The sequence below is a fragment of the Falco peregrinus genome, chromosome 12 (genome assembly GCF_023634155.1).
Source record: "Falco peregrinus isolate bFalPer1 chromosome 12, bFalPer1.pri, whole genome shotgun sequence".
Taxonomy (NCBI): Eukaryota; Metazoa; Chordata; class Aves; order Falconiformes; family Falconidae; genus Falco; species Falco peregrinus.
In genome coordinates this window covers 25,189,927-25,262,015 of record NC_073732.1, presented here as the reverse complement: position 1 = coordinate 25,262,015, position 72,089 = coordinate 25,189,927, and the positions used below count along the sequence as shown (strand labels likewise).

General features: G+C 38.6%; 1 protein-coding gene across 5 annotated transcripts; it reads right to left on the bottom strand.

The window, feature by feature from the left end:
• Positions 1-23,683: 23,683 nt before the first annotated feature.
• ZBBX (zinc finger B-box domain containing) lies at positions 23,684-50,345 on the bottom strand. 5 transcript variants are annotated; one of them, XM_055817654.1, is made up of 19 exons: positions 49,554-50,345; positions 47,149-47,218; positions 46,313-46,400; positions 45,593-45,706; positions 44,005-44,098; positions 41,931-41,978; positions 41,631-41,741; positions 34,634-34,793; positions 33,669-33,789; positions 33,022-33,146; positions 32,702-32,805; positions 32,253-32,359; positions 31,271-31,302; positions 29,738-29,982; positions 28,813-28,972; positions 28,170-28,316; positions 27,000-27,236; positions 24,863-24,998; positions 23,684-23,923 (listed from the first exon to the last, which is right to left on the bottom strand). In XM_055817654.1, exons 3-19 carry the CDS (start codon positions 46,378-46,380, stop codon positions 23,848-23,850), a joined length of 2,085 nt encoding a protein of 694 aa, XP_055673629.1. In that variant the 5' UTR covers positions 46,381-46,400; positions 47,149-47,218; positions 49,554-50,345; the 3' UTR covers positions 23,684-23,847. The 5 variants fall into 5 exon arrangements, with proteins under 5 accessions (XP_055673629.1, XP_055673630.1, XP_055673627.1 ...); XM_055817655.1 differs by lacking the exon at positions 49,554-50,345 and having other exon boundaries at positions 41,631-41,734; positions 41,930-41,978; positions 47,149-48,979; XM_055817652.1 differs by lacking the exon at positions 49,554-50,345 and having other exon boundaries at positions 47,149-48,979.
• Between the last annotated feature and the right edge of the window lie 21,744 nt (positions 50,346-72,089).

The window sequence follows — 72,089 nt, the reverse complement described above, 5'->3', positions numbered from 1 at the left end:
GGTAATTTTATTCCAGCTAGTGAAACAGCAGACTGTATTCTTATACTCATGACAAATGAGTTTACCCCACCAGTGATTCAGATGGTCATTGGGACAAACAGAGATGAAGTAGTCTTAGCCAACAATAAACGACTCCGTTGCTTTTGGCTAAGTAGAACAGACTTTTAAAAACATGTTTCCTTCATTATACTAGCTATTATAAAGACCATCACAGATAGTGACGTCTTAACACAAAATAAGCAGCTTAACAATTTCAGTAAACATTAATGCTACTTATAAGTCATTCAAAAACATTCATGACTATCAAACATATATTGTAAAGGTTACACTTTACAGGAAAGCGATCACACAACTCCCAGAAGGAGATGCTGAGCTGAATTACTCAGAAACTTATCTTGGTTCCTTGAAATTATCAGAAGGTGCCTAAAGCTAGTAATTAGTACTTAGATTTCAACATCTTCACTTCTCTCCCACTATGAAGATTATTGTGTCCTGTTCTTTCTGGGGATTTATACTCATTTATATTCTAGGGCTCATCTCTTAAGAGAAACAACCCCAGCATGAAGGAACAATGAGTAGAGGCTACACACTGAGAAGGGTCTTAGAATTTCACTAGTAAACCACAAAGCAACTAAGATCCACAAGTGCCAAAAGGTCAGACAGACAAAAAAACCAAGGAGTAAGTCTTAGACATGTTCCAGAATTGAGGAAAAGATATAATCAATAGAAATGTCAAATCCTGTAAATCGATTTGCTATGACAGTGCTTGAGGCTCGAGGATGGGGCATGGGAAGGAAAGAAGCAGCTGAAGCTCCCAAGAGTGCACACACTGTATATTAGACACATACAAGACAATGGAGTGATAAAATTTGTACAAAGAGAAGAAGTCATCTAACAAAAAACCCACAAGAACATAATGATAGCAAAATGCACATTAAACCAACATCCTATGAGGAGTAGTTTCATTTATTGTCAGGCTACCACAGGTACAGCCCCCACAAAGTACCAGTATCTGGAGCAAGTCACTATGCAAGTCCCCTTAATATAAAAAGTTCAGATTTTATCACAGTATTACTACCTGGAGCAGCTTAAAGTAGTTAAAATGTATGTTGTACTCTCAGCTTACCACACAGGAGCACATAAAACTGCAGAAAAGTTGTCCATAGTTTTATGAGCTTACCTTTATCAGGCTATCTGTGCATCTTAGAAAAATGATTATAAAAGTATTACTCTAATTCCATTTCCATCAATAACAGTAGATCGTTAAAGTTACAGAAAGGCTGGGAGACAGCTCCTCTGAAAGCAGGGACTTATGTTCCCAAGCGTGACTGTCACGTCTTCTGAAAATATTCCATTTCAAACTAACGTAAACCAGCAGACTTTATGCCAATGCATTTAGAAGACTCCATCCTATGCAAATAAAAGCTCCACTTCTATGCCCCGGCTGAGGTAGTAAATCTATTTCTATTAAACAGATTGAATTTCTTTCGATTGTTCACCGAAAAATTGTGGGTTTTTTCTTCTCCATTCACTTCACACTTTTTTTTTTTCCTTCCAGAAGCGGACAAAGACCTTTCCTTAGATTTTCCACAGCATATACAATCCCTGATTCTTAACATTTAATTTCCCAGTTTGCTAATAAGAGCCCAAATGCCTACTTGAGACAATCTCCTACAGTCAGACAATCAGAGCTGTTCTACTTTCTTCTGAGCTTCACACAGCTTCTCTATTTAATTAACTTCAAGTGCTGTATTCTCCAAGGAAGCGGAGGGAGAGTTTATTAGGAGGTGTGGTATAAATTACATAGTAATTTGAACAGAGTGGAAATGCAAGACAGTTTGTGTGCAAGAAATCTTTCTTTAACGTACCTACTCCTTGAGTGGCTAAAGGCCAGAACTGGGTTTCCAGCTCTTGTTTACAGCCACATGGCAGCATGATACCTCAGCAACTCTAGCTATTTGTTCCATTAGGTATGCACACAAAGGCAGGCTCCCAAAGGCTTTGTACAGACTTTTAGAGCTTAAATCAAAACCACCATCCAAAAAACCGCCATTCTCAGTCGTTGCCTAGGTGAGAAACTCACAGAATCTCCCCTTTTGCCTGAAAGCTTGTAAAGTTGCATCTGAAGGATCCAGCCCTTAGGATCCAGATACACAAATCCCAAGCCTCTAATTAAGCAGAGGGCCTCTTAACACCCTTGAGACTCCAATCTATTAAACATGCTCCAAGAACAGCTAATAGACAAGAACAACTGTATTGGCTTTAAACGATTGGCAGAGTATGACTTCTACATTATTAGATAATAGCTTAATAATTAGAACAGCCCTCCAAGGAAGTGAAAAAAGGTCAATACAGTCTTCTTCCAAAAAGGATTCAAGACCACATCATTCACTGCTGATGACAATTGAGCATCCTGTAGAGTAGGCTATTGTCAAAGAATGAAGAGGAAAGCAAATCTTTTTGCAAAATCATACAGAAGTAACGCACCGCAAGGAAAGAGTGTCAAATTCACAATGATGCTGCAAGCTTTGTGATTATGACACCCTGCCAGAAGGTGGAATGGTGACCCTAGGTCTGCTCTCATTACCCGTTTTATACATCTTACGCTACACAAGCATTGGGTTAAGGCAGAAAACTCACACGAATTCTTTTTGAAAGTTACAACTAAAACTACAGCTTCCAACACAGCTACGCCTTTACCGCCGGAGTACCACCAACTCATTCCTTCGGAAATGTGAATTTATACTTAGGCTGAAGTACTTACTGGCTGTAAGAGGCAGGTTCAAGGCACCACCTTCAACCATACTTTAAAATAGTAAATCCTGTTCAACACTTCTTTAAGAAACTACATAAGCACACACAGTCTAAGCAGAGAGAGCAAGTAATACACACAAAGGGGAGCCAAGCAAAGTTTACATCTTGAATAGCTACAAAAAGCAACACCATCAAATCCATATATACTAATAACTTATTGTTCTATCAGCAATCAGTTAAGTAGAAACACAAAAACGTTTGCAAAATAATATGGCTATATTCTGGTGCAAGTGGAAAATCTTCATGAATTCCATTTTATTCACAAGATTAATTTTAACTGTCAGTATTAACATGATGACAAAATGTAAATTATTTGGGAAGCCTTTCTCAATCGCCACATAATTATAATGGGGGATAATTCTCTTGCATCACGTTCATTATTAGAAAGAATAAGTAAATAAATCTATAAAATAATTTATTCTGTTAGTTGCTGGGAAACCTCATTGTTGATATGACAACCATGGCACAGTAAACCAGATTACAGCTTGCTTCTGATCTGTGTATATTCTACATTTTCATTAAGGGAAGTGTTTTCTATCTGCTATGCTATAGTGACACCTACAGAAAAAAAAAATGTTTAAAATGGGAGACCTGGGAAGGAATTGGATAAGAAACAATTTTTAAGTGCTGCATAACCACACTTTTGTATGCATGCAAAATGTATTGTTTAAAATCCAACAAGGAAGTTTTCGAATACTATGTGCCAGTCTCTTAGGACCCAATTTATAAATGTTTTCATAGCAGTCATGTCAGAAAATCATGCTAATAGCAAGTTTCCAAGCAAAGTTGGTTATTATAATTGCTGAATATATGTTGCTAACATTTCTTCAGAGGCATTAATTTTTGCAGTTTTCAAAGGATCAGTACCTTTTTCCCTGTAGTGCTGCTGAATTTACAAAGAGGAGCATCTTCAGAATCTCCTATTGATTTTGTATTGTTGCATTAATGTTGTACAATGTATTTTCTCTTGAAAATGCACTCAAGACTTTGTGTCTGCTTTTGCAGAAGGAAGGAATGTTCCTTTTTTCCAGGTGTCCTTTCCTCTAATAACTCAAAGTCAAATGCTTTAGGAAGTTATGCCACATCTTTTGAGGTTGACATCTTCAACATCAGAAGCCATTTTCAGTACTCAATTTCACTTTAGTATCATATTCTTGAATACTCAAAGCCTGACACTTTAAACACAATTTCCATTTTCAACAAAAATCTGGCAATACAACCTCCTCTTTCTTCTGCTCTCTTCCCAGTGGGCCTTAACACTTTTAGATAGTATAGTTAATGAAGAGTTAAATGGCAGCATGACATCAAAAGCTTCTATGAAGAGGTCTATTTCTTTGAAGGATAGAAAATCTTGAAACAATTTAAATAATACCATCGTTACATTTCCCAATATAAAATTACAAGTAGTCTATTTTAAAATTAGTATAATTTTCCTGGAGAGGAAATTCAGTACCAAGGACAGTACTAAGCTTCTGTGACAGACATGCAATATCCAGAACAGTCCTGTTTTTTTAAGAACTAGAAAACACATGTCCCTAAATAGGTAAGATTATAAGATACAATGTGTTAACAAATACCACTTTGGCATATCCATCAGACAAACAGATTCTGCTAGTCAGAAAGAAAAAGATGTTAGTGATATGCAACCTCAGCATGACAGAAATCTTGCATGGGCTCAGAGATTCACATGACGAGGGATAACAGTGAATAAACCACACTCTAGAGGTACGACAGATCAAGGAATCCATTTCATTGACTTTTCGAGCATTCTCGCTTAATAGAGGCATCCTGGGTGTAAGCATATTTTGCTTTTTAGTTAATAACAGTTCCACAACCAGAAGGGAAAGACTGTGTCAGGTTTTTTCTCCCCCATGTTCAAGGATATAATCAGCCAAGACTTAAACACCTGGACTTGAGCCTAAATATAACACAACAAACAGCTCTTGCAGTTGCCTTTATTCAGTCCTATTCATTTAACCTATTCCTTTAGGATAAAATGGATATTTTTGGAGTTTTCTTAATTAGCTTGACCTCAAGTTGTGCCTGTCCTAGACATATGTAATTGCTAAATTGTACAGATGACATTTATTTGCACAGAGCAGCCACTCTCATTAATCTGAGTAGACCATAAGGATACTAAGCAGTGCTTGATACTAGTCTTAGGGCTGCAATCTTTCCAGGCTGCCAGCAGCAGGTCTCTGCAGAGTTCCCAGTGAGTCTCGAAATAAACATAAATAGCCACAAAAAAAGTTACCATCCATAAAACGTTGCTTTATCACTCCCCACACTTAAATGTTTATTCAAACTCACAGATGGTCTTTTCTAAATCAAATGATAAATGAAAAGAAACAATAAGGAAGAAGGCTACCCCTATAAGAGATAAGGGTTACTTCCTACCTCACTCCCTACCCAAACTGAAATGGAAAAGTTGGAACATATAAGCAAGACGCACAGATGTTTTTGACAGAGACAGACACTGCCTGTGAAGGACAGGCAAGGACTTTTTGCTGTGTATAGCAAGAGTTAAAACCAACTCCATTATCTCCTTCCTTAGAAAGCTCCTCACATTCCACCTACATTAAATTGCTCCCTGACTTAAGTAATCATCTCTTTCAAGCCCTTAAGCAATAATAACTGACTGGAGCTAGGGTGAGTGAAAACCAAATAACATCAGTATCAGTGGAGGTAGCACAGCAGAAGCAGAGGTATTTCTGATATCAGCAAGTGTATAAAACATTTACAGTTTAGAAAGGAAGGAGTCCTTTTACATATTACAGAGACACTGCAGCTAAAATATTAAAAACTTGAGTGTTGCCCTAGGCATCCTAAAGTTTGTTGTACGACATAATTCATTTCAACAATTCTCTCAGACATGGAAAGCAAAATTAAATAAATAAAAAATATCAAGTCAGGCAAACGTGTTCTTGTGGAATCCAAATCCGCAGTTCAACCAAAGTGACAGCTCTCATCTAGACCCCTGTTCTGATTATCTCTGCTTTTCCCATGGTGGCAGCAGCAGCAGCTTTTGGAGCCGGTGTTGTGCCATGGCAAGCTTCTGCCCTAGCACAGGGAATGAAATAGCTCCTCCCTTCTATAGCTATTTGCTGGTGTTGCCCCTTATATCCCCCATATTTGAAAGCCCTATGTCATCTGTCTGGTCATATCTCTTCATGCAGCTGTATCATGGTATTTATAAAGAACTGTATTGCTGTAGTTAATGCAGTCAAATGTCTGAGTGGATGCTTGCATATTTTAAAGCACTGGTGTCGCCAAGTGTCCACCATGCATCAGATAGTATTGTCTCTGTCATTGCATTTTTCATTTACTTCAGTATCTAAAGAGCTGTGACTGCTTTTGGATCAAAAACAAGGGCTGCCTCGAGGCCCCTGCTTTGCAGCTCAACTCTCATAAAAGTATTGCTGCTTTAGTTTCCATTATCCTTTCTGACTGCTTTAATTTTGCATGCATTTTATGCTGCTGAAGTGTCAGTTATTAGGTTTCCTCCTCTCCTAATCCTTTTCTGTAGCCAGGAGAAAAAGTTGGTGTAGTATTTTCAAACAGTATCCTGCAGGAAGGCTAAAATAAAAAGTAGAAAGTCTGTTCCCAGCTGTCTCACCTAGGTCTTTTGTAGCACCTTTTAAATTGATCACATCTGGGTCTGTTTACAGCAGTTTAGCATGTTATGCACCAGGAAATGAGAGCTTACACAGCATCAGTCTCATGCCTCTGCTGTAAAATGAGCTTTTCCCTTATTTTGGTTTGGCTCCTTCTGCTCTTCATTGTGAGGCTTTGGACTGTGGATACCTGGAAAGGGCTGATCACACCTGTGGCAGCCAAAATATTAGCACCTCTAGACAACGGCATCATTTCATCTTTCCTCAAAGCAATTCATCTTGGTGGCTTTGTTCACTAAAAGGGCTTTCAGGTTTCACTTTCTGACTGAGGTGAATTTTTGTGTCAGAGGAGTATTTCAACCAGTTCTGCCTCTTTTTATCATTCAAGATAGGAATAAGCTTGTTTAATTCAGTTCACATTCTTTCTTTTATTTCATTTTCTTTTCACAAATCAGAGTCTCAAGTTCCATCTCAATATTCAAAATACACTATAAAAATATGCAGCACTGATCTAAAGAAAACACACATAAAAATTCCCCCTCTATATTTAAGTGCTCCTAAACAGTAATTCCATTCCAGGAAAGTCCAAGCAGAGCTTTTAACCTCTCCTTTATATGCTGCCTGTACATAAACACAACATCAACCACCTCACAGACAGGACAACAGTGCACAGGATTAAGTGTAGAATTTCAACTTCTGCTATAACACCACCTTCAAAGTTTAATTTTCTCAGTAGTTCTGTTTTCTCAGAGACCTCACTATCACTTCACTACCATATCTGAATACATGGATTGAGACACTTTCAAGAAGTGTTAGACCAAGACAACTACTGAGGGACATCTGTTTCAAAAGCTTCTGAAAATCCCACTCCAAGGGCCCTCTGAAATCCACCATTTATATTACACATGAAAGCAGATGCATAGTAACACAGTGCAAAGAGACTGTGACATGTGATCCCATTAGCCACATAGAACATATTGCACAGAATTCAATATTATATATTGGACATAAACCTTCTCAGCTTTCAGAAGGCAAATGTCACACACCATACGCCTCAACGGGCCAGACTGGAAGCCTTACAAATCATCTACAGACAGATGTGTTTGGTGCTGAAAGGAGTCAAAAACTTACACACAAATGAAGAATATTTTTTGCCACCAGTGCAACAAGTAAGCTCAGTAGAGTTGAGTCCAGGAAGAACCTGATAAAGCAAGCTATTCAAATGAAAATATGCCATCCTACCAAGGGAGGAAGGAGAAATGTCTGTAGTATCTCAGATAACCTCTCTCTACCTACTGCTTTTACACAGTTTCAGTCAACCTTAGCCAAACACTGAGCAAGCAAAAGTAGTTGAATAGTTTGAATCTGATCAAAAAGCAAGAGAGCGCACTGCATCACAGGCATACTGACAGCATTATTACTCCAGGGACTTGGATAGCAACCAAAGAAATCAAAACCAATAGTGTAAATATTTTAGCTGAAGATCAGGACACCTGTACCACATTACAGGTGAGAACCGACCTCACAAAAAATTGGAACCAGTAAAACCAATGTTTAAATTATTAAAACCAGAAAACAATATTAATAACATTAGCAAAAGCTAAGGACTGTTTCATTTTAGTGTCTAAAAGACTAGTCAGTCAGGTTACGTTACTTTTAATTTTGCATGCAATGGGACATAACTCCACCTTCACAGGAGATGAAAGTAGCAAAGACGACAGCGTGAAAGGCAATTTTCCTTCTAAAACAGAGCGCAGCAGTCATTCTACAAGCCTACTGAAAGCCTTATCTAAAAAGAAATCAAGATTCAGTAACTCCAAATGTCTGAATTAAGCACCCAGCTGTTGCAACAGGCCCGAGATCGTGAGCTAGTCCAAGGGAATCATCCTTCACAGACAAATGAGTGCTCTCAAGATTAAAAAATAAAAATAAAAGGTTTGCAGGTGGCCAGCAGTAAACGGGATATAAATCACATGACAGAATTGTCAAATGCAATATTAACTGGTCTTTATCCAATGGTGGAAGATGATTCTCTCCACAGTTATGTTTGCTTAGGAAATTACAGAAATCACATCCCTGAAAAATACAGACATTCTTTATTATCTATTGAATGGTTTTAGATTTGCAACATAATACAGCCTCAGAAAGTAATGTAAACTAAACCACTCCTTTAGCCTAGGCACAGAGTGTTTCCAGTTTCTGAACTACTGGTAAAATGTTATTCATCCTTGCATGAAGTTGAACACTGGATAGTGACAAAATCACTTAGATTCCATTTAGCCACTTAAAGGTCTTTGTCACATGCTAAAGCAGACCATTCTTCTGTAGTTAATTTTCTTAATTTAGGTACATTTTTACTTTAGCACCTGTCTTAAAACCCCAATATTTAAAGCATCTGATTTGAATAAGCATCAAGCTTTATTGGAGGAATAGAACTGAGAAACTATACACCAAGTTTCCCCAGAATTTACCAACTTCTGTTGATGTGAGCTTCATTCTTTCTCAAACTGTGCCATTATATATTCTTATCACTTCCTTGATGCTTTGTAGCATAATTTTCCATAAGCAGCTTTGATCAAAAGCATCCAAAAGTTTTCTTCTAGCTCTGCCAAATGCCAGACTACGCATCTATGTAATAAATTAGGAATTTTATGAGCATTATACAGTCAGTCTTCATGGAAACTCAAACTCATTCGCTTCATCATGTGGATGGCTGCATTAAACCTCTTCTAAACCATATAACTACGTTACTAAGCAGTGTACTAACATACTTCCAATACCAAACATAGCTGTGTTCATGAAAAGGTGAATTAGTCATATGCTACTATGACGACCAAGGGGAATCTCCTGAGAGTCTTATCTTTGATCAGTTTAGCAAAGTACTGTCTTTTGGGTCTTAATTGCTGCCTCTCATTAGATACAATGGATTGAAAGAAAAGCACTAATGGAGAGAAAAGAACCATCTAAACTAAAAATGCTATTTAAAAAATGGACAAATAAATTAAATAAAGTCAAAGTTAACCTGGAAGAGAGGTGAATGTTCCAACCTGACCCTTAGAGCAGTGAGGTTCTGGAAGTAGCTCCCAAACATGGTATCAACAGCAAAAACCAACCAACCAATAAGAAAAAGAGGGGAAAAAAAGTTGTATTTTGCCTGCAAAATAAGAGTTAGACTTGCTGATATGGGACCGCTTCTTCTAGGACCTCTAATGGAGAAATTTTTTCCTGGAGTGAGTAGGAAGGGAATTTGAATCCTCCTTTTAGAATCACATCAACAGTACCACTGCATACTGAATGATGTACCATAACTAGCATCTACATAGAGAATTACATGTGTGGCAGCTTGACCGCCATTCAGCTAACATTTTCAAGGAACTATAGACAATGTTTTTCCCCAACTGGCAAATGTAAAACTCATCCATGACGTTGACTAAAGTTTCTTCCCACCCACAGACAGTAATTTATTTATCAATATTCTATTTCCTCTGTCATACAATCATTTATGCAAGCTTCCACAGTTAGTTTTGATTAGAATATTCTGAGTCACTTTGTATTTACTTCCTTTTCCAGATCATATTTGTTATAGTTCAGGCCTTGCAATTGTCCACCACAAGAAAAAATACAAACCTGTCTTTCAGTTCCCCCCTTTTTTTTTTTAAACAAGTTACAAATGCATAAAAAACCTGCTTTTTAATTAAATGCTTGTTCAATTTCCTAAAAGGTTTCTTATAATTTTTAAGAGGCTTTTTGGAAAAATCTATGCACAACATGTAAATTATGCCACCCACATCAACATACTTGTCAACTTCTCTAAGGAACTATGATCTTCCAGGTACTGTTTATCTTCATAAAAGTTACAGTGATAATTCTCCAACATATGCTTATCCATTCCTCTGACTAGCTTACTTTTTTCTTATGCTGTACTAATAAATCAGACTTATTTGTCTTTGAATTCAGCTACACACTGGAACACTAAAAAGGCTAGTGTAATAGTTACTCCCTGCTATTCCTTCTGCACTGAGGCAGATTTAAGTGGTACACCACAGCAGCAGTCTGGTAATTTCACATTTTAATTCCCTTAGAAGTAGTGGGTGAAGACCATCTGGTCTTCGTGAAGTGTTACTGCTCAATTTATTGATTTGTTTCAAAACCTGAGGATTGCTAAAGAGTTGTGTTGCAAAGGTCAATTCAGCTCAACAAACCCTACAAAAAACTCACATCTTGCAATATCATTTATCTAGAAAAACTCAACTACAGGTGTGGCACATTTTTTTCTGCAAGACATACATCATTTGCTGTCTTTCCAGCTAGGTTAAGTGAGGTAGGTAACATAAGAGAACTTGACTGAAGTCATAATACTAAAGCTGCTATACATTCCACAATCTTTCTACAAATCATTTGCCTTTATTAGGTCATATACACTGCTTCTATACACACACACACTGAAAACATATGAACATAAGGTTAAGCATCTATAAATAATATTGCTGCTCTTGCAATACATAATCTTTCCTTTTTAAATCTGGTTTGCCTATGAAAAAAATGAAACAGTTCCTTAGTTTCACCATCATATACACACACCGTATGCATTCATGCAATTAAACCTTCTTTCTTTCTCTTCCCTTGTCATTCCCTTCCCTAATTCCCTCATCTTCTAATAAATAACCTGGAACTCAAGCTGATTTTAATAAGGCTTTATCTACCAGATGCTACTTTTATAATAACCTTATTTAGGTAAAGCATTCTCATTTCACTGAAAGGTACACATCTTCCAAAGTTAGAATTCATACAGAAGAACTTTGTTGCATGCTTCTTGTGGAAGCTTTTAGTTCTTGACTTTCATACACACAAAAGCATAGCAATTGATTATTTTGGTTTCCTGAGCTGAGATCTATCCAAAGTGTTTAGAAGGCACTCGCAACAGCCCTGCTGAGGGCTGCCTACCGAGGAGGAACACTGATGAACAAAACAAAGGCTGAAGCCAGAGAGCCTGCTGAGGAACAGAGGCCAAGGCACTTCCTAACAGTAGGGAATCAAGAAAAAGATCAGGAGAACCTTCGCTTGACTGCAGCAATGGTTGGAGTGGAGGAAGTAGTCGGGTGGGGGAAGAAGCCTGGATACATCAGTCCTGCAGCCCAGAAATCTCTGTAGCAAGTGCCCAAAACAGAAAACTTACTGTAAAAGACCAACTCCACTGTGCAAATCAGCCACATCTTTTTCTTGTCTCTTCTCTTCTCCCCTCCAGTTTGTTCTTTACCAGCTGCAATTGGAAGGAAAAGATGAGATTAAAGGCAAGAACCAGGGTTTGAGGAACAAGCAGTAGATGCCTCCTATAACTGAAGAAAGGAAAAGGAGAAGGAATTGCAAATGTTTACACAATAAGGGTTTATTTGCTTTACCTTGCAACATATTGCATCTTGATTAAGATCCACTACTGGGACAAAAGGGGGCAAGGGCAGCAGGAGAATATGAACAGAAAGCACAAGAGAATGTGGGAGGAAAGTGGGCTAGCTGTCTAACAGTGTTCAACACCCACAATACTTTGCATAGAAGGTTTTGGAAATAGTTTATTCAGAAACCTGGATAAAACTTCGGCTGTTTACTGTCAAAAAGGATTACTGAAAAAGTCATTTCTAATAAAAAAATAATTTCACTAAACAAAACAAATAAAAGCAGCTACAACATTCCTCAGTTATCTTTTATATAACATGAACCCAAGAATGGAACAGCTGCCACAATTGGCTGACAATTTGGTTGACATTTTGACACATTATTCAAATTCAGAGCATTTTTCTTCTTTCTGAAGCAAATAGATTTTGCTTTAAATAGCCCATTTCATGCAGTGATACTTGCAGGCACAAATCCTTGGTTGTCATTCATGAAAAAAACGTTTAACTGATTTGTAAATTATGAGTGACTTTTAAAAGCCCAGAGAGATTTTCACATTATAAGACAACAGATTTTTAATCAAAAAGAAGAGTCAAATATAGAACAGAGATCACCAAAAGGAGACCTTATGCTCATTTCTTAATTAAGAACAAACAGCAACAGCACACATCAGGATACTTAGCACATTTCAGCACACTTTTCATCAAATGCCTATTGAACTCCTGGACACAGCCGCTGATATGTTACACTCCATGAAGGAAGTGGGCACCAGCCATACGACTTAAGCTGTGCAACATGAGCTACAATTTGTAGAAAGATCCTGTAGAAAACATGAAAACATGAAAGCTCTGTCAGAGAATTCACTCATCTCCAACTTAGCTCACTGTACAGAAAACAAATGCTGCCAGTAATATGCATACTTCTCTGTTATGTTATTCCTCTCAGAAATTTTTCTAAGTGTGTCAGTTTATTCCATTTGGTTTCTTAAGTTTGTGCCTATATCCATGCTTAACCTCTCATTTTGACTCAAAACCTGTTGTGCAATAACATCAAATCTTTCTGTGCTGTTGAAAGTCACTCAAAATTAACAAATCAAATATTTTCACATGAAAAAAAGCCCATGTCTAGCCTCACAAGGCTTAGCTCCCTTTTCTTACATTCACACAGAGACATTTTAAGAGATGCTAAAACATCTTTAAAAGGCATTAACTTAAGGCCTGTTAACCTTTGTGGAAGCTGAGAGACTTTCAGTACAGAGGCACACATCAAACTAGCATGGGCAATGATGATGGTAATAGAACTGGGGGCTCCCAAGACAAAAGCAACAAATGTGCTCATCTCTTCTGGCTTTTCAAAGATGATTAAATACCTCTCTTGGAGGAAGAATGCAAAGGAGTGGCCATTAGGGCTTCAGAGGTTTTCCATTGGAGCTCTGCCTCTTCCCAGTAGATTTTTCCTGGACAGGACACCCGGCCCTAGACATCTTCCCTCACTAGATGAACTGCTATTAAACGTTACTGCACTTACTTTGTTGTTTTCTTGCTTTCCAGAATACACAGCAGAAAGCAGTAACAGAGTTTTAACACCAAGCAGGAAAAATACTGCATTACTCTGACAGTGAATTTCCTATGCCTTGGCAGACTACTTTACACTGTTAATACCTTGGAGTGGCCCATAACTTTTGCTATATGTTTTAAATTGATTAGCTTCCTAGGCTGATTTGGCTTCTGAGACAAGTTTTGACAACATGCTGAGAGTACAGCTGTCTGGGCAAGTTATCTGCAACTAATGAAACTCTACAGTTATTTCTTTTTTCTGATATTTGACTAAATGAAAAAAGGCTTTTGTTAAGTAGTAGGCATTCCATTTTGTTTAAAAAACTGTCAGGAAATAAACCTCATCATTCTTCAGCTGCCTTGTTAAATGTAGATGCCATACAAAGCAGTAATGATAAACACCCTGCAGACAGATCTAAGTTCTGCAAGTGAAAAACAAACCCCACTGCTCTGAAACAGTTTGTGTAGTGTGATTTTTTATTTTTTTTTTTTAAGCATACACAATACTCCCTACATGCTGTGCTATAAACCATGGTCCTAGTATGGCTACACAATCTTCAGTTCTGCAGCTTTACACTGTAGGAACACTGTAAATACAAGAGACAATGTAGAAGTTGAACATCGTAGCTTTTAAAGTTTCAGCATAAATGCTTCAGGGAAGTGGAAGGAAAATGGTTTACTTTAAGATTATTGGGATATTACACACTTAAGTTATATAAGCTAACTCATAATCTTTCCTGGAATTACATTGCCAAATATATTCAGGTAGAAAAATTAACATGTGAAATATTCCCTGGAAAGCTATTTTGACTTTCAGAACAGAGTCATCTCATGCAGCATGAGAAATGTTACTTGGTGATGCTTATCTAAGAAAGTTAAGCAAGTTTTAATTTGTACTGCAGAAATGAACTGCATATAACTATAAAACACTGCCTTTTGAAGTGTTGTAAGTCATAAATGTCTGTTAAATTATGAAAAGATACTTCATGTTCTCAGTGCAATATAGAAAAAAATACAGGGTAATCATCACTTTTCTGTATTGGTTTTTGATTAAGTGAACAGCATTTGAAACTAAACTCTTCAGAACAGTAATCTCCTTGTTCTTTCAAGCAGTCTGTAAAACACCAGGACAATTTCCAGTGCCCTTTAATAAAATTTACATGGTTAATTAATGAAATTTTCCATGAAAAAAGGTTTCTGCCAACAAGGCCTAAAAAAGTTCCTAGTAAAACTAAAGCTAACACAGCACCAATGATTTCATAACTATGAATTTTATTTACCATTATTGCTAGTTACTCTGTCTTAGCTTTGGCCTGGCTAATAACGTCATGGTGACCCAGTTCTTAAACCTTCAGCCTACTCAAAAATTTAATGATCTAACCAGTTCTTCTACAGACAGCAGAAAACGTCTGTAAAAAATGTAAACCAGAAATAATATTCCACACAAAGCAGGTTATTGTCTCTAGTCATACTGCATTTCTTACAAACAGAGCAAATTCTAACCTATTTAATTTAACAATGTTTTTCTGTATTGGCTATGAAGCTTTCCAGCTTGAAAACTGAAAAAATCTCATTAGCTTGCTTAATATCTGCATTGACATTTTAGTTCAGTGCTGTACTACCATCAAAATGGAAGTGGTTTGGGTTTTTTTCCCCCATTCCTATCTCAAACCCATACAAGGCATGCAATTTCAAAGCATTCAACAGCAAGTAGTTTGAAAAGGGAAATAGAGCCACATGAAGGTCACTGAGGATTGTTTATGTCCAGTTTTAGTTTTCCCACTCTTGGCTACATCACAAGGAGGAAAGACTGATTTATAACCGAGCTCTTATTAAATACTATACCTTTCTGTATGGGAAATACTACTTTACCTACAGCCAAGCTAAAGATTTTATTTCCTTCCACATTAATCCTGGAAGCACTGCAAATAAGCACAAGAAATTTAGACAGCAGAATGTGAGAACTTCTTCACTGTTGCTTTTAGCACCTACTGTGACAATACCTACTAGTGATGAAATTTTGCATGTCTGGAGAATTATTTTAGAAGTCATAGAATAGCTTTAAATAAAAAAGATGGACAGAGGTTTATAAAAACTGGGTAACCTAGAAAGATTTTAATGGTTAGAAGTGAAGCCATTCACCTAGTCACACTGGGCACAGAATATGTTCTCTGTACCAGAACATTTTTTTGAAAATTATTTCCTTAGCTCTATATTTCTCAGACAGTTTATTAACCTGAACCCTGTCTCCTACACCTGAGAAAGTTCACAGCAGTTGAAAGCCTTTGGAAATTAGTTCCAGGAGCTCTTCTCTTAAGAAAGAGCACATGGGGGTACAGCTCTTGACACTCCAAGCCCCAATTTCCAGGCAATGCTGTACATGAGGTTGACTGATTAGGGTGAAAGCAGATGAAGTCCAGTATGCAGCAGCTAATGCAGGCAGTAGAGTCCATTACAGTGATGCATAAAGATACCGCATTATGTCGTACGTTTTATACAATGGATTCCAAAGTCATTTAAACAGTGAAAGCAAAAATGTGACTAAGAACATTATGTGCTTTTTCACTGGCAAGACTCCCACAGACTTTATTAAGAACAGATAGGCTGTCCCTAGATGTTCTTAAGATTTCATCATTCAAAATTAAGCCATTTGCATAATCTGTGCTGAAAGGGAAGCCAGAATATTCTCTTCTTTTTACCAATGGTAGTGAAAAGTAATCAGAGTCCTTATCTCTTTTCCTGTTTTGACCTTCTCCAAAAAAGATACACAATAAAACCAACCTGCCATCTTATAAATGCACACAAGCTCTCAAAGTCACCTTTTAAAATGGAAAAATTAGAAAGAAAGAAAAAAATGGGGAGATGAGCGGGAGAGGAGAGGTTCTGTCTATAACTGTAGCTCTTTCTATTTGAAAATCTGTCATCTGTTCTCTCGCTCCTTTCTGGCCTGCTTCTCAGGTCCAACTTTTCTGAAGCACAGGCCATCTCACCTACAAAGAACGCTGCATAGCAGAAAGAGGCTTTCACCTTCGTTAACATGTTTTAGGTCTGCTCTCACAGATATACTAATGAGGCAGGGGGGGAGCAGAAAAACACCCAAGAAACAGTGTAAGAACAGCTTAGCCAAGAAAGAAATAATCTGTGAAAGCTTAATGATTGGAATTAAAGAGGACAGATGATATGGTACCTCTTTGCCTCAGAAGTTTCTGGGATTTTTAAAAAATGTTCTTCGTTCTTTCTGTTGCGTAGCTGGCATTCTAATTGTGATCATAAAAGCTATTTTACAGCACTTTAACAGCTAAATGCAAATAACGCCAAGAACAGTAGCTGTGTTTAAAGCAACATATAATTGCTCTAATTGATAATTTAATAGTAATTCTAATGTAATATAGCAAATAGGAAAATAAAATATAATAGTGGAGAAAGCGTATATGTATTTGGCGAGCTACAGTAGCCAGACAGAAATGATGCAACTTAGCATTATTTTTTCAGGATGTTTCATCGTACGTTAAGAAAAGTGCTCATATTTTTCCAACAGAGACACATCCAATTAACTTTTCATCAGGTTTCCCTGTAAAAATGATTCAACCTTACGATAAAAAAAAGGAAAATGCTTTGTCCAGGGCTCTGGTGCAGAAAAAGCATAGTTTGTGTACACTACATCATGGGCAACTATATTTGTAAAAAGATTAGACACTACCACAGATGAGCTCTCTCAGCCTCAACCGCGAATCTGTACCATCACCAGGTCATAGTGACACAGGCTCAAGGACTGTTTCCTTCCAGGTCCTGTGGTCTTGGCCTCCTTCACTTTATTATTTCCCATTGTTGTGGGAAGTCTGAGCACAGAGCACAGCGAGCACAGGCACAAAGCAAGGAAATACAGTTTCTGCAGAGAAATACATCAGTACACAGAACAGAGGTTTAGATTCAAAGAACCATTTAAGGGCTACAAATACCTCTTCCCCAACAGATACTTGGACTGATTTCATTCAAAAGCTCTAATAAAGGTTGTCCTACACTTTCTCCAATTCCTGTTTCTTATCATGTAGGTTTCCAAATTAGACAGGCACCCTCCTTTAAAACAGGCATTATTAGTCTTCCAGTTAGTTGAGAAACTGAATCTGTCCAAGCAACATAACTAGAGAAATACTTTGCCACCTTTTTTTCTCCCCTCAAAGTAGTCTTCTAGGAAGAAAAACTGCAAAGTTGAAAGCCATACTGGCATGTATTCCATGGTTCAGCAGAAGAATATAGATATTTTTTTATTCCTCTGTCCTACTCATTTCCTTATCACATCAAGTTCATCCTACAGAATGGATTGCCCAATGTACAGCCATTTATGGTTATAAACAGAATCTTAAGTCAGTCTAAGCATAATTCCCAATTCACAAGGATCACCTCTGCATCTTTATGCAACTATTTATTTAAGAGTTCCTGCATCCACTGCCATTATTTTATGGTACAGAAAAACTTACGAGAGCAGAAAACCATGGAAGGTCTCTCTCTCCCAAGGGACTAAGGAGTTCCTGTAGCAAGGAATTTTCAACCTTAGACAGATCTATAGTAAATATAACACATGAAAGACTCACACCAAAGTAAAAGAAATTGATGGGCTTCTATTTTTCCTTGCAAAATAGTTTTTAGAAAGAAACACTGCCAAAACCCCCCCACAAAATCCTAAAAATTATGTTTCTGTTCTTCAATATATTAATACTAGGTAATTTTTATGATATTAGGTTCAAAAAAAATGTTTTATGTACACATCAGACCAAATCCTGAAGGATTTGCCAAGCGGTTTTTGTCAGGGTTTGTTCTTTTTTTTCCCTCCAGACTTTTTAGTTAAGCTAGTATATGGAATCTAATTTTAGCCTACCAAGGTTTCACACTTGCTACTGCAAACTCTGCCTTATTAGCTACCACTCAGAAGAGAACCTGAAATGATCTGTTGATACAGACTCCAAAACCCGAGCCTGTGCAAGCACCATTTTTGACTGAAGTAAAACAAAACCACTGGAAAAGATACTCTGCTGAATATTTATTCCTTAGTATCTCGGTTCTATTTCCTTTGGAAATCAGCATTTGAAATCCTTCTGTTTTACTAAAATCAAAGATAGCTTTCTTGGAGGGTCTTTACAATCCTCAATATATAGAAAATTAGGTTTGGTTTTTTGAAGCTTCCATTTCTTGTGCTTGTTAACTGATCTGTAATATTAACATAAAGTGGATTATCATGTTTTCCTCCCTTACAAAAAGCATAAGCATATTCAACAGCCTAATTAATCCTAATCAAATAGAAAGTCACGGAACACTTCTCTTGACCAGTATAATTCAGAAATGCCCTTGTCTAGATGGCTTGCAATTTGCAGACTTCATTTTTCAAATGAAAAAGACAGATGCATTTTTCTCTGATCTAAAGGGTCTGGGTAAATTAAAACTAATTAGGTTTATGTATTTCTGATAATTGAATGAGATGCACGTAAGCTATATTATGATGGAGAAAAGAACAACTCTTAATTTTTATAAATGAGATGCAGCAAAAGACAGCGTCTTAAAATCTATTAAAGGTTAGAATCAAGCAGCAAAACAGAGCTCTGCTTTATTAGAGGGAGTCTTAAGAGTATGTACCAGAGTCCTTTACGGTACCACCCCAAGCAGAGTCACGAACAGTGTTTTCAATGTAATTCATTCATTGCCAGAACTGATCAAAATGAAACATGAACAGGAAAGTCTCAATTCTCACTTTCAAATCTTAACACAGTCTTGTGTGTACAGCCGACTACATCAGCAGAAGTAGAAAGCACTTCATGGGATAAGTGCCCATCCTATACAGAGAAAAAAAAACTCAAACAACAAAACCCAAACCCAGTTAGACATTATCAGGCAGCCAGCCAAATGGCAGCCAATTAAAATATTTCAAGGACTTCCAGGTAAGTGCTTTAGAAATAAGTATTCAACTGAAGTTAACAGCTGTTAAGTTTGTCTGTATTTTGAGAACAAGGCACACTCATGGCACACTCATTTTACACTGCAAATTTGCTCGTTAGTGGTCATGGAAACACAGCTGTTTCCTGATAAGCAACTACAGAGATGCACATGAGAACCTGGCCTGGCAACACAGCAGCCTGGATGGACAGTGCCAGTCTGATGCTGCTCTGCTACAGCCTCTGTGACCTTCCCTGAAATGCACTAAGATACCTAGAGGAAGATAAGGGGAATAGAAGTCTTGGAATTATAGCACTTGGGAATAACACAAATTTCAACATGATTCCTTTATCATTATGCTGGATCCTTCTCTTATGGCAAGCTGGAAGAAGAACTGATATTTAAAACATCAAGATACAGAAACTGACTTAATATTTGGCAATTTGCTACCAGGTGGATTTACCTGTCAAAGCCATCCACTGGTGCCAGGCAATTTGGTAGGTACACAGAGAAAGGTAATTTCAGGAGAACAGCATGAGCTCCAGTTGCACCATCACTTTGGGTATAAGAAAAAAAGAAATACTGGCGGGTAGGAAAGAATTCTATGATGAACTGGGACTAGGACTAGTGAATCTCAGAATCTCAGTATATGGGTAGTCTCCCTATCAGAGATAGGCAGAAGATCTCTGTGAAGCACAAGGGTTCCTCCAAGCACATAGAAACACCTGATCATTGCCAGATTAACCCTCACTGTTTAGATCAGCAATGCTCTGACATGTAAACTGCACAAGTCTGCTGCTCTGGTACAGGTCATAAAGCTTGACAACGGACAGAAGATTCTTACCAGGTTTTCATCCTTAAATTATTCCACGCTCTTGTACTAAATATGTTTGCAACAATTTTCTGAGCAGAGGAGTGGTGGAGTCAGATTTTTTCCCTGGGTCTCACACCAAGCTCTTAAGAAAAAAAGAAAAAAAAAAATGGGGTGAAAAAAGCTGAGAGCATTGGAATACTAATGTTTAAACATCACACACAAAAATCATGCCTCATGTATTTTCTTTAGCTGAAAGGACAGAAAGGAAACTTTTGTTCCCAAGATAACAAAGAAACCCTCAAAATCTAGCCAGTAATCCAGTCTTTGCCAGGTTCACCCATTCTGGTACTGATAACCACCAAAACCAGTAAGTCCACCTGCCCACCAAACAGCCTTTTACACCAACGTATGTTATACTGACAGTTGTTGGAAAAGAGAAAACGGCCACATTCAAAAAGGCAAAAAAAACAGAGACAGGCCTGTAGAGTCTGCCAGACTACTGAAAAGTAGGCTGTCCACATGAATCCTTGAATACTTTAACATACAATGAAGGTGACATCCTCTTTCAAAATCCAAACTGATTTCCAAGTTAATTCATAGGATTTTTGTTTTATAAAATCACATTACCAAAAAATGTACACAAAAAGATGCATAGACTCACCCTAGAAGGTAAAAATAAAAACAAACCAGTCTTCCACTTTTTCTCTCCTTCTTTTCTCTTTCTCTAAATGGGCAGAAAAGATCATTTTCCTGTGCAAAACCCTTGACACTTGGGTTTAGCTCTAGCCATCCCTAGAACAAGCACAGGAGCAAATTAAAAAAAAAAAAAAAAAAAAAACAAACAACCCAACATAACCATTTGGACACTGTATTTGTATCAAGGCAATAAATGTACAGAAGTACATTAAACCAGATCCATAATCATAAGCAGCAAGCTTTCAACACTAGGTTTGCTCTATTTGCAACAAAAACCAAACAATAAATGTCACAGAACTGCATCAGTTGAGGTGCTTTCTTTGGTCTTCTGGTTAAGATAAGAACTGATATCCTATAGGGGAAAAAAAAATTAAACACAAGACAGACATGTTCAAGTGTGTCAAACCTAGGAATACCAAACCAAAATGCATTTAAATGATCACTGACTAACCAAAAAGATTACTACTACATTGAAGGAAGCTCATTTTCAACCCTAAGTTTGTTATAAGTATTATCAGAAGCATTTTTTTCTTTCAAGAAAAAGAGAAGGCAGGGGAAAGCTGTTAAAAATGAGGTGTTTAAAACAGTCAGTGACTTTCTAGTTACCTCCAACAAGCACAAACACAAAAGATTAACCTGGCTGCTGAGGGCTCTAGGCATACACTACAACAGCACTTGCTTCATCAGTTTTCTAGTTAAAAAGGGCTGGGAACAGCATGGAAGCAGTCAGCCTATCTGCACAAAGGGAAATGAGTGTAATTAAAATATCTGGAAAAATAACTCAGAAAGAAAAGGTTATAATCATAACAGAAAAGCACTGGCCTTAATCTACGAAGGAGAACACCTGCTTTCTGACTTTATTCTTAGAATTTCTGGCAAAGAGCTACTGTAATAAAACATCAATATATGGTAAACTCCATAAAGAAAACTGAAGTGGAAAATATGCCCTCACCTTAAAGACAAGAAATGAGGCAGGAAATCAAATCAATGGCCTGTTCAGCCTGACGGCTCTAGTTTTTTTATGAATTAGGGCTACTGAAGTACTTTTTCCTGTACAAGTGTTGAAAAGATTACTGAGATGTCTAACACGAGCGCATAATTGATGGTGGGGACAGACGACAAATGCGTACTACATTAGAGTCCTACGGCGTGGGGAGAATACAAACAAGTGCATGTTTGTCAGGAGCTAAATAATACATCGGAATGTTTCCACTCATACATTAATAAAGGTCACTCACCACCTCTGAACACAGAGCCACAAGGTTTTCAAGATGAATACTCTAAGAAGTCTTTAAACATTTGAGGCTATAAACAAAAATAATTACTTAAAACTATCTACATTTCCTAATTAACTAATTTAGTGATGGAAATCGTGACCTTTAATAAAAGGCCTCTGACATGAAGTTTCCTAACTTACTGATCACTGTTGCTGTCGTAAAAAACAACCAAAGTAGACACATAAACCTTTCATTAAATATAAAATGGGCAACAACATGGTTAAAAGTATGTACAGTGTTTCTCTCTGAACTTCATCTTCTATAAACTCCTGATTTAAAGCAGTTATGAGAGAACTGTGGAACACAGATGGAAGATGTAAAGCTTCTCTTTCCGTATGAAAGTTTGGTGAACAACAATAAGCATTACAGTCCTGTCAGGTTATTCACCTATAAATGGGTAAGAATAATTGTCAGACAAAAGCTTTTAATTAATTCCACTTTCAAAATTACCCAACACAAGTTTTTGTGACTGCAATCTGATACACTCTTTTTGATTAAAAACGAGGGGCATGTGGAGAGCTTTTAAGTTGCTTTGAAAAGCATCTTAAAAACCACTGTGGAGGAAACTAGTACGAGAAGGAAAAAATCCGTTCATCACATTAAAATAGAATATGATGAAAGAATAAAACATTAAAGAAAGTTGAAGCTTGAGGCTATGTCTGAGAATCCTAAAGATATTACCAAAAGACACTACTTAAATCATTTCCAAACTGTAACTTCCTTCCACCTCCATAGAAAACTATTGAACTACTGGGTACAATTAAGCACCTCCTCAAAAAGAGAGCAGAAGGCCACCAAACCCTCTTTACATTAGAGTACCGTGTCAGCATGTAACAGCCAAGTGACTTTTTACAGAAGTTATATTAATTGCATTTAACCTTACATTAACTGGGAAAGGGAGAAAAGGAGGAAGAAACCTTTTTATAGGCCACAGATGCAGCAAGTTCAGAAGTACAGTTAAGGCCTCACCCTGATCAGAGAAATTAAAATGGTTTGGTGAAATTAAAACCACCCAAGATCATCTTTTAACTGTATTTCCTCTTTGTTCTCTTAATCTTTAAAGGCCCATAAGATAACAACCTACAGTACAGCTGATTGGCGTGCTGAACATAGATCATTCTGAATTGGCATGTTGGAACAGCGGAAGTAGTACAGTGCAGAAAGGACGGACTTCCCATCGATGCTGAGCAGAGGGAGCAAAGTTTACTGCCAGTATATGCTACATCCTTAAATGAAGAAGAAAGGAGTCTAGCAGGAGAAGTAAAATATACTGTATCAAACTGTTAATTTCTATTCTGAAAGGCAAAAGCCCCTTACTGGTAAAATATATAATAAGGAGTAAAGTATACTAGACCTATCATGCTTTCTACCATGCATCTCATCACATAAACTTGGCCATATTGAGATCCCCAATTTAAGAACGCTCCATTAACACCCCTTGCACATTACCTTCCAGCTTGGTAATGTAAAACTGCATTTGGAGACATAAAAATCAATCTTCGGGCAAGGAACCTTATATTAAATAAAATTTAATGAAAAAAAATCCTAAAACATAATAGCACAAGACCAGTTTTCTTTTATTCTGTTGATTCTTCATACTAATAAAAGTCAAAATCAAGAGGGTTTTAAGAATTTTTATTGACAGTTTTACAAAATAATCCTTAATAGATAATATCTTGAGCAGCACTCAAGACACCTCTTCGTCTGCTTCTTGGTTTTGTTCGATATGCAAAGATAAAAATTGCATTAAGTTCTTTGCATGTTCACTGTAATGCAAGAACCTGTTGCTTATCCTCCAGAATTTCTTCCTCATCATCCATTTGGCTTTCATCCCAGCCCCTTGAAAAAAAACATAGCACAGTGATTTTCAGCAGCTCAAATTCCTCAAGCTACTCCGCTTTAAGCCTTAGTGACATATGTTCACATACATAGCACTAAAAGGCATGAAAACAGCTTTTGCCATATATTTTGCAAGTATACATACAGCTACTCTATTCACTTTTCCCCCAGTTTTTGTCACATACATTGTCAACTCTTAAACAAGCAGGAAGTAAACAACATTGTCACTATTGCGACATTAATGGAGAAATCCCTAATCCTAGAACAGGTAAGCTAGGAAAGTAGGTCTCATATGTACTATCTGCACTACTTACAAATATTGTTTAGTTTTCTACTGACCTGCAATTTCAATATTATGAACACTGTAAAAAAAGCCAACCAACCAGAAATCTCTGAATTAGCTATATTCACATAGCACCTAGCTAACCTCACAGTGTCTCACTGATCCTTACTAATTATGAGAACATATTTAGAAACCAAAGGCATACAGAATTTTGTGGAACTTCCTTGATTCCAGTCATCTCCTTAGTCTCCAAGGCAATAGGACAGTTAAACATTGAGTTAAATGTTATCGGCTCACCTGCTCACAACTCCTCTTTTTCAAGGTACCTTACAACCAAAAGAACTTTGATGTTTTAAGAGATGTGCTTTATAGATCTCAGTGACGTATATTAACAAAAGCTAATGCATTAAAAAGAAACATAAGCCCAAAATTTATGGCTTGGAGTCTCAGCAACAAAATATATCACTTAATCTGAGCTGCCTGAGACTACTGGCTTGGAACACCTAGGTACACAGTAAGTCACGCTAACATTTGCAATCAGCATTGTAAAGTGCAGTCACAAAGTCAAGACAGTTTGTATTTCAGTTTTGGCAAGATGTTTGGCACATCAAGCATTTTACAATACCACAAAAACAATCTCAGCACGTTTAATTTACCTAAGAGTATCAAATATGCTGTGGTCTTTTACCTCCAGGTTTTTATGGAAATCTGTAGTATTTCTACATATCTTCTCTGAGTGTCTGTGGAAGGAGGTTACATCTTCAGAAGTTAAGCTGTAATGTTTTTCAGGACCTGAAAAATTTTAGGTCATTTCAGGAACAAATCTAAACAACAAAAAAATAAAGCAGTATCTACAATATCATTTTTAAAGAATTTCACAATATCAACAAAAACTTGCCATGAAAGTCTCAAAACAACTCTAGCTGATGAGGGATGTTATGACAAGCCCTCAGATAAGTTATGACTTTTTATTTCACGGTTCCTGTATCATTATAAGCAATGGAGAGGATTTGCTTTAAGATGTTTATGCCAGTGCAATATGAAACCTTATATATAGGGCCCACTAATACTTCTGCAACCTCAAGATAGAGTAGCAAATGTAGCACTCGGGTAGCTGACTAACGATAGTATGTATTTAAATGAAGTAACAGCATACATCCCACATTCATTAATACAAAAAGATCATACCCTAGGGTCACAGTCTATGCTGCTTAAAGGCACACATGCAAGTATGTTACTGTTTTCCCAGCTAGCCAGAAGTTCACAGCAGAGACATTTAAGTGAAACAAAGCGCAACAAAGCCTGTGAAGGGTCTGGAGAACAAATCTTATGAGAAGTGGCTGTGGGAACTGGGGGCATTTAGCCTGGAGAAAAGGAGGCTCGGGGGGACTTTATTGCTCTCTACAGCTGCCTGGAAGGAGGCTCTAGGCAGGTGGGCGTCGGTGTCTTCTCCTAAATAACTAGCAACAGGACAAGAGAAAACAGGCTCAAGCTACACCAGGGGAGGTTTAGATTGGATATTAGGAAACATTTCTTCACTGAAAGCGTGGTCAAGTATTGGAACAGGCTGCACAGAGAAGTGGTGGAATCATTGTCCCTGGAGGTGTTGATGCGGTGCTTAGGGACATGGTTTAGTGGTGGGCTTGGCAGTGTTGGGTTAGTGGTTGGACTTGATGATCTCAAAGGTCTTTTCCAACTTAAATGATTCTATGAAAAGCATGCCAAGGAAGCGGAATGAAAAAGGGAGAGAAAGAATGGGGCAGCTGAACAATAATCTCTCTCCCTATTCTTCTCTGAGCATATTTATCATGGATTTCATTCCTCAAGCACTGACAAGAGAAACTCTTCCGAAAACACATGGGTTCTGAAGAGTGCGTATATATTAAGAGACAGTTGTCCTGAAATGTGGTATTTGGAAGCCTCAGAAAGGCTGTATAAGAGCTGTTTGAAAAAATACAGCAAAACCTAAAGGTATAAACATTTTAAAAGATAGAATGCTCTAGGATCATAGCCAGGACCTGCCAATACAAAAGCACCATAGCAACTCATAAGGGACGGACCGTGGTACAGCCTAAGGGATGCAGTCTATCAAGGCTGCTTATGGCACAAAGTGTCTTAGGCACTTGACCTGTCTCCTTGTTGAGATGGAACAGAAGCATCCCAATCATTTTTCTTTTCTTGTATTCAAAGAACAAAACCAGAATTCACTCAATTCTGTTCAACCATAACCAACTGACCTTGCCTGCCTGCCACCTCCCCCACGCTCAAAAAACAAGGAGATGGCTTAGAAAGACAGAGGAAAGGAGGCTGAGTCAACCCCAGAATGAGAGGTACTCTGCCTTATTAGTGGCAGTTCTCATCAGGACAGATTTATAAAATTTCCCATCCGTCTTTCCCCCTTCTTGCTACCCTTGCAGCAAATCACATCTAGCTTTTAACAATATCTGGGGTGTTCATTAGTAAATATACAAGGAAAGGATACCTATTTAAAAGAAACACATGATCTGAAATAGTAACCTAGCACATCCTGCAGATTTCTGCAACAAAGTGGAAGAGGTAAAAACAACCTAGAAGTTCCATGAAACAGTTCGCTTCTACTAAATTACAGGTAGGTTAAAGTCCAATTGAATGGAAATAAATCACCGTTCAAACACATAACTCTTGCATTTTCAAGTAGTTTAGTACATTCTTGCACCAAAATCAGTTAGATCTGAGAAGGTAAATGGAATAGCTACTTGTTTTCATTATGCTACTTGCAAACATGAAGCAGGGGGGAAGCAGTACTGCCCCTACCTGTGTAAGTTAGTAATTCTTTTTCCAGAGTAAGTAGAGCTTCTTGGTCAGCAACATATTCCCAAAGACACTCATCTTGTTTAGTCACATCAGCGCACTTTCGTTTTGGCGTCGCAGTATTAAGTGTCAACATATGCGTAGGTGAACTCTTTGGTCTTGGTTGAGTGTTTGTTGTACAATTTCCAGTCAGTTTAGAATGTAGCATATTTGTTGACCAAGGTCTTCTAGAATCATTCCCTGAAGTAACAGAAAAGGTCACAACTTCTAGTAATTCAAGATTTCACACAAAAAAAGAGTATTTGATTTCGGCTCATTGATGACACTAATTAAATTATGAATTGATCTGAACAGATTATTAATTTTGCTTAAGATTTTAGATTATTAAATGTTAATAAAGTAGTTATAATTGTATTTGAAAGTAGCACCTCATACTTCAGGGGCATCTTTCAGAAAAAGAAGATAATTTAAATATTACATGTAATGACAAAGATTTTGGGGGATGAGAGAGACTAAAAATGTGTGCAGAAAGCTTAACACTTTGGTTCTGTCTTTATTTAATTTAAGGTAACAGGAAAAAAATATAGACACTTTCAAATATTTTCTGGGATCCAAAACTGACAGCTTCAATTCCTGCACATAGCATTTTTAAAATTAAAATGCCAAATTGGTTGCTTAAAATGAGAGAAATAATCTAAGCTGCATTACTTGAATGGAGACAGTTGAAACAGAGAAAAGTAACTAAAAAGCACAGATGTAGCTGTGCATTACTTGTTTCCTTCTTTCTTATAGTTCATGTAATAAGACTTATTTCAGAGGCATGAAGAAATCTTTCATTAGATCAAAGCCATACCGTACTGGATGCCGCAAAACACACAGCAATACATAATCTTGTTCTAGACAGTTTACTATCTAAATATTCAAGCTAAGAGGGGAGTAATGGGGTAGAAACTAAGCACAATAAAAAGCATTATTAGTGAACAGCTGGAAGAGATAATTTTCAACTCAAAGGCCATTCTTATGGAAACAACGCCATTATACCCAAAATACCAATACATAGTTGAAGATATAAAAATCACCTAAACTCAAGATAATCATCCCAGACAGCGCCTCTACGTTTTACACAAGAAAAATTAAACTATAGTAGGACCTCAAAGTTGTCACTATCCTTACCTGGGTATGGCCTCCACGGTACCATCAAAGGAGAAATTCTATTTTGAGCCTCCATAGGTTTATTCAACTGACTTTCTAAGACACCTTGAACTATAGTCTCATCAGCATACTCACTTAAGCTCCTTTCAGTAATCCACCTTCCATTTCCTGAAATTTAAAAGTATTAGAGGAAATTATTTGCAGGTTTTGTGTTAATATGCATTTACTGTTACTATAATTTGCTGCATTTAATGTGTGTGATGTAAAGAAGTCTTGCAAAAAGCTTTCTACACAATGAAAAAAAAAATCATATATAACACACTAACAAGCTTAAATTCAAGTTGTATACTTGATTAAATTAATATTCATGTTCACCAATCAGATGTTGTTTCATATACACCATTAAAAGCAATAGGAACCTACTGGAATCACGCTTTCAGGGGCCACAGAGAAGCATATAAATTTATGGCACTATATTTATGTGATTTACTTCACGGTAGCATGTTTATCCTTTCAGAGCACCAGTTGTGTGTGTTGGCATGACTGTTACCCCAAAGTGACTTCTAGAACTAAGCTAGACCAAAGTTACATGAAGAGAAGGATATCTTACAGCAACAGCGATAAATATGTCTATTGATTGAGGAATTTATTTGTACACCATTACCTGAAAATGTTATACGACTGTCCACGGAGCTAGAGTTAGCACACAGTGAAGAACGTGCTTCAGAAATTACTTGTTTAGGGTTTGTACCCACAGCAAAGAAACCTTCAAGTCCTCGATACCGTGTAGAAATGGATTTCTGTCTTTTGGCTACATCCTGTAACTTGAATAAAACACAAAGATATTATAAACAGGAAAAGAAACAGGCAACTTCATAAGTTGCCCTTGCAAGTTATAATTATAAAATGCCCACTTAATAAAATATGGAATGATTCTGATAGCCTGGTGGAATACATATTCATAAGGATGCTGGTATAAACTTCAATTGCTAATGTTGTGGCAGTTTGAGTCTATTCTACTGTGGACATGAAAAGCAGTTTTTCTTTGTTTTCACTTATCTTTGTGTACACCAGCTAAAGTACTGTTTAACAATGCCTCGAAATCAAATGTCCCAACCTCCTCTATGATTTTTTTTGCTTTCAATTTTATCTTCAGCAAAAGAACATTTGAATAATTTAGGTTAGATTGACTGACAATCAGTCAAGAGGTGAAGTGACCTTGATAATAAAGTGGGAAGAGCTGCCTTCTCCCCAACACACCTTTTTTGTGTATCTGAGACTAGTTTGTTCTTTCTTTTGCTTTTTTTGAACATTAGCAGAAGACTGACAATACAAAGTGGAAAGCACAGAGGCCTTCAACCCCTACATATGAAATATGGTAGGCAGTGCTAAATCTCTGATTAAAACTATATTCTTGATTGTTTTGGGGTGCAGTTTCTGGAGGAGAATGGGGAAAAAGGGTGGAGTATTTAATGGTAAACACTATCTCAGCTGATTCAGGAACACTGTATGTTGCCTCATGCTAAACAGGTAAAGTAGATTAAGCAACATAATTTATCTATTTAGCAATCAAAGATATAATATTTTACCGCTGAAGATGACGTAGTTACAGGCAAAACCAAACTCTGACTATTGCAGACACTACCCAGTTCTTGTGAATCTTTATTGGTTTGCTGCAGTTGTGCCTCAGGCAGATATTTATTGCTCATTAGTTCAGCAGGGTTAGAGATCTCAGGTAGTTCACAGGAGCCAAGTGATCTTCTCATAGTCTTTAGTTCAATGCTCTCCTTTTGCAACGTGTTTCTTTCAAGATGACTGCAGGCAACCATTTTTTCTACAAAACAAAATCGTGAAAAGAGGAATTATTTTTTTTAAATGGAAATAAATATGAATTACAACCTGCAAGCCTATTATATTTTCTTCATGAACTTCATATATGAAACCTCCATTTCAGTTACCCTTAAGCCATAAAATTAAAAATTAGAAGAGTTGACTTCCATTAGCTTCCTGTCTGATACCCAGAAATGTCAACATACATAGACTAGACTTACCAGGTAGCAGTACCAGTTTCTTATCTAACACATATCCTGTACATCATTGTCCTATGAAAACATTAAATTTTGATAATAATCTTAACACGTTTCCAACTACTACTTCATGCTAATGTAGGGGTTTTTTACATTTACAATGCTATAATTCAACCAGAGCCAGTGTAAGAACAGTAATACTAGCAATTTCATAAAATTTCCTTAAAAGCAGTATAATGGTTTGAAATATACTATCAGGCTGTGAATGACTCTGCAAGCTGTTTTTCTTTGTTTATACAAGACATAGCCATTTAATTTTTTTATCCTGTGCCCAAAGAAGTACACAAATCACATCATATTAGTCAGTTCTTGTTTGCTTTTTCACATTTGAAGACTTAAATAAGCAGTTTCTTGAAGTAAGCACAATAAGAACAAGTGCTACAGTCTGAAGTGCTGGAGCAATTGTTCAGTACTTGCAAGAAAAAAATTAATTACCCTTATGTTCTAAATATTTCTTAATATTAAAAAGTAACAATATATTCTGCACAGCTTTAGGACGCAGAGTAAGATCTTTAGGACTCCTTAAGCCACAAAATAAAGCTGCTAAACTTTCATGGTGATTTTACTGACATGCAACCAGCACTGGAATACTCATTCAGAAATTATGATCTTTCATGTAGAACAGGTAATCATTTATACAGTTTCTCAACCTATCCACATAAAAGCATTTTTCCACATAAAAAGGACATATGCCGTACATTAAATCTAATATACTACAGAAAAACTGATTGTAAGACCGCTCCATCTGCTTATAACGGGTTTGTGTTCAGTATAAAACTCATTGAGGCAGTCTCTTCCTCAAATTGGACTCACAGCTGTGAGATTACTGTCACAAAGTATGGCTATCATTTCAAAATAGTTTGCACAGTCCATCGAATTGTTGTCAAGAGACCTGCATAGCTCAGGGAATGGTATATAATTTAATGACTTTTCATCATTTTTTTTCAATTATCATAGTTGACCACTCCATCCTGTATGAGAATGATAAAACTGCATACGCTGAAGCATATTGTACAAGTAACTTTCAAAATTTACCTTGAGAAATTTCTTCAGAAGAAACAGGGTTTCTGTCAAGAGGAAAAGGTAAAAACATTGAGCGTCAGTGGAAGTTAAACAACAAGATTACTTTCTCATTACGCCTACAGTTTCTTTTGGCAAAAGTGTTGGTACTGTGTTGTTCTGATCTGCAACTGCTGAACCACTTTGAAAGAGAGGAAGGAGGAAAGACCAGAAGATTACTACATAACAAAACAGATCACATCTAAACATAAATAAATTTTGGGAGATCAGAAGAATTGCACATGTATCATTAATTATTAGGACTCTTAGTTTTGCCTGGTATTACAAGATTAGTCAAGCAAGAGTATCTTAAAAGTACACAACACGGACCAATTACAGACTTGCCTGTATGCTAGTCCCTGCTCCCACTGGGATAAGAACATACAAAAGAGAAATTCTATTTGTAATTCACGACATACATATATAACGAAATGTATCTTACATGGTTCAATATTGGAGCAATCATGCAAACAAAATAAATTTCAAAGTGATGGCTCTCTAGTTACAGGAAATAAATATACCTTGGTGGCTCACTGACAAAGTCAAAGACACAAACTTACTATTCACTAACTTTAAAGTCATGTTGTATGCCTGTTAACTGCCAAACTGTTCTTAGAATGTCTTACAACCTAGTCATCAAATCACTAGGTCATTCAAATTAAAACTTTCAAGGACAAAAAACAGCAAACACAGACAGGATTCTTGGAAGAAATGCAAAGGAAGGGAAAGCAGTTAAAGCAGGGTTGTGATACTGGCACAACCTACGTCTTGCACCACAGACAAGATTTGTATCTTACCATGCCTTAAAGCAATTTACAATTTACAGTCAAGGATTCTCCCCTTTCATATGAAGTCTGACTGTCTGCAAATAAAAGCAACTGTTTCTTAGGAATGTAACTAAATCACAGGATAGGATTATTCCCTTCTCTCTCCCAAGTAATCTCTACTTTTCTGATACCTTCCACACTGCTTGAGTGGTTCAGTTTTTCCTTGCTTATTCATTCCCATAGCCCCAGCTTCCATTACCAAAAAGTCAGATGATTCTTCCAAGTCCTTGCCATAAGACTAATTACAAAAACAAAACAAAAACATATTCAACAATAGATTGAAATTATATTAAAAAAAAACCAACCAACATTGACTCAAGTGATTAAAGACCCATAGATTTCATTTTTGTATAATTTCTGTATAGTAAGGGTCCCTTAACACAACAGGTAAAAATTGCAGGAAACTTTTGGAAAGATAAATTTTCCACATTTGTATGGAAAAGATAGACAATGTGCCAATGCTTTTTTTTTATTAGAAATTATTTAATTGTTGATATGTTAAACATTTGAAGTGGAAACATTTAAACAAATCACTGCAGATCACTTTGAAGATTTATGAAGCCCTTTATTAAATACTTACATCATCAAGGAATTCAATTTTCAAAGAGGACTCTGAACTGTCAGAAATGGCGTTGGGTACTTCCTCTCTAAAAACAGATGTCCAGTATCTCCTGACCTCTTCAGCTATGACATATAATTCATTAGATGCATTTCACTTTTTCCTGTTCAAGATACACTTATAAAAATGCAAACTTTTAATTTATTACAAAGTACCATAAATTTGTTATTTCCTTAAGCAGAAATTGCTGAAGTGTGTAACTGTTCAGTAAACACAGCAAAAAAAATCCCAACAACCCAAGTATTTAATAGTTAGATTCAATAAACAGAAATCTATTACACCTGTTAAGTCATCAACACCATCATCATCTCCTCCTCCTCCTGCAACAGCAGCCTGATGTACACTCAGTGTTTGCACAGGCCTTAAATCTTTAATGCAACTACCAGAAATTCGATCAACAGGAGTTCTAAAAAAGGAGAAGAAATCAATTTTAAATAGTCATCATCTTTTAATATATATCACACCACAGTCATTAAAAAAAAAAAAAAAAAGCCACACTACTTTGTGCAGCAGTATTAACTGCTGCTGAAAAGCAGCAACTCCTTAATTTCACTGAGATGACCTCACACCTCAGGGACTAACAAAACAACTCTGTAGTGTTTATAAAAGTATCCTGAAGATTGTACTTCCTTTTCTCTATAAAAGCCCTGTAGCAAACGCCCCAAAATCAAGCAACTAACTAAATTACCAGTCTTCAAATTCTACAATAAATTAATAGTAAAAGAGAATCCCTCCAAATACTCCCTGTTCAGTTATTTGAAATATTAAGTCATCAAGTCTGGTTATAATGGTTGTTTTATGAAAATAAAGCACCCTGTACACAGTCATCTTAACTTCTGATAACATACCTAATATTTTAAGTTTCAATGGAATTTTTGTTAATGCTATTAAGTATTTCTTTCATTAGTAACAACAACTTCAACAATACCTTCTGTATTTCTTAAGCAAGAGTTTCTCCATGTAGCTCAGGCCATCCTTCTTGAATTCAATTTGAATAGGTTCCTTCATAACAGTAAGATTGGCCTGTACCTCACAAATTCCCACAGATTCTATTGGAATTATTTAAAAAAAATTAAAAAAAAATGTATGCAGCTATTCAGGTTTATAAACTTGCTGTTTAGCATTTTGAATGAACGTCACACTAGTGGTCTATGCCTGGTTAAGTCTTTGCATAATTCCAAATTTACATGGCCAGTGGTATTATATTTACACAACACAGTCAGTAGTGGGGATAGCCACTAAAAACTCACGTATTACAGCCTCCTACATAAAGGAAAATTACCACATCGGAGGCAGGGGGAGCGGGCAGGGGAGAGCAATCCATGACTCCAGAGATAAAAATCCCACCATATCAGAGGAAAGAAGGAAAAAATAATAAAAATTTAAAAGTCAGCATAATATTTTTAATACAAAAATACACAACGACTGAACATCATTCATGGACTAATACTTCAACTGATTGCATCTTTTCACTGGGACAAAGAAGTGAGAGCCTGTGGAAGGCAAGCAGAAAGTGCACTTTGCTACAACATAGGAAATCCTGAGCCATGCACATTCCTTGACTCTGTTGAAAGCTGCAACTTCATGCTTGAGGATTCCAGTTCATATTAAAGTCTCATGTGAGAAACAATGCCATAAAAAGGTACAGGGACACAAGCTAAACAATCTGGGCAATGCCACAGTTCTTCATAAGAATTGGGATAAATACTAATCTGCACATTATTAAAAAAAAACTTCAGAGGTTGTTAATTTATAAAGGAACACAGAGAGAAAACGTACAAAGAAACATTTGCTATTCTAACAGAACATCTACCTTCACAATCAAAAATCTGCTAACTCACCAAAATGTTTTCTAATGTTTTTAAAATGCCATTAAAACAGAACAAGTCGTACCTGATAGGACCTCACTGGCACACAGTTGTTCTCCTTCCCTCCACTGAAGCAAAGCTTCCTGAAAAGACTTTGCAGATTCCTCCTCATTAAACGTTCCATTTAGTAATAATCCTTTGTCCTGAATTTCAAGGTCTGTACAGTTTGATTCTGAGGACAGTTCCTAAACCAGTTCCACAACATAATTAATACAGCACATATGATAATAATCCTCTCCCCAGCTACAGACAACAGCAACAACATTTTCAGTATCAGCTATGGAAATGCAGCTCCCTATTTTCTAGGCTTAGTCTTGCTAGCTACCCTGTTAATTGAGATCACTCAGTTTTTATGTGGTCTTGCTCACTGCTGAATTACAATGCTCTATCAAAAATCAAATAAGGTACACAAAAATGTTTGTATAAGCATACAAAAAAACCCATTTAACTTAAATGCTTGTAGTAGGCAGAAAGCAGTAGCCATGGACAGTCCACATCCTATGTGATCGGATGGCTATTATATCAGACATGAACAGGGGTCAGTGGGCTGTGCAATTCTGATAGCCTGATCCCTTCCTTGGCACACTCAGAAAAACTTAAGGCCACTTTACCTAAGATGTCCTAAACAATAAAAAGAATACTTTTTCCTGCACTGTACAGTACCTCAGCACTACCTACTGACACCAGCAGAGATGAAAGCTTGTCTAATATGACCTGATGCTTTCTATCTATTTTCTTCTGCTCATGATTAATTTTCAATTCATTCAGATTTACTTCCTTGATGAAGTCATCAACAACTTCCAATTTTCCAGCATGTACACTGGCTTCTGTCTGTTATTGAAACATTATGAAACCATTAATTTATTATAAACCTACTCAAACTTTCCATCAAACAGCATATTTAAAGCAGGTAGGTAACCACATATTGAAGAGTAATGGTGACATAAACACATAATCATTTCAATAATCAACAGTGTGCAAATGTGTGAGAAAAAATTCAACAATCTGAATATTCCATTAGGTACCACACAGGACAGCCCAAGTGAGGCATTTCATGCAGCACGTATCATTTAAATTTATGAGCTATGTACTTTATTAATGAAGTTCTGCTTACTGAAGCTCTTCAGTAGACAGAAGCACATCTGTAGAGGTCGTCAACAACAGGAAAATGTTCATTTAGGGGACTAATTGAAATACCAATTCACACAAAAAAAAATAGCCCAGGAAAGTCCAAATTACAATGAACTAGAAGAATTTGACTGAAAATAGCTACAGAAGGAGGGTAAGTTTCACTCACACTGGGACTTTACTGCTTCGCAAACTTTATTAGAACAGAGAAAATTGCTGCAGAAATGTAATATGAAGATTTTGATTACCAACTCTTGATTGATTCTCAAGCAAAAATAATAAATGTTTTATATTCATCCTTCCCCTATGCCCCCCTCCCTATGCACAGAAGGAAAGATCCTTTGTCTATAAAATCCTCAAGTAAGACACATTCTTACCATGAAAGTACAAGAGCAGAAAAGGTACAGGCAGAAAGTGTAATCAAAGTCAAACATGTCAAGCAGCCATTGCAAAAGTAGAACGTACTCACATCTCCTCCTTTCCACCTACTCTACACTCTAATCAACACAGAGACTTTGCAGTTGCTGGTTGCACATTAAGTGGTACTTGTGACTTGCCAGTACACAGGGCAACTGCCCGCTGCAAACAGTGGTTACTGTTTCCCTTCGGCAGCCTTCCGCCAATTCTTACATTTCAATGCAGGATGCGTAAGGTTCAAAGTTTACCACATGAACATGCGTGCTTTGCCTTTTTCCTCAATCTTAATAGGCCACAGTCATCCACAATTGACAGCAATTCTGCTTTCCCCCCCAACATCACCAGCATGCTGCTAACACACGTGGAGATCACAGAAGCATACACTTAAAGAGGGGAATTTCTCTCTGTAACTGCCCTTCTCCTTGGCTCATTCTGTTTCCTACAGCACATACATTCAAAAGTACATAGCTAAAGATTGGGTTTTCTTTTGCACCACATGAAAAAATAATCTTAAGCTTACAGCAGAAGTCACATTCCTTTGAAGGAGGTAATTTAATTGATGCAGCTTGATACATCTGCTCTCTTTCAGCATGCATAGTTGCGTTATGTATAGCTCTTTTTGGTACTCTGGCACACGGTACATAGTAGCAGATCAATATTTGAAAGGCTCACCCTGCTGTGTTATTTGTATAAACAACATGAACATCCTCATTGAGATTTTGCTCAGTCACGTCAAAATACTTAAGCAAGAACTGCAAAACTGATTTTAGAGAATACTTGCAAAGCTTATTTGTTCCAGCCTCGTATTAACCCTCCCAGCATCTGAATTCAGACACAATTTTTTCCCTACTTCAGTGTCTAACCAACCTAAACTGGTTAGGCATCAAAAACATCTACTCACAAAGCAGCAGGCAGGAAGGGGGTAGGAAAGAGTCCAAGGCAAAAGCAACATGACCCATCAAGAAAGCTGGAAAGCACTTCTCTGGATTCTCACAACTAGTGTGATTGCCTGGAAATTTTCTGGTGCATATTTTCTCTAAAAACAGCCTTTCCTCCTCACTCAGACAGCTAAAACTATTTTGAGAATTACATAACCTCACTTGGTCTGTAATATCCTTCCCCCTTTGAAAATGTGGAATTACAGCTACTGTTTTCTATTCCAAATGCAAAAGACATCTTTTGCACCCCTCTACTCCCTGCACCCTTTCGTTAGCTCCCTTTATTAATAGAGGCAGTTTCTAATTAGTTTCAGGGCAGGACTGGAGTAAAGAGGGAAGATGAAAAGGCAGGAAGGGGGAGGGACAGAGAGAATCATGACAACTAAGGTGGAATTCTCCTGACACAGACGGAGTGATCACAGCACTCCATGATCCTCTGTTTAAATCCTTGTACTCTTCCACTGAAATGCTGTATAATCTTTAATCCCCACAAATAAACTTGCAACATCTCAACCTAGTTTGTTTACCACCAAAAATGAGATAACTGGCTTATCGCTTTAAAAAAAAAAAAAAAAAAAGATAACACATTACAGATGTCAAGACTTATCATGGTTATCTTACTACTGCCATCACCCAGTTTTCAGTTCTGCGTTTAAAAGATCTGCTACACTCTTAAAAAAAAATATATCCTACACAGTCTGCATTTAGATGCATGTGGTGAAAAATTTTTATATCCGTGCAAAACAGCTCATGCAAAAACTTTTATACCCACTGCAGAACTCAGGATAGCACATCATCACAAAAAGATTATTTATTGCTGGCTTTTTGTTACTCACAGGATGGCATTTCCTTCTGTAACTGCCTTAAATTCTCACCTGAAGTTTTTCCATCAGATGTTGTAATCTTTCTACTAACATACTGTAAGCAAGGATTATTTTGGCAAGGATGTATTTATCAGACCAACAGCTTTAACAATTTACTGCATTAATAAAAGGACTGTATTTCTGGGAAGAAAGAATGAGATCATCAAATAAATTTTAGCAGGATAACAGAATGGCATACCCACTGACATCCTCAAAAAGTAAAACCTGCCTTCATGAAATCATGAAAATTTTGGTAGAACCAAAATAGTTAAATCAACTTACACTCAGTCAAGACCCTATCTACATTTTCTATGTTTATGTTAGCTTGCATTCTCACCATAAAGTAACTTTGATTCTTTGTAATCGTAACACTGAAATAAGAATCCAAACATTTTTTCATAAACTATTCCTGACATGGCGTCTCTTTGATTCATTAAATACAGCTACAAAACAGTCATCATTAACACAGGAATGAAAGAAAATGAAAACAAGCATAATAATACAAATTCAAAAAGGTATTAAATAAGTAAATAGTACCGTTCATCAAAATCAAATTTAGAACAACAGTAAGAGAACGAAAACAGTGGGTTTGTCCAAAAGATAAAATCAAAAATAATGTACGATTTGGTCCATAAAGGAGTTGTTACAACCCATTTATGAAATGCAATCAAATATTATGCATAAGAAATTTAAGTTTGTTACAATTAAGTGTTATACAATAATTCTAGGAGGAAACTTTACTACTGTAATTATAAAAGTATATTTTTTTTATTGTTCCATAAGACATACGCAACAAAGCCGTATGTTAGAAGCTGAGTATTACTGTGCTGAATATTAAAATTACACACAACTTAAGTCTCCACTGTACTGTATAACATTTTACTTTCATCACACTTCACTCCTTTGGGACTGGAATCCAAGTATGAAAGAATCAGGAATGCCAGAAGTGGCATCTGACACAATTATAAGTAGGAATTCAGAGTTTCAAGGTTCTTTATAACTGTATTTAAAATACACGCAACAGATTGTTAAATATACTCACACGGGTATATAATAGTCTTTGACTAATGAACAAAGACCTTTGACCATTTTTAGTACTTACAACCTATTTTTTTTCTAAACTGCCTGACATCCAACAATTTGGAAAAGTTTCAAATAGACCAGTAAGAGTATCTCAAAGAGCCTGTGTAAAAACCTCCTGAGCCAGCAATTCGCCACCTATTTCCAATCACATAACACTACCGTTGGTTCAATGGAACTCAGTTTTCCCGAGGCATGCATAACTATAAAATCCATCAAGGTGCAAGGAAAGACAGCGTGATTATTCCCTGCCCCCCTTAAGTATTGCAACAAACCAGCTACGCTATTTGCTTCTACCAAAATTCTTTTAACTGAACAACTTTCCACTGAATAAGAAAGTCACACGGGAGAGCCTGAAAGCAATCCCTTTGAAACATGAGCAGTGCCAAAACAACTCGTCCTTATCCAGCGGTTGCCCTAATCTTACAAGCGCTGTTGGTGAGCCGGGTCCAGTGGTGAAGCACTCGGGAGCACAGCCGCACCGAAAGCGCGGGGGGGGCTGGGGGGGCATTAAGGCAAAAGCCAGCCGTAGTCCGATGCAGCACCGCAGCAGCGATGCCTGGCGCGCAGCCCCGCGCAGAAGCCGGGCAGCAGAGGGAGCGCAGCAGTGAGACAAGCGCGCCGAGAGGCGGCAGCAGCCGGCGGGGGGCGCAGCGCGGCCTGCGGGGGCACAGCGCCGCCTGGCGGGGAGTCCGGGCACTGCAGCAGCGGCGCCCCCCCGGCCGGGTCAGCCAGCCCGCCCCTCCCTGACAGGTAGCCCCCCGGAGGGGGGGAGGGGAGCTGCCCCGGGGGGCGCTGCTCAGCCGGCTGCACAGAGTTCTTAACGTCTTCGTCACTGCGGCTTCGGCAGAACAAGCGACCGGCTCATCCAAAAGCCGGGATTGACGGTACAGGTGGGATTCGCACGTTAAAAACTCGCAGGGGGAAAGAAAAATAAAATAACATGAAATACAAATCAAACGGCACAGTTTGCACTGCTGGGGATGTTCGCCTTTGCTGCACACGGGGCATTAATTTGTAACTTAGTGTTAATGAAATTGAAATTGAGGGGGGCAGGGCAAGAAAAAAACCCAACACAATAAACTGACAAAACAAACATCACGGTGGCTTTGATGTTGGATAATTCTAACAGAAATTTAAAATCCACAGGTATTTTTTTCTTAAGGAAAACCATTCAAAAGACACACACAAATAAAATACACGTTCCTTTTATTTTGAGTGTTAGCAGCTCCAACTGATTTAATTTGCCATAAAAGCAACACAAATACACTGTGGCGTGCATTACAAAGCAGCGAGAGTGTTCAGGAATTTTCCCAGAGAGGTGCTACTTTTGGAAAAATAAAAATGGTATTTCTTATTCAACAATGGAACTACTCTATTTGCACAAGTTACTTCAAAAATCTAATAGTACGAGGCTACGTCACATTTTGGAGGCCAGGTTTCCAGTTTATACTTGGTAAAAGGCAAAAATCTACTTACTAAATATATAAAATCACTTATAAAATCACCTCCTATTTGATAATACTAATTTCCACTTTAACATAGCCTGCAAGTGACAGAGAGAAGTCAGAACTAAAAATGTGTCCTGGTGCTTATCAAGGTATTTAAAATTACAAAATATTCATGGGCCACTCAATTTTGCCCTATTTGCCTGTAACCATACATCTTCTTTCAATCCTACGGTAGTGTTCTTTAGTTAAGTAAGAGATCAGTCTCCTTCAGTCACATTCACGTGCTGGGCAGATTAATAAAAATACAGCTTAAAGAAACTCCCTGTTAAAGAACAGTTCTGATAACTGTTAAACAGCAGTTCTGATAACAGAATCGTTTAATCTGTTTCTTTGCCATTCAGGGACATCAGCATATAAAACCTCCCATCACCTTGTGCACCCTAAGTAGTTATCACACAGAGAAATCCTAGAAATAAAGTGGGTATCACCAAAATATTTCGGGAAACAGACAAGAAAAAACATGACTATGATTTCAAAACCAGAAAGATAAGATATGCAAATAAAGTAGGATCAAATTGATCTCAAATATTTAAGTAACTTTTTCCTCTAAGGTGCTGCACATCTAGTAGTTGCTACAGCACCTCAAGCTGACCATCTAAGAGAAGTCTTATTTTTCCCAGCAGAACAAACTGCAAAAATCTTCAATTCACCAGAAAAGCTAAAGCTAAAAGTTCAAATGAGCTCCTTGACTTCATAATTTCAAAGTATCAATACTGCCATCAAAATGATTCCTTTCTATGGAAGGTGCGGAGTCAGGTAGGACGACAACTTCCGCAGACTACCATAATACAACTGCACGGTACAGAAAAGTTAACATCTGGAAAGGTAACATCATATTTAGACCTGCACCTATGTTTTCAGCATGCTTCCGTATATAGGTCTCTTCCATAAAGGAGCCCGGATGTGAGTTCCAGGTCACCTTGTCTGTGCAGAACACACATAGCTTATGACCTGGGCACACCCCAGGTAACTCATTTTACAACTTATTGCTCCATATAACATATGTATGTCTAGATACTGTCTATCTATAAAGCTCCTATACATACACATTATGTTCTGTTATAATTTTTAAGCCATTTACTTACCAGCTGCATGCCCTTAATTTCACATAGTTCACATGCTATCCCCTTCACTGCAGGTTTTTCAGGAGCTACAGCGTTTACCACTTCATGCTTAAAAGGTTCTTTCACTGGCTCGGGGGGGGGGGGGGGGGGAGGGGAGGAAAAAAAAAAACAAAATTAACCCCATACAAACAACAACCAAAAAACCCCAACCACAGTACTCCAGTCTCTGATTTCTTTATTGCTTAATTATAGCAGCTTCCAGCAACCAGAACCTCTGCCAGAAGTTTGTGAGTTTTCATTTAGTTAACAAAGTTGTCTACCTGGAATCTGTTCCTTGAGTATTTGAAACTTCATTTTTCCCGAAGAAGCCTATATGGAAGAATATTTACATATATAAGGTGCTAATGAAAATGAATGAAATTAACTTTTACAGAATTCAAATAATAAAATTTCTAGGAAAACATCTAAGCATGTATTTAAAAAGAAAACTCTATGTGTTGCTCATGACAGCCATGAAATCTATGACCAGTTTCCCTCCCCATTCATGAAATGACATCATCCTTGTTTGCCCAGCCAGGTACGTGGTGTTTGCCACAAGCACAGACCTGCAGGACTTCCATAACCACCGTGACTTAAGCTCAAATGTCAAGCAGTGAAGTCTACTGCACATATGTTTACCTATAGTTTGTTACAGAGGGGAGGTGTTAGCTTGTTTTCCTTCTTCTCCTCATTACATGATCTACCACCCCAGTAACTAATAATTGTCAACATTTTTGCTCCTCAGTTTTTCCCCTGCAGATGGAGTCCACGCTGCATCCTCACTTCTGCCCCACTCCTATACATCTGCAGGCATTTTAATTTCACCCTTTTGAAAATTCTGCTCCATGCATCTTCTCCTTAGCCATCACAGCTGAAATCTGAAGTCTTTGAAGTAGTAACAGCTCTGACTTAACTTGTCTCAGAAAAGGGGAAAAAGAAAGAGGTGGGTGAAAAAAAAACTTTTCATTCTGATCCTCTCTTCCACTCACAGGCAAGTAGGCAATTTTATTGAAATTGAGTGTGTTGGCTGAGAAGACCTTCACACCCAACTGCTGCTGCTTCAAAAGACTTCAAATAGCAACTGCGATGGCTTGGTCTGAAGTTCTCAGTCTGTTTTTCTCTTCAGACTTATATAAGCTTTGTTTCAGCCAGTTTCAAATGGTCTCTCTTAATTAACAGCTCTCATTTCAACATAGCATATGTAGCATGGCTTACACACAAAAAAAAAAAAATCATAAAAGAAAGCCCTCTTTTTATGTCCCACCTGGTCCAATTTGCATGCCCCTCCAAACACATCAGTGTCTGCTAATGGAAAGAGGAAGTATCTCTTAGGCTGAATTAGTTTGGATTTGGGGATCCCCTACAGACTTTTCATACTAATTCATGGAACAAGTAAACAACATAAGCTCCGTTATCGCAATTGGTATTTTAACAGCACTTGTGAATGTTATTTGATGATGCATACACCTAATGCTTGCTTCCACGATGTATAAAGCCTCAAGGACAAGAGCCTAAGCTATTAAAATGATGAATTTATTTTACCACAGAATGAAGTATTAAGACTAGGTTATTACAGTTGCAAGTGATAACACTCCCTACAAGGTCCAGTCTTCAGCTACTTACAAATTTGACTGACTTCTACCATTCCCATACGTCTGCCTTATCCTTAATATTTCTTGAGAGTTTGAGCAAAATTGCCCTAGGCATTTTCAAAAGAAAATAAGGGGAAAATACCCCACTGTGTACAGATTAAAATGAAAACAAATTTTTCAATGATTTAGCAGGAAAGTTCTACATCCCTCCATTTAGGTCTGAGCAAGGACATCATAGAACAAAAGTCAATTGACAAACTTAATCCACATTTTAAAACACGCAGAAGCACTGGGACCAGTGCTGTTCAACCTATTTGTCAGCAACATGGACAGTGGGATCAAGCATACCCTCAGCAGTTTGCTGCCGACACCAAGCTGTGTGGTGTGGTCAGCGCACTGGAGGGAAGGGATGCCCTGCAGAGGGGCATTGACAGGCTGGAGAGGTGGGCCTGCACAAACCTCATAAATTAGACACTTGCAATATTAAATCTGTAGACAAAATGATAATTTGCTATCTATTACAATGAAAAAGCAACAGATCACCAAACAGATCCTGATGTTCCTCCAGCTCAATGGAACCATAAGTGTGGCATGGAAAAATAAACAATCAGAAATTTTACTCAGAAGGTGCTTAACCCTTTATTTTTACAGTATTTAAAATTCCCATGTTACATAGTATAAATCTAATTCTAAATCTCGGTTTGTTTTAAATAGCTTTACCTGAAAATACACTGATAGTATACACTGATAAGGTAGAAATATACCTTATTATTTTTTTCTTTGCTTTGTGACAGAACTCGGGCTTGGATGGTCATTGGTCCTGCCTGTCCGGATTTCCAGTGATAAGCACTTGATTTCCTATGAACCAAGAGCAAGAAAGAACTTACAAATTATGTCTTCTGTAAGCAAGAGAAGCACAAAGGCTTTCCTTCAGGTTTTCCAACGATAACAGAGTATCACAGTAACAAAATACTTGTCTATATAATCATAGGTTCCCCAAAACACAAACGCCTTCCACTGAAACCTGCTTCACATCTACTTTAGTAGTAGTAAATACATCAAAAGTATAAGAAAGTACTTTTCAGACCCTCAAATTGGCCTAAGTTTTTAAATGCAAGAAAATCCCATCAATTCTCTAATGTTGGTTTTAGAAGAATAAAAAGTAATAGTACACTTTAGATAAGTCTTCATTGTCCCAATTTACTTTAAGGTATTCATCCAACACAGCTAAAATACAGCACCTTTTAATAAGCCAGGGACACACATTTCAATGAGCATCAGTCTAGATATTGACTACTATTATGAACATGGAAGACAGTGGGGAGATTAAAGAGTGATGTTCAGCTTTAGCATACTGCATAATGCACTACTTCATAATATTTAGCAAGTGTTCCAATGATTGATCTACTTTGTTTTACAGAAAACCAAACACAGAGTAAAACAAACTAAAGCCTACAAAACAAGCCGTAAGTAAAACATAGAGGAGGGAAGAGGGATGGTCTTCCCAACAGTGGTGCAAATGCCAGTGAATCCTGTCATTTGAACTCACCTTAATAACACTATCAGAGCTTACAGGTACAAGGCTGTGAGAACAATACAAGAACAAGAGCCAGGCACTATCTGGAAAACAGTGCCTCAACAGCTCCAGGAAAAGTCTACTAAGCTGCAAACAGCAGGCCCTTAGCATTACCAAGAGTAAGACACCAAAGTACCCAAAGCCCTTGTATCTCCAGTGTATCAGGCAGAAATGAAATGGAAGCAGATGTTGCAGAGATTTGCTAACATTCAGAGTGAGCCAATAACAGAGCTGAGAGATTTAGACTTCCACCCTAGCACTTGCTTCATTAAATTATGCCTACTTCCCAAGCCATGTTTTCCATCATACAGAAAATATCTTTCTGAGAAGCTACACAGATGCATGCAAAACAGGGTCAAAGCAGAATTAAGAACAGCATCCCCTTTAGAAACATCAGTAATAAGACTGAAATAGTGCAGGAGAAACTACTTTCTGTCTCCTGCTTTAAAACTAATATGAGAAATCCAGTTGGAATGGGAAAAGAGGAAATAAATGAGGAAAAGGGATCTCTGATGCTGAAGGAATATCTCTGCAAGGAAGGATTTATTAGTTTACTTAAAAAACAATAAACAAAAAAAAAATTAAATGCCACATGGGCGTTTAAAAATAAGAAAGTCTTAGAGTAGCAAGTTTATAATTGGGAAGAATGATTCAAGAAAGGAGACTGAACACTCTTGTGAATTCCAGACTTTGCAAGAGACGCTACCTGGGGTGAGGGGACGTGTGGACAGAGCATCTCATTGCATTCCTTTTTTTCAAACAGAAATTTAACCTACCTTCTCTCTTCTTTTTCTCTGCTCATCTTTAACTGTAGTTGCCGTAGTTTCTTCTCCATCTCTTCATTTTCTGTTTCTAACTGCACTTTCTCCAACTGCAATTCTCTGACAGTTCTGGAGGAGTTAAAGTAGTAAAATACTCATTAGAAATTACATGAAAGACAGCAGGGAATCTGAAGAAGTTTAAAGTGGCAAGAAAAAAAAAAGCTACAAAAATTGTCATTAAAGGCACATCACCCTTGTACCTCTCAGTAAGACTGAAAAAAATTCTGGAAAATTTAGGGCAGGTCAGGTCCAAACTCCTTGGCCCCAAGACTACCTCATTACAGAGGGGTACGCTGACAGTGATAAGGCTACTCCAATGTAAGCTTTAGACTAACCAATATAAAACTGATCCAATTGTGTCTGTATTCACAAAGGTTTGTTGCTTAATTATATTAAAATAAATTATCCCAGTGAATTCTTTAGCATTGCTTGTTTACAAAGTATATATGTTAAACATATAGACAGATATAAAACCTATAACTTAGAAAGCAGATTAAAGCTTAAGAAAAGAAAGGCTTAAGAATAAAAGCACAGGGAAAAAACTAGGGAAAAAAAAACCACATCATGATTCTTCTTGCTCTTACACAAATAAGCTCTTCTACTTAATGTTGCATTAAAACTTATTTAAAAAGATGAAAAAACCATCTCTATCACAATCAGATAAAATGCACTTACTTTGCTTTTAATCTCACTGAGGTTCCAGTTTTTGAGCCTGGAAGTACTACAAAATCATTGATGTCCATGATACACAGTATAACTTCTTCTAAAAAAGAGAATTTAAATGATCTACAGTTAGCAACCTGTTGAAATGGGAATTCAATTGAAATTAAAACAGTAAAAACTTGTTACAAATCCAAAAATATTAGTGTATAGAAGGAGAGAAATGGAGCACAGAACTTGTTATAAAGTGCCAATAAAATCCTAGAGCAATTCTAAATTAAATTTAACTGAAAGAAAAACTTTTTATTACATTTATGATACCAGGGAAAAAAATTTACTTGTCTTTCATTTGGGCAATTCCCTAAAGTTCAATGGAAGCAGTTTAATATTAAATAAAACACAGCTTTCTTGAATCAGACCTATAAAAAGCGCAGAGAAGGAGAAAATTGTATCAATGGCTATGAAGTCAAACCATCTCAAATGATTTGGAAAGATAAATGCCTTTTGTCATATACAGATTGATACAAAAGAATACAGGAATTTGCAGAGCAGTTATTCCCCACTCTCAAAACTTCAAGACATTGGTATCTTAAAGACAAATTTTCCCCTATGTTGTGAAATACTCTTCCAACAAGCAAACCGATACAGCACAGAGTCCAAACTGAAATTTAACATCCATATCCTGCCCACACTAGAATGTCTACAGTGTAACTTGCACAGACTAAGCAGGCTGCTGGAAGAAACACGCCAACACTCAATTTCAACCACAGTGCCAAAACTGAACATTTACTTGTGTTGCTGGAATGCATATGGAAAATGAAAAAAGAAAAGATTACACTCCAGAGACTTATAGTTGACAGGACGTTTGGAAACTGTTCTTCCACTGTTGGCTATCAGATTCCAGCTGAAAGCAGGAGTTAACTAAAACGACGTCGAGAAGCTTAGTATTTTAAATACATCAAACGTATAACTGAGCTCAAGAGCAAAAGCTCAGCTGCCTGTTTGCACATAACCCTGAAAATTACCATTAATACAGCTAAAATGTGTCCAAATATCTCCATCCATAAGGCAAAACACCTGTCAACGGCACATTAGAAACAGTTAAAACATCTGGTGCCCCAGAATCTAAAAGCAATGCCATTTCAGTGCTGACAGAAACGTCAGATGTGTGTACAAAACACGCTTCTTACTGTGCCGGAAAAACCAAGCACTCCATTCTTAGCATTTTGGAACAATTATTCTTTTAGCACATTCCAAGATAAAACAAGATTCTATTAACTTCGAATAGAAGAAGGTTCTTCTATCGGTGAATGTGTGCTAGCAAGACTAGCACATCTAGACAGGCAGAGATAACAAACTGGTTTTGATGTAGCCCAAAGACTACTTAATAGTAAAACTGGAGGCAGATGACAGAAGCCAGCTTACTGAGCTCAAGGACGGAACGTAGTTAATTCATATAAATTATACAGGTTTTTAACATATTCCACAGAAAGCAAATATTTAAAGAGGTAACTTAAAAGTTGTGATAATATCAGAGTTAAAACCACCTACAAAGTTTCAGGAATGCAGTACTACTAAGGGCGGGGGGGGCGGGGAGGGTGTTTGTGGAGTGTTGGGTTATAGGTAACGGGGAATATAGATAAGACAGTAGATAGATGGAAGGTGATCGAAAGCTCAACTGTTCTGAGCAAATATATCAATTAATGTAATAGCTATTTGAGCATAAACCTGTTTTTTACAAGAGCAGCCATTAAACACAAACATTAAGATTCAAAGTTAAACATGCCCCATTTGGGGAAATACCGTACCCTTAGCTTGGATGACATCCTTAAGAACCCATGAGATGGGCTGTCAGGACTGCCAGGGAAGTCCACCAAAGGCAAGGACTAATATGGCAAACCCGAACTCCGCAGAAACAAATTCTGTACTTGGAAGTGGACTTAAAATTTGAATACAGACAAGAGTTCCCTTTCTATGTGTGCTTTTTGTTTAATCAATCTCCTTTCTCTTTGTAATACACAAGACAGTTTTCCTGTGAGGCAAACAGTAAGTCAACTCATCAACATAAATAAATCAAGCATTAATTATCCACATCCTTTCTGCCTGCTCTTCTACACACACTACTACTCAAATTTCATCATTCTAGCAGATTCCTCTGTGCCGCTAGTGGATATGCAGTGCAACTGAACAAGAAACAACAACAATGCACTCTTATTTCTGCTAAATAAAATTAAAGTCAACTTAATTTTAAAGCCTGCATACATAAAGGAACACAAATTCCATATACCCTATATGTCAGCTTAGCTCAAATTTCTTCCTAATCAATTTAAAGATAGCTTTATAACTTAAAGACAGCTGAAGATGTGCTCAGCTTATTTCAAACTATAGGAGTTTAACTAGAGCAGACTAAATTCCAACAGCTTTCTCACATCAATAAACCCATAAAATCCCAAGGGATACTACCATATATGTAATAGCTCACATCCAATCATCATAACCATGAACATGGATTTCATGCTAGACTGAGTCCTAGCCACTTACCAGTAACTCAAACCAAACAATTTCCTTTGAAGAATTCTTAGTGTAACGAAGGATTTGTCTATCATTGCTCTCCACCCATTTGCTGTTAATTGTGTCAACTAAGACTCTGAGACTTCTGCTGGTCCTTCAAAACATTTCATGTTTCACTAATTAGCAAAAAACAAACAAACAAAAAAAAAAAAAACAACCAAAAAAACCCACACCAAAAAACACCAATTGCCTTGTAAATTGTAATCTCAGTCTCTTGAGAGAAACTCACATTCTCCAGGCCCCAATACCTGTGACATCAGCCATTTCAAAATTCACTTTCTATTTTTAAACAAATTATCCATTTCTATGTTTAATACCATACAACATATATAAAGTAATATCATGAAAACCAGATTAAAACATCTAAATCATGCTTTCCCTAAGATATTTACCCATACTTGGCAATTTTGTCACACATTGGAAAGATGTATCGTCCCAATGACACTGACCAGCCAACACCTATTTCTGCCAGTTGTGCATCTTCAGTCTAACCAAAAATTATGGTTTCAACTACATTCTGAGAAACTTCACACAAAAGATCGTAGCAGAATGGTCTCTGTCTTTCCATGCAGCATAGTTTAAAAAAAACAAACCAACCAAATAAACAAAAAACCTCAACCAACCAAAAAACCCAGTCACATTGTCAAGTAAGTTTCAAGTAAGTTGCAGGAGAAACTCGCCTTACCATCCACATCGTATAGCTACAGTAACTGTCCTGCGAACTCCTGCAGAAGCATGGCCAGAAGTAAGCAGAGCAAGTACCGAAGCAGGTGGGGATACGGCCAGGTGAATCAACGGAGCAAAGCCAGTACTTGCCTTTAATGCTTCTATCAAACTCTAGGCTCTGCTAAGCAAGGCGCAAAGATTTCAGTCAGCGCAGACGACAGCTCTAGGAAAACACTGAGCAACGCACAAGGGCAGATGAGAAAAGATATTAGAAACCCCTTGCTGTCAAAGCAGCGGGCTTTGGTTTCTCTGTGTCGTGCCCGGTGGCTCTGTGTTTCAAGACATGAGCGGTGGGGATGAACGGAACTGCCGGGAACCGTAACCTGAGCCCAGAAAGCCGTAAGGGGCCGGGGGGTAAAGAGGGAAGCGTACGGGACGAAAACACTTCACAGCTGCAAGGGCGAGGGCGCTCCCAGGCAGAGTGTGGTGGCACCTACACCTGCCCCCAAACGCTCCCTCAGCGCTTCGGCACCGGCCTCGTGGCAGGCGGCAGCACCCGGGGGCGGCCCCGCTCAGGCGGGGGCCTTCGCCCCTGAGCGGACACCCCGCCCCACCGGCGGGGCTCCCCGGGCCGCGGCCGCGCCACCCCCGCCCCAACGCAGGCCTAGGACATCCGCACCCGCGGTCCCGCCGGGCCCAGAGCCCCCCGGCCGCCGCCGCGGGCTCGCTCTCGGCCTCACCCCGCGGGGTCCCGGCCCCGGTCCCGGTTCCCCTCAGCGCCGCAGCCGCCGCCCGCCCCGCCACCGCCGCGCGCCGTTGCCATGGCAGCGGCAGCGCGCTGCGTCACCGCCAGGGGGCCGGGCCGGCCGTGGGGGCTGAAGGCGAGTCCATTTGGCGCTGGGGGGGTGGGGTGTGGGAGAGACTATTCCGTGCGGCGGGAAGGGGTGAGGGCGTGCGGCGCTCGGCTCCTCTGCAAGTGCCGGCGAGGCCATGTTGGCATGCAGCTGAATACAGCCCCTGGGCCAGCACCTCCGCCTGTGAGCCACCTCTTTCAGTTGCCCCAGGGCTGCCCTGCCGGCTCCACCCCGGCAGATGTTTCCATGGTGGCCCAAAGAGCCCCACATGCCAGCCATGGCTGAAAAGGCACAAAGCCAGGCCCTCCTGGCTGCCGGCGCCCCACAGCTGGCAAGGCCTCTGGCTTTAAAGCTGACCACGAAGTCCCCTGGAACCGAGCAGGCCTGGTGCTGTGCTGCCACACATCCATCAGCAGCCAGCGGGCTGAGCGAGGCCCTCTGAGCACCCTGCAATCCTTATTGCCTCCACATGCTCCCGGCCCTGGGCTGCGGCCTCGAAGCCTGTCCTTTCTTCACATTTTTTTCCCCACAAAACGTGCGAAGGCTTTTCAACAGTGGAAACAAAAATGTGGCCTGTGTTTTCACGCCAGTGCAAGGGGTAACACTTGTATGAATTGCAATCCTCACAGCAGAAGTGGCAGGGGATGCCCTGGGAGGGGAATTGCCTCAAATTTTATTGACTGTCCTCCCATACCAGCTGAGGTAGAACTGGTGGGATCCGTCTTTCAGCAGACAAACCCAGCTGGTATGTGGCTGTGTTGCAGAAGGCAGCCATATCCTCTCTCCCGCTGCTTCTGCTGCCCGTCTTCCCATCTCTTTTCAGCCTTTGTTCCCAAAGCGGCTGGTGGGGCCGCCCCTCGCACCCTGGGCTCAGTGTTGGGCCCCTCAGCGCAGGAGGGACCCTGAGGGGCTGGAGCGTGTCCAGAGCCGGGCAGGGGCTGGGGCACCAGCCTGGCGGGGGGCGGCTGGGGGGGCTCAGCCTGCAGAAAAGGGGCTGGGGGGGATCTTACCGCTCTCTGCAGCTGCCTGGAAGGAGGCCGTAGGCAGGTGGGGGTCAGTATCTTCTCCCAGATAACTAGCAACAGGACCAGAGGAAACAGCCTCAAATTGCACCGGGGAGGTTTAGATTGGATATGAGGAAACATTTCTTCATGGAAAGGGTGGTCAAGCATTGGAACAGGCTGCCCAGGGAGGTGGTGGAATCGCCATCCCTGGAGGTGTTTAAAAAACACGTTGATGTGGTCCTTAGGGACATGGCTTAGTGGTGGGCTTGGCAGTGTTAACACGCGAGTTTGATGATCTCAAAGGTCTTTCCAAACCTAAATGATTCTATGATTCAAAACATGCCTTTGTGTCTGGGTTTTTCTATGTTTTCATTTAACTTAGTGTTTATTCAGAAATTTGTCTCTGGAGGAACCAATATACACTTCCTAGTGATTTAGTGCCATGTTTTAAGCAGCTAAAACTAGACCTAGCTGAGTGCAAGGAGGCTTTGAATAGCTTTTCATACAAGTTATCCCATTATCCACTGCTAATGCTAACATTTAGTTAATGCTTAGGACCCAGAGAGGTACAGAGCTTCCTTATGACATTTAATTTTCAGAAAAGCTCTATCCGTGCCCACCCTGTGAATATGTGCAGTTGTAGATCTGTGCATCGCTTCTTGGCTATTCCAGCCCAGGTATTTATGTATCTGCCAATAAGCAGTACCTCCCATGCTGTACCCTCAAAGGATACCTAGAGTACGTGGCAGGATAATATTTTTTTGTTCAATCATATTTTTTTGGTTTATTTGCTTTGAGTCTAGTCCTTCCAATTTTGGTGGCTAGACCATTATTTATAACTGATGCTCCTTCAGGGGACAAAACAGTCTTTATAGAAAAGCTGGGATTTCAGGAAAAAGCACTCTGTTTATGATCCAAGCCAAGCTTTAATAAGTGCAAACTATTATCTGTTTGAAATTTATGCACTCTAAGCTGTATTTCATTTGGAAAATTTGCATTTGTCCCATATGTATTCAAGCTAGGAGGCACAAAATAATTTACACCGTTTTTTCTTGACTATATAATCTGTCTGGCAGTAATTTTCCTTCATCATCCTGGTTACAGTACAGTTTTCAAGATTTTACCCTGACAGGCAATTTGTGTTGAGAGCCTGTGGAAACACATATGGATTTTTTGATCTTTTGAAGGAACTGCATTTTGCATAATGTGTATGACTCTAAAAATGTGTCCTAATGCTCTCTTCTTTGAAACAAATTCGGAGTTGTTTTCTGTTCGACCAAAAATAAATTATTACCTGTTTTAACGAAATAATTCTAAAGATCATGCAAACTGGAGCCAGCTTAGGCTCCTTACCTGACAATAAACGAGTAGTTCCGAATAAAAAGCGATGTAAGCATCAGGAAAAAAATACTAGGTTTGTAAGAGGTTTACATGAGCCTCACCTTTAAAAACAACCAGTAGCTGAATACAGAGGAGGCTGTGTCATCCTAAATCCCATCCTTCTGGAAGGTGTCTCCATCCTTTTGTCCCGTCTGTGTTGTGATAGAGCAGAGCAGCATCCACGGTGTAACTGTGCCATCAGCAACAGCCTATGTGTATTCTGGACCTTATTTGGAGTATTGTTTTGTAGCATTTAAACATCTTATTTCCTGTAGGAAAACCATGTTGTTGGCAGCCACATAAATACAGTTCTTCATATCACATATTCTACAATAATGCCTTACTGAAAGGCATTGCATATGGGATATTTACCTATTATCTTTAAAGAATGTAAAAGTAGTATGTTATTTTAGGTAAATTATGTCCTAATCATTGTTACAACACTCAAGACTACTTCTAACTACAAAGATTCCGCTAGGAAAAATGCAAGACTTTCTTTTTTGTTTATATGTAAGATAATTTTCTGCAGAAAAAACTGGCATTCAGCTTCCAAAACTTAAATGATTCACACTGACTTTGTGAGCTTTGGATCTCAGTACTTTAACTGGAAGAGTGTCAAAAGCCTGTTTTCTGTGAGGTTTGGACCATTAGATTTACATACATGGGAGATGAAGTAATGCAGAATTTGATGCTGGCATTCTGTACGTCACCGTATTTATAATTAGATTATTTAAGTTTCAGCCATTTTATGTTTTCTTTGGTGTTCAGTTCTGGGTTTGTTCCATTTACTTAGATTTGATTTTCATACCCATTAATTTCATATTTTTGCAATAAACTTTCACAAATGTAGATCACACAGAATAAAAAAGTACATGCCTGATTTCTCCCGGAGTCACTTCTCTTGAAAGTCAATATAGTTTATAAGGAAAAAAACAACTGAAATTCAACTAAAATCCAGCTGGTGGAGTTGTGCTATAAGTTATAAACCCTCTCTGCTTCTTAAGGCTATTCCTGTAGCCATTATCTACCTCTGTTCTCATACTGCTCTTGACAACAAGGGAAACCTGTTCTGTTAATTTTTTGGGTTTTGTCTATTCAGTCCATATTAAAATATTTTTAAACTGGTTTTTAAACTCTGTGTTTAAAGCTACAGTTAGAAGGAACACCTGGGCACAGAGGCAAGAACCTTACCGACTGACATTCAGGGTTTTGTACCAACCCACGTTGCTGCTTTGATTTGCAATCCTTTAAATTTGTTTCAAGCTTCAGTTTCAAACAAAATAAAGGGCTATTTATTCCTCTTGTGGAGTAATTGGAAGCAGCTTTTACTGTATCAGGACTTAGAAACTCTGAAACTCCGAAGATGTTTTTAAGTGGGTTTCCATTTTAATTTTAGGTCAGGTACATAGGACTTAGCCTGCTCATTGCAGAGGTGAAAGATGCGGAGCTGAAAGATGCATGGGGAGGTAAGGGGTCTGCTGAGTTCAGTGCCAGGCACTTTACAGCTAGATGAAAACCAGGCATTTGGCCATTCCTAGCCAGCTCCCTGCATCACCTTCCCCGGCCGCATTTCCATATCATTAGGCTCAGCCATTGAGATAAATGGCTGTTATACAGTTTGTGGCCTTCAGGCTAGATTTGGCCAATTTTACTCTCACCCAGCCTCCTGCCATTCGCAGAGGACAGGAGCTGCTGAGTGCGGCTGCATGCCAGTCCAGAGGGGTGGGCTGCCAGGGAAAGCTGCCAAAGGCAGTGAGAAAAGTCTTCAGAAAAGTCACTCTGCCCATCCTGCCTGCAGCTGTGCTGGGCTGTAGCACTAGTGTGCCTGCAGCGGAGCCTGACAGCTGGGGGACACTGCCTCCTGGGAAGGTGCGGTCCCAGACCCAAGATTTCAGGCTTCCTGAGGTCAGAGAGCTGTGAGTTATGTTAATACTGAAAATGAAGAAGGAACAGAAAGTATAATTCTGGTTTTTTCTCAGGCTGCCTTTGTTCCTTTTTCACAAATATTCATCACTTCAAATTCCACTTTCTAAAATCTCATAAACCCATATTTGCAGGAAATGAACTTCAAATTTGCTCTGGAACAGCTTGTTCTTATGACCAGGCAAGAAATGGAAGTAACGTCAATTTACTTACCTGACCATGCACTACTAATACACTTTCAATAAAAGCAGGGTATTTTTAGTCTTCAAGAGGAGACTGCATTGGTTATTAGTTGTGAATTATTTGCTCCCTTTTGTCATACAACAAGAACCTTGTTTTCCCTCCTCCTCCACCATTTTTGGCTGCAGATACATGTCTGGAATGAAAGCTACCAATTAATCAGCTGCGAAGCATGTTATACTTTTAGTTACATCAGATCCCATTTAAGATGGTCTGAAGTATTAAAGCTATTTAAATGTAGGCCAGCCCTTGAGCAGCATAATCCCCTTTGCTTGATAGGAGAGGGCTGGTTAAGACTAACCCAAGCAGGAAGCATGTTCAAAGAAGATGGTGGTGGAAACACTCCAGTTATCCACGATTACTTGACCCTTGTGGTCAGTGAGCTGAAGCTCGTGCTCAGTGTCATAAAATACTCCAGTGTTTCAGCCCATCATTCTGTAAATGAATGAGATCAAAGTCTATTACAAGTTTGGTTTCCTGTCAGAATTGTCCTCCACACTTCCCAGAACTCCACGGCTACATTGTCATGTGCAATAATTTTTTAGCATTCTTTATAAACAGCGATTTCCTTGCTCAGCCAGAGCTCCTTGTTTGATTAAAAACCATGGGCACAGCCTTGGGCTCAGCTAGGCATGTGCAGAAATGAACTCAAAACTGTGCACAGAGGAATGCACATCAGAGCATCACAGTTTGCCTGACAAAAAGAGATGCTGTTCACCTTGAGGAGTGGTGTGAAGGCTAGGTAATTAATTTGTGCTTACAAATGCCTCTAATAAAAAGCACTACTGCCTTTATTGGCCCCACTTCACCCAAATTCAACCAAAAGTATCAAAACATGGAGCCAAGTTTCAAGTTTTTTGTGAGACCAAGTGAATTCCAGGTTTCATTACCAAGTTTCAGGCAGCTCTATAATCTGCAGCCTACACATCTGAAGGTAAAGCAGGCTGATACCTACAAAGAAAAGCACTTTGCAGTAATAAATGGAAGGGATTATCTTCAGTGCTTCCAGTGAATACGGCTGCTGGATAGTGTTTTATTTGTTCACTTTGTAAAGATAAAAAAAATGAACTTGTCTTAAGCCATTCAGGTTTAAGACAGGCTTTATCTCCCTGGTTGGAGGGAAAGATTAGCACTTATTAGAGCCTAATCTTAATCATATCCATTTAAAAATAGGGCTTCAAATTGTCTAAAATATTTAAACATGATGAAATGGAAAGACTTAAGACAGCTGAAGTCTTAAGAGGGAAAAAAAAATCAAAAACCTGAAGATTTATCTACAAAGATTAAAGTGGCTTTCATGGCAAAGCCCTAAGAAAAGAAAATAAAAGATCAGAAGAAAGAAAACAGCAGCTTTGCTAGTGTCTGTGCAAGGCAAATGAAGTTATAGATGTACTAAAATGGCTTAAGAAATTATAAAGACTTAACGATGTAGTTGCTGTTTCATAGCCAAAGACAACACAACTGTTTTCCTTTGTCTAACCATTCGTTTGTTTAGACAGTCTTTGCTTTTCATGTGAAAGGGTATTAAAGCATTCAGGTGTATTCAAATATTAAAAAAAGAAATGGCACTTTTTCCCAAACTGTAGGAAAGAGAAAACCTAACTTCTTGTTCATGTGCAGATGTTACAGTGGAGAAGCAAGAGAGAGTTACTGATCACAGGGTGAGGCCAGGTGGCAAGCCTTGCCTTGAGACCTTCCACTCTTTAGCCCTTTGAAATTTCCACCTCTGTCCAGGATGATCCATCCCGTTTGCTCAAAAGCTTCACCATCGTAACTGAAAGTGGACCCTCTGAGGAGCACGGATACAAAAGGCCTTTTCTTGCAGGTTTTCCAGTAGAGCTGGTGCGAAAAGCAGGATGGTGGGATAAGCGCGGTGCTGTCCATTGTTGAGAGGGGCTTGCTGTCCCGTTTAGTGCCAGCAATGGCTTTTTCCAGGTGTGTGCATCATGAGATGTAGCCATCGAGGCCAAAGATTACCATGTCAGTACTGTATTCAAACAGATGGACAGCATTTTTTTTCTGGGTAGACAGGGAATTGGCAGTTGGGTTTTTACAAAAGGATAGGCTGAATTTGGTTTGCTCCTTCTTCCCCCCCCCCCCCCCCAGGTACTGATCTATAATAACACATTTTTTAATGCCCACGGTTATATAGCTGGGAGCCCAAACTCACCTTGCACCCATTCTTCCCTTCCTCAGATCCACAGCACTGCTTTTCTTATCTGATATCCAAAGTCTCTCAATGCTGCTTTTCACAGAGCCATTTGTAAGACTGTTGCTGCCTTTTCATGACTTACCATTAATAAAGGTCTCATATAGGTCTTAGCTGTCTTGAGGCAGCATTTACCTAAACTGAACTGAACAATTCTGATGTTTGAAGTGGTCAATAACCTTTTCCTTCAAATTTCACAACTGCAGCATCTCAGTTTTTCTCTGTTCTGGAATGAGAAAAAAGCAGGCATCAGGAGATAGTACGTCTTAGTATGTCTAAGATTATTTTTGTTTACAATAACGTGCATGAACTTCCTAGAAAGACTGAAGCTAAGAAATCCTCCGCTGAACTTTATATATTGATATTCACTTGATATGGTTAGTGAGTGCACCTCAGTTTTGCAATTTATTTCTGTAATAGCTTTGTAGAGCTTCTTCAAAGCCTTGCCGAGGTATTTCTATGTCATTATCAATATTTTCTTCAAAAATTCGATACGAGAAAGAGTAAAGGGGCAGTTAATACATGAATAATGATTAGCCTTAACTGCAATACCAAATTATTTCTCACAGCCCTGCTAGAAATAGTTCAGCTATTTCACAAGTATATAAAAAATGAAAGAATAAGACACAAAAAGGATTGCAGATCACATTCAAGTTTTACAGCCAGAATGGCAACATACCATCTTTTAAAGAACTTTCCCTGAAATTGCTTAAATATATGAGGAAATACTGCTTATTTAGCACATCTGTAGGGGAAAGAGAGAGAGATGCTTCTCAAGAGAAGGCAGCTTTTAATAAAATCATTAAAATAATTCCATCTAGCAAAAGTTTGCAGTTTTGGTTTTGCTAGGCTTTGCAAGACTGTAGTCTTGCCAACTTTCACTAGACTTCTACTGTTCATTTGTTCCAGCTCCTATATATTTAGTAGACTACATGCAAAATGTGATAAGGTGGTTTGGTCTGCTCCTATTAAAATCCTTCCATTGCTAAACCACTGCAATGGCCTATCGAAATAAGAAAAATCAAAAGCTCATATCCTATTTTTCTGGGCTTGTAGGGGTATCAGCTCTTACAAGCACCTTCATATTGCTATCATTTCTGAGTTGCTGAATAACTTTTAATAAGCTGTACAGAAAGCACTGTGATCAACAGACAAACGTTGCTGGAGTCATTGACATTGAATTCAGTGCTAAGTGGGTCAGAAAAGATGATGGAAAAACACCGATTTGTGCATCATCAAAGTCTTTGTTATGTTAAAAAAAGAACTCCCTTGATTCCTGTGTTTAAGTGCTGGGAAACTTTCCATTATAAAAGATCTTTGCAACTTTCCCAGTTCTGTAATTAATTCTTGAATTGTTTGCAGCAGGCCTTCAGCATTCAGAAAGTCTGGAGTAATTATTTTTATTAGTTCGGGACAAGTTTGCAAGATGCAAACTTTGGAAAGATTTCTCCAATAATTTAATAACAGATCTGCTTAGCTCCCTTTAGGGATCGCTAGAGTGGTATCTGTGTCTCTAGATAAGCTGTCTAAAGGCAGTGCACAATGGATGGGAGAGGAAAGTGTCTCCGGAAGCTGATCTAAAGCAGTGATTGTGCAAATTCTTTCATTCTATGTGAGAATTTTTTTCTTGTTCTCATTTTAAGAACTGCAACTGCAAATATATCCACCTCTGAAGTACTCTGCTCCATATCCCTCCTAAAAAGGAGGAAACTTTGTCCCTTCATCATCTCAATCAAAGAGGTCTCAAATGAACATTTTTTGACCTCCCAGCAGACCCTCCTTTGCATAATTAGCAATTTAGATAGAAATATCCTTGGCTCTGATAATGAATATGAGATTACACTGATGAACTTCAAAAAGAGATGGGGTTTGGGTCCCAGTTCTGTTAGGCGATTGTGAACAGCAAGCTAATCAGCTGGGACACCTCTGAGCAGAAACTGAACTGTGATGCTTCGGGAACTTTAGTCTCGGTATCAACGATCTACTCTCCATGGGTTTGCATTGTGATTTTGGACTCGGGTGTCTCACTTCTGCCTGAATACTGCTAGGGACGCCAGAGATCTTTACCACATAGATTTCTTGCTGTGCTTTTCACAGAAAACTATTTACAAAATGCTGTAATTGCATGTAATCATGGTAAGCACTGGTACCCTACAAAGAAGCCCGCTCTCCAAATAAAATCCTAGTAGAATCCAAAGTACTTACTGTCTCATAACTACATAAGGGTGTGGCTGCTACAATATAGGTGTTGGCTGCTAGCTACATCTCTGTTAAAATTACAACCTTGGTCATGGCTCCACCGGAATTTTAGATGAAGCAATTAGCATATGCGAGGTATTTGGCTATAAACAAGGATGTCTTTATAAAGTAAATATTGCAGTCTAGTTATTGGATCATTACCGAGGAAAGACAAGACAGAATATGTATCAGGAAATTGCTGACAATACCACAAATAAAGAAGAAAAAGATTCAAGTTGTGTCTAAAAACATTCAACAAATAAACAAGTAAGCACAAAACAGATGTTGTAGTAAAAACAAAAGAAGAAAAAAAAAAAGGGGGGAAAAAGCTTCACTGTAGAACAACTTCACTGGAGTCCTTTTTTGCCCCCAAAAGCAATAGAAATTAATCATATCTGCTGGCATGCCAGAGTTGCAGGCTAAAACATTAGTCCTGCAAGTAAATACAAGGGCAGATCTCACTGTTGGAAAATTCATGTAAAAATCATTCCAGCAGAGGAATAAGATCAGACATTTTCTTCCAATTCCAGCAAGCTGACAAAAGAAAGAATTAGATATCAAGTCACAGTGTGCATGAATTAATCAATCTGGATTTCAAATACATCTCCATGATAGTTTTATTAAGATAGACAATTAATGCATGGGCAAAGAATAAGCTGCTAGAGAAACAGATTTTTTATTCTGAAATTTAAGTTTTCTCTCTCATTTTTGTAACACTTAATGACTAGAACTGGTACTTAGGAACAAGATTGTAAGTTCAGAAAATTACACCTTATTCTTTTACGTGATTATTGCACATCTTTTCCACTTTGTGATATTTTTCAGCATTCCCAATAACGCATGAAGCCTACACAATCAAAGGAAAGGAAAATTTACTTAATGCTAATCATTACTGTGAACGTTGTTTTTTCGTCAGTTACTAAATGTCCTTGGCATTAGAAGATACCATAGTGAAATGTAATGTCACAGAACATTAACAATCTCATCTTCCTTACCAGTTAAGCTGAACTTACCTGCACTTATTACTTGAACATCAAAAATCTAAACACATAATGTGTATTATGGTCAAACTACTATTGCACATCTCTCGAGCTGATACAAAGTTAACTGCTTTTGTCTACATGTTGAGGCTTATTCAGCATTTGTTCAATAGAGAGCTACTACTTAAGGTACAATTACTGATCCTACATTCTTCGTAGAGCTCCTTGCTTTCAGAGACCTACATAATTCTCTAAATGCCTGTCATTATCTGAGAATCTCCATAATTCATTTCTGAAGATATTCAAATAAAAAAACCTGTGTAATCATCAAAAACAGGAATTTATCTTCTTTTTATGGCATCCATTTGCATATCCTACAAATAATCTGCCATTGATTCAAACTCATAGTCTAAGAAGTATGTTAGTTTTCACATCATAAAAACGGTAGACTTTTTTTTTCATTAAAGGCATATTGTTAAAAATGGTAGTGTGAAAGAGTGTGGGGAATTTCTTGTCTCCCCCTTAGCACCCATTTCCTGATTGCCATCATATGGTACTGTAATAAAATCCCAAAAATGCTGCCTTACAGTAATGAAACGAAGAAATGAAAAGTGATTGCTATTCCCCAGTTCAGCAGTGCCAAGCACTCCTGCAGTAGCTGTAAGGGACTGAACTGTCTCTGGATGAAGAACAAGGAAAGCTGGGATAAGAAATTAGGATTCTTTCTGAAAAATATTCCAGTATAAATCCTTGTTTGTTTTAATGCTTCATTTTATTCAGAGACAGTGAAAAATCTTGGCAGAAGGACTGCTGTGAGAAGGAAGAGAAGCTGAAGATGGGTTAAAACTGATACAATAAATAACCTAATAGGCTTCTGCTGTATTCTAAAATAGGAATCTATGGCTTGTTCTTTGTTAAGAGAAAGTCACTTTCTCTACTGAATGAAGAAATAACTTTTATTTTTGCCTTTTTAAAATCAACTACCCAAAATCTACCTTTGGGTCATGAAGAACAGGCTGCATTTCTCTCTGGCAAGTTGGAAGCACGGTCAAGACTCAGAATCTGGTAGCACAGGCCACTGTCCCATCGCTCGTGCTTTGTAGTTCACTGTGCAGCAAAGACCAGTGGCACATCTTAGTAAATGCTTTATCAAATCACAAGTTGAAGAGAACCAAAAATTCTAAGGGGAAAACCTGCCTCAGTCTTTATATGGATGCTGTGTAACATGCATTTTCTTTAAGGACATAGCACAAATAATCATTGATAGGAACGGGCTTGAAATAGCATATAGTTTTAACTTCTTCCACTCGAGACATGGCATTTTGTCTTAAAACCTATGCACAGGGCATATTGTGACTATATTCTCTTTTAGCTGTAGTTATTACTTCCCCTGTAGACATTTGACAAATGGAAGACTTAAAAATGACCCATTTACGTGACAATGGATATGCTCATCAGCAGTGGTTTACCACTGAAAATGTGATGGTTCTGAATTAAAATTCGATGCTGGCAAACTCCATCATAAAAATAAAGTCAGGTTATCTCCAATTCCCTCTTAGCATCCTTGCTAGATGTAGTAAATCACTTTTTCTGCTTAACAAGTTGACAAGCAGCTTAAGGACCAGAAAACTAGTGCAGAAATTAACTTAAAAACCAAATTAACATTCCCAAGGTGTAACACAAAAGCAGTGCCAACTGTCAGGGCCCAGCAGTCCTGGGTTTACTGGTTCTGTGCAGTGAAGGACTCCTCCAATTCTTTGCTCCCAGCCTGCAATATTCAGAAGTCAAGCAAGCAGGGCTCTCGGTATGCCCAGAGCAGGGGTTCAGCAGCATCCCTCCAGTGGGATGGGTGCCAAAGAGGCCAGGAGGAACCAGATCTTCTGCTTGCCAAAACCAGTGGAAAAATTCCTATTAAACTGAGAAGCAAGATAAGAGCTTGATACCATGAACATCCTCATAACTTTTTTTATGTTAAGCCTTCAATTTTTACATTGTGAAAAACAACAAAAGATAACGAAAGTACAATACCAAAAATATACTATTTAACTGAAGACTTATTTCTGCTTCTTCCTCCTGAATTTCCATAAGCCAGTCTCAAATCAGCTGAACTATAACACATTTTTTCTATCGCTTCTACAGCTGTACCTTATGCAGAAGTGTTAAGATGAAGCTGGACTCCCCTTTTGTGGCTGTTGCAAAATCTGATACTTCTCGTGATTGTCAGAAAAATGGCTAGAATAAAGGCAAAAAGGTATGTCTAGTAATTTATGATAAGGTAATAGCGAAGTCTTGATATATGTGGAGAATCCTATTTATATTAAAATACCAGTTTTCATTCTCTGGGAAAAATGCCACATTGAAACTTCAGTGAGGGAGAGCTCTTTCCTACTAAAGCTGCTTATGAGCAGACTCTGTGCTGACACTGCTTCACAACTCACCAGAACAAGCCTAACCAGAGCACAGTCTGCACTCAGAATGATTATTTTTAACTATTATTTGCCCGGAAGAAGAGTTGTAACACAATTTGCAAACATTTCCTATGAAAAAATTCCACCAGCATCAGCCATTATCTTTTGAATAAGATCAAACTCTAAAAGTAGGTACCACATGGAGTCTGTCTGCAGGGGTCCATCACTCCTATCAGAAGGAAAAATTTGTTTGTGCGAGCCAAAGTGTTATGTGTGAAAGTAATTTGTGTTCATGGCAAGAATCTGTGATACATGGCAGTACGTATCCTTTTGCAGAAGTAGATTATTACTTTTGTGTTAGTAGCACACCATCCTTCAGAGTTTAAAACCCTTTTATATATAGTCAAAGACAATTTCCCTGCTAAGAGTCAAATACCAGGTTGCAGTGACGGCCAGGTGCATCGTTAGAAGTCATTTACAAGACAGGGGCATTTTCTTGGTGAGTACCCAATATCACAACTCCTTAAGCTTTAGGAAATATCATTCTGTATAACAGTATTAAGAAATGCTTCTGATGGCTGAGAATCTAAAGAAGATCACGGATGTTTTCAGAGCAGCTTAGCAGCTTTCCTGTCCTTTACAGATTAGCTGTTCATGTGAACAGGCTGTGGTGGTGCTGACTTCCAGTTCCACTGAGCAAAGTCTTGAGTCTGTCACGCATCACAAATTCATTGTAAAACAAACATTTAGGACATAGGGGAAAGTGGAGACTACTGGCAAAAAATGATTCTGCAAAAGCTGTAGAGAATTTACCATCTGTTTTGTTTTCTATCCAGGTACTTCTGGGCTCTGAGCAAGCTTTTCTGTCTTGGAAATTCACCAGTTTTATAGCCATCTGAAAAATTCCTCGTTGCTATGGCAATACATTTCTTTCATGACGAAGCCTTCTTGAAGGTAGAGGACATTGGCAAAATTAGATGTAAATCTTTTTTTTTTTTTTTTTTTTTTGATGGTGTGACAGACAAAAGCGCCTGGAGTGGGGAGAATTCCTCACCCCCAAAACAAACATTAGCATCATCTTCGTTTGAACAACTTGAAGCAGCTGTGTAACGGCACTGTTAGCCACCCACACAAAACCGCATCCATAATCCCCTGAAACTCACGGTAGGTACCACCGATGCTGCTCTGTGAATGAGTTGCAATGTTCTGAATGTTGCCTTTACGCCTGGAGGTCTGCTGTAATGAAACAGAAGGTTGAGAGAGATCACTGATAATCTCCCCTTCCAAACAGCCTGTTAGTGCAATCTTTGTAAAGGTGATAGGTAAGGAAATTAGATGTCTGTGAAAACTGGCAACATCCTTCTCAAGTTCACACAGAAGAGGACGCCTTGTCACTTTATGGCAAACCACAGCAGGTGGAAGCTACCTGCAGATACAGGTGAAGTAACAAAGGCTGAAGAGCGTGTAAAAAGGACATGGTAGCAAAGCTCTTTTTCCCCCTTTGGTCTTTTGTGTATCTCTGCCTGCATACCAACACACCTCCGGCTAAAAGCCCCCCAGATCTGACCCTCAAGATGAGCAGCACAACAGAAAGACAGACATGATAATGCTTCATATCCTGCTCCCCACTCAGAGCCCTCCTATAAATACAATCTGATGGCTACTGAAGCTGCTATCGACCCTGCTTATGTGGAGTGGAACATAAAATGAAGCCACCCCTGCAGCATTAAGACCTAATCTATCCCTCTGCAACTCAGACATGTGCAGTGATTTACAACCAAGTTCATTCCGCCCCTAAAATGCACTTAACATCACAAACAGGCTCAGGGACTACTCAAAAAAAGTAAAACACCGCACAGCATAAGCATGGCAAATCTGTCTGTTAACCTGATGAGTTTCTTCAAAGGGTAATGCTGAATAAAACACATTTAAAAATGAAAATGTGAAAAAAAAGCAATTTAAAGATAGCGTACCAATGAGATCTTTTGGTCCTCCAATAAACTCATGCCAGGAGCTGAAAATATAAAGTGTTTGACTGATTGCTTTTTGGTGTGGGTAGCACATTAAGAGATACAGGTGATTTTTAACTCACATGTGTGCTTTTGCTGTCATTCTTGAGAGTACTCATATTTTGAAATCTTCAACTTATTGACTATATATTTGATTCTAATATTTTTGAAGCCTGAATCGACCGCAGTTCCAAAGCATCTCTACTGATGTCACCAGCATTACAGCTAAACTGCTTTATGCCAGTCAATCAGTCATTCAGTTTATTACAGCCTATTTTATCCTCTCTTAAGTTCCTTACTCATCTTCCTCTGTTCTTCCGATGGTGTTGTTTTTATGACCTTTGCAGGATATGAAATTCGTTTAGTGTTGCGGCCACCCACTGTCAGTGCTCTGCTTGTACCACGTTGTATGAACAGGCAGCCTGAAAAGAGACCTTTCTGCCAGTGACTGACTCCAGGACACTTGGCAGCAGTCAGAGATGGTGTTTGATGCAATATGTCTGTTTACGTATTTCTAATGGTGAGGGAAACAAATTGTAATAGCTAGTAATCACTTACCTGAATGAATAGACCTTTGGTTGATGAATACACGATAAAAGCCAGGTTCTTCTTGGTAAGTTAAATTTTTTGAAAGTCTAGGAATGGCTCTGGTAGGAAACAGTGGTTCAAAGCAGCATTAAATACGCTGCAGGCTTTTTATTCTAAGTGCAAATCAGTGGCTGTACTTGTTAAGATTGTATTAGAAAGATAAAAAGTAATTAAAATAGACTTACTGCCTTTCTAAGTTTTGAGATACAAATATGCCTGCTTTTAAAAACATGAATTCATTACTTCCATGCTGGTTGCACACATTTAAGAAGTATTAATAAAAACTGTAGAATTGCCTTTTGAAGTATTTTTTTTAATCTTTCATTGTCTGTCGTACTTTTCTGAAATGAGACAGTTGCAAATACTCATTAGGGAAGGCTGAGAAGAAAATGGAGCTACAGCCACTTTCTGGCACAGGACCAGAATCTGACACCAGCAATGTCTTGTAATAGTAACAAATGTTTCATGCTCCCTCTAATGTTAGTGAGGAGGTCATGGGTAAAGTTTGTACACATAGTAACACCGGGTGTCAAAGCGTAACTGTGCATGCATGGCCACAAACCTGTCCTGGGGACCAAGTTCTTAGAGACGTTGGGGGTGGCTGCAGCCTCCCTGTGCAGGCTGGAATGGCACAAATGCAGCCCAGCGCTCAAGGACCAAGGTCTTCTCCAGCCATCGCCTGCCCGGTCCCACCGTCAGCAGGGCTGGAGCTGAAGGAGTTGATTTTGCCTGTATCGAAGGAAATGACAAAACTTCTCCCTTCCAAGATGTAGGATCAAGCTGTAGACAACGTGTATTTGATTCCAGATGCTTTTGGGTTTGTTTAACAGTGTATTCAACAGAGGTGTCAACACAATCAGCATGTCTCTGAAAGTCAGAGACGATCCTTTTGACAGGTAACTTCACCATACTGTTAAAGGAATCAATTTCTTTTAGAGTTATTTGCTACATTGATTTGTGGTTGTTACCAGGTGAAAAACACTTCACAATAATAACCTACTCCAATTGACGCCAGTAGCAGAGGGGGACCTATACCTTTGTTACACAGTATAGAGAACAGCGGATCAGGAGATACTCACCATCATCTCAAAGCTTGTTTGAAGTGCTTGTCCCTCCCCACTGCCCCATTTCAAGAACCAGAGCAGCACCAAAAAGGGTGAAGAGCCTGATGGAGATCCGCTGCCAGCTGCGGAGTGCTTGGCATCGCGGGGATGGAGCTAGTCTCCAAGCCAGGGACATCGCAGTAGCAATGAGAACAGAGCTTTGGTATTAAGCACTTGTCATTATAGCATGGTTTATTGCACGTTTCCCCCTCCGAATGATTGAAACCAATTAAATTATTGAAACCAGGAAAGTGACTTATCTTCAAAGTACTACACTTGTCTGAGAAAATTAGATAAAACAGTGCTGACTTTTCTGAAGTTTTATTGCTCAGCGTCTTTAGCTCACATGTAAGGAGCTCATTTCCATCTTTTGGGAGTGTTTTCTCTGATCTGTAACAGGACTTTGTGTATATCAGCCTTCCAAAGTAAACTTCTGTATCTGAATGGATGTCAGACCTAATCACACGAAATTCCATGTAAGTGAAAGTTAAAATTCATATTTATGGCTTTCTTACAAGTATCATTTGGCTTAAGGTAGTATATTCCTTTGAATGCCCAGCTCATGGACATAGTGAAAATTGTTTCATAAATAAGAGAGGGTTTCTTCCCTCCTGAGAAACAAGTTTGATGATTGACTTGTTTCCCTGATTTGAGCAGCGGATGCTACGTACAGAAATGTTGTCTCACCCTTACACACAATCCCAAGCCTGTATGTATTGTAATTATTGCAAAATACTCTCTTGCAAGTAGAGAGTGGTTCTTGTGGCAGGCAGGAACCTGGATTTTCAGTTACATAGTGCCTCCATCCAGTATTTTTAAGTCAAGATGACTAAAGGCACTGGTATAAATCTGACCTTAAGTGACATTTAAAGAATAAGATTTTTTTCACTGAAGCTTGGAAGCTTATGCCAAACTTTGCTTTAGAAATGCTAGTTTCAGGTACTGACTTAGAAGTACTTTTCAAAGGGATCACCAAAACCCACGCACCCTTCTCCTTCATTCCAAGAACTGCCACCGCATATTTGTTTTCTTTTATGGGAATCTTCTGTATCACTGGACAAGCACTAAACAAAGAAATAGGAAATCTTTCATGTGTTAACCTAGAGTATAGACTTCCATCACGTTAGGGGGCTGAAGGCAGGGATTTTAAAAGCATCTCACTTCAGGTCTTTTGAGAATCCTCCACCAAACCCGTAATCCTGTTTATCACCTGCAGTGTCCTGAAGGCATCATCTGAAAAGGAATAAATCCAATGGGAGTCTTCCCATTCACTTTAATGGGCTTTTGGATCAGTGCCCAAACATGTTAAGTCTCAGAGATAAATATATATTTAATTCAGTCAAGTTTTCCAAAACAGCTTCTGTTGAGATCAATAGTGAACTTATGGGTCTTCTGGGAGAAGAGATGAGGCTCCGCTCCTCAAAGCCTAAGCAAAAGTAACCGGGGTTTAGGCAGCGGTAATTCCAAACACAATTTAAAATATTTAACTATCTTCTATTAATAGCTGTCACTAACTACTGTTGCAACACTGTCTCATGTGAATAGCCATCACTAATACATTAACTGTTCCAAAAAGCTGTTTAAAGGATTAACATGTACGACTGCCTGGAAAATGGTATCACATGTGGCCACCGTTTGGATTTAAAGTAGGTTTGCCTTGAAAAATAAAGACTAAAATAAGGATACGGATAAGCTTATAATGAAAAACAGTTTGATTAATGCACCAAGGTCCAGAACAGGCGAGTGGCAGCTTTGTACCAAGAGGCTGCTGTCCCGAACCGGGCAGTGTTAGCTGGGCTGCCTTCGGTAAGAAATTAATGGAGGCAACAACATTTCAGTTTAATGGGATGACGAGACCTTAAGAAATACTCACTTTATCTCAATTTCCCTGCCAGTGTTATTTACCTTGCAGCCGCTTCTGAAACAGAGTTCAGAGCTCTGTATTTGAAACCATTATATTACACAGGGTTCAGGACATTCTTGTCCTGTGTGGCTCCATGAGGAACTGCTGTCCCCTGCCCCTTTCCTTTCTTCCCACAGCAAAGGAAAGGAAATCAGTGGCAACTTCTGATCTTCCGTAGTCAGCGCAGGGGCTGCGATGCTGCAGTTCAGCCCAGCCTTTACCCAGGGCACACTGTGCAAATGCAAAGAACTTCCTCAATCTATCACTAGCTGAACAGGCACGTGTGAACAAAATGGCTTTAGCCTAAAAGCAATCTAGTCTAAACCAGAGCACTATTGTGACATTAAAAGCACTGGAAATACATGACAGAACATCTAGAAAGGTTTTAATCTGGATGAGTTTGAGATAAGGCTTTTGTCACTTAGAGGAGTCGTCACAAGCACCTTGGAACTCGGTAATGTATTATCCATTCTGGGTGTGCTGTATCTATACCAAAAATATTATTCGTGGCTGCTTCACAAACATTCATTGTCACTCTGCACCTTTTAAATTCAACCTTGCTCAAGCTTCACAGGAAGAGAACGCCACAGGTGCTGTTTTAGAAACTTCTGGGATTGACCAAAAAAGCTTTTCTGCAGATACTGGTGACACTAGTTTAAAGTGTCCATCTAGTTTACAGTGTCGCCATCTCCTAGGAACAAAAGCAGGTGCTGTGGGAGGGCAGGAATCTTCTTTGTTCAAGAGTATAGAGATTTAATTTCAAGCCCCAAGGGCAGAAATAGTCGAGCCTAAGTCACTAGTAGAAGCAAAGCTCTCGCCCATTTGCACCTCAGACCTGCACAGCTCTGATCTGGGGCAGATGTGCAACAATTGCTTTCCATTTCGGGGAGGCAAGAAAGGGCATCGCTACAGCAGATCAATTTTTAAAAATTGGCCTCTGCTTGAAACTCCTCAGGTTTGAAATTAAGTTTAACTGATATGAAGAAGAAAACGTTTCGTGTGAGCATCAGGCAGTCAAAAGGGAAAGTCCCCTCTGCTCCCGCTGTGCTGGCAGATACATCTTTCTGTCACCCTTCATAATAATCATCTCTGCCTTTTCACACCCTCTGGCTGTACAGTGGTCAGCCAAAGCCTGTCTCCTTCTACCCCGTAGTTAAGACCTTCCTGTATCTTTGCCATACCACTTACAAACCTACATACATACTCGTTTCATTTCACTATGCTCTTTGTTTATTTTAATTATCTAAATTAGAAAGAGTGTTTCTCAGAGCAAGCATAATTTTTCACCCCTTAGAAAACATTAAGCATCTAATATGCGTGTAATTGAGGTCCTAAAGTCATTAAGGCAATAATACAGGACAGCTGTAAAAAATTAGCAGACAGAACATGTAAGATACGGTTCTGGAAAAACAAAACTAAAAAAAAGCAACAAAAAACGAAAGTTCTATTGTTCAGTCTTTGCCTTAATTACTCAACTCTTCTCAGCTTGCTTTACTTCATGAAGTTGTCTGCTGATTCTTACACCCATGCTGCTAGGTGCTAAAATGGCTCTGAATGACTGACCACACACCTGATATTACCCATTATTTTGTTACTATGCAACTGTGTTCTTGTAGGAGGAGATTTTATTTACTTTGAATTTTACAAGATAGTGGAAAAAACAAGTTTTGACCTTGTAAACAACTACGCATTTGAGGTTTGTTTTTTTTTTTTTTACAAGCATACGAAAACCTGAACAGGCCTGCTGAATTCAGTGGGACTAATGCCTCAAATCTTTTCAGGATTTGGTCTGGCAAATTGCACGTGCAAATTATTCCACAACAGAATATTTTGCAGATTGACTTAAACTGGAGGATGAGCCAATATACTAACACTATTTTGGTAAGTTATGTAAATTGGTTGGAATAAAGTCCATTTTCTAGTGAGAAAATATTTTCCAGTGGAAATGATGAGACAAACACTGGACCACATACTGCAGAGAGCCGTATTTCCTGAGCAGAAGCTCCATCTGAGGCTGGAAACCAGCTCATTGTTTTCTTCCTATAATCTGACCTTGCTCCTTAACGAACAGCAAAGATCCCAAGTGAGAAAGAATCAGGGCTCAAGTTTTCTGAAAAAGTACCTCTTAAAACATGTCGGTTTAGGCAAGCGCTTGAATAGTCAATTACTTTCCCAAAATTTACCCAGAACAGGTATTAAGCTGGAAAATATAGGAAATTATATTGTCTACAGATATTTCTTGCCCTTCGGATTCAGAAAGGAGATTGGAGTAAAACAATGTCAGAATACTGAGTGGGTTTTTTTCATATCTGAAGAAACACAAAACATTTTTTTCATTTTTTAGTGCAAGGGAGAGTGAGTCACGATTGCCATGATTAATGTTTTGACACCACCTAACCTAATCAAGCATCCAGCTCAGCTGCTAATTGTCATTTCTGTATGGCTTCACAGATACAAAGGGATGTCTGGTAGAAGTGTGAGATCAAGTTCAGGGTCAATACTTACTTAATCTGAATTAATGAATGTTAAACCTTGGGGACAGCACATGTTTAGGAAGAAAATCTCTGCAAACAGCAGATTTTTGCCTGGCCTCACACTTGCATTTCCTTTTTTAGCGTTAGAACTGGAAACTCTTACAGAAAACCTTAAATTTGGAAGAGGATAAACAACCGACAAATAATTTCACTGGACCCAAACAATGTGCTTTAAATCAGACCTGGATTTGATCGATGGCATTTTAAAACACTCCAAGGACATCTGAATGCCTAGTAACTTCAGCTGGACTTCAGTCAGAGAAATGATTCAAAACAGACAGAAAACCCCCATAAAAATAACCTCATCGATTTCAGTTACTTTGATGAAAAACACAGGACAAGCTACAGAGATGGGATCCTAGTTAAGACCTAAGAGCTGTGTGAGGACAAAATCCCAAGTAATTGCTGAAAAAGTTGCCCCTAAGAAAAAAAGGGAGTGCCCTATAAAAACGAATAGCATTTTCTCTCTGTATACGGCATCCTTTATACACACCTTCCTTTGTAACAGGAGGTTTATTTTTCTTCCAGCTTTGCCTGCTGCTTTTTTTTTCTTTTTATCTTGCCTCCACTGCACACTCGCTCACAGAGTTGCCTTGCTTTTTGTTCATGATCATGAATTTCTTTCGGGAATAGGCTCTTCTCATCAAATACAGCTTTCAAGGCTACAAAACAGGAGTGAATTCCACATCAAAATCAGTTATACACTTGGTGAGGTACACTGTGAAAATCAGGCTGCTGGAAGAAGGGGGGAAAAAGTATAAAAAATGAGGCAGGCCTCAAGCGCTATACTTCACAGAGAACACCACTGAATCTTCTGCTTCCAGTCCTGCTGCCAAGCTTAGATTTTGGGTGATTTTTCTCCCAGTTAGGGAGCCACGGCTCATTCAGGTCCTGAGGACCTCACTGAATCCATCTCTCCCTCGAACCCTTCGAGTTCATTGCCCAGGACTAACAGATCTGATGGACGACTGACGATCTCAGGGAACTTAATTCCTCCAGAACGGGGAAACAGATGGACTGGGTGGAGGAGAAAAAGCCTTTCTCTTGGTGAAGTACAGCAAGGTAACTTTGGTGCCTGTAAAAGAGCAGGGGATGCCCCCGTTCCTGGGAAATCCTCAGCCAGAGCCAGTGCCCCGCTGGGCACTGGAGTCAAACCCTGTCAGCCTCAAGGGAGAAATCCCT

Coding starts and splice junctions, on each gene's coding strand:
- ZBBX (XM_055817654.1), bottom strand. CDS start 46,380: ATGGACATCAATGATTTTGTAGTACTTCCAGGCTCAAAAACTGGAACC. Junction 41,979..44,004: donor GCAAAGAAAAAAATAATAAG/GTATATTTCTAC, acceptor TCTTCCATATAG/GCTTCTTCGGGAAAAATGAA. Junction 29,983..31,270: donor TTCTGAAGAAATTTCTCAAG/GTAAATTTTGAA, acceptor TTTGTTTTGTAG/AAAAAATGGTTGCCTGCAGT.